General features: G+C 38.1%; 1 protein-coding gene, 1 non-coding gene and 1 pseudogene across 3 annotated transcripts; 1 reads left to right on the forward strand and 2 right to left on the reverse strand.

The window, feature by feature from the left end:
• The first annotated feature begins 8,373 nt into the window (after positions 1–8,373).
• Positions 8,374–37,464, forward strand: LOC110790961 (uncharacterized). 2 transcript variants are annotated; one of them, XM_021995711.2, is made up of 25 exons: positions 8,374–8,587; positions 8,654–8,814; positions 8,915–9,024; positions 12,894–13,059; positions 19,079–19,179; positions 19,272–19,344; positions 19,438–19,573; positions 19,798–19,958; positions 22,618–22,742; positions 22,825–22,921; positions 23,815–23,911; positions 26,269–26,320; positions 27,113–27,214; positions 27,308–27,454; positions 27,547–27,709; positions 27,787–28,035; positions 28,112–28,272; positions 31,393–31,521; positions 31,619–31,736; positions 32,108–32,303; positions 32,439–32,550; positions 32,640–32,794; positions 33,608–35,033; positions 36,141–36,335; positions 36,518–37,464. In XM_021995711.2, exons 2-25 carry the CDS (start codon positions 8,682–8,684, stop codon positions 36,986–36,988), a joined length of 4,875 nt encoding a protein of 1,624 aa, XP_021851403.1. In that variant the 5' UTR covers positions 8,374–8,587; positions 8,654–8,681; the 3' UTR covers positions 36,989–37,464. The 2 variants fall into 2 exon arrangements, with proteins under 2 accessions (XP_021851403.1, XP_021851402.1); XM_021995710.2 differs by having other exon boundaries at positions 8,665–8,814.
• Positions 37,465–60,393: 22,929 nt separating this feature from the next.
• Positions 60,394–60,500, reverse strand: LOC130466517 (small nucleolar RNA R71). The gene has a single exon (XR_008926740.1). It is a non-coding gene; the product is annotated as a small nucleolar RNA R71 (small nucleolar RNA).
• An 8,793-nt stretch (positions 60,501–69,293) lies between these two features.
• Positions 69,294–69,394, reverse strand: LOC130466524 (uncharacterized; annotated as a pseudogene).
• Between the last annotated feature and the right edge of the window lie 2,695 nt (positions 69,395–72,089).

The following is a 72,089-nucleotide window of genomic DNA, read 5'->3' on the forward strand; positions in this document are numbered from 1 at the left end:
CGACATATCCCTCCCGTGTCATTGGGATTTGTCAACGGATAGTATAGAAACTCCCTCACTTTGTCATTGGAAGTATCTAAAGATGCGTAGAAACTCCCTCACTTTGTCATTGGAAGTAGCTACAGATGTTTTCGAAATCAAAGCTATAAAGTGTAATTGGGCCTGGCCAAGCCCAATCACGAGGTAAAAATGTTTTTAAAGATTCTCATTTTCAGGGTTAACTAAACGAGAAAACCCCCTTGTTTTTATAGGACGTAAAACAAAGGAAAATCCAGCACATTGCTCTTTTTTGGAAAAAACGGAAAACCAATCCTTTAATTTTTGGAAAAAGGGAAAACCGAAAAAAGGTTATCGCTACAGCGACTAAGGACCTGCGCGGTTAGTGGCGCAGACCCCGCCGGCTAAAGATGGCGAGCCTGTCCGCTGAGGGTGGACGCCCCGTCCGATAGAAATGGACGAATCTGTTTTGAAGTTTGAAAATAAGGACCCACGCGGTTTGTGACGTAGACCCCGCCGGCTGAAGATGGCGAGCCTGTCCGCTAAGGGTGGACACCCCGTCCGATAGAAGTGGACGAATCTGTTTTGAAATTTGAAAATAAGGACCCACGCGGTTTGTGACGTAGACCTCGCCGGCTGACGATGGCGAGCCTGTTTTATTTTGTTTTTTGAACATTCTATTTTTCGAAAACTGAGGACCTGCGCGGCTAGTGACGCAGACCCCGCCCGCTGAGGGTGGGCGAGCCCTGTCCGCTGAGGGTGGACGTCCCTGAATTCGTTTTTTTCGATTTGGAACTCGCGTGGTCCGTGACGCGATCTTGCCAACTGAAGATGGGCAAGTTCCTATTTCTTTTGTTCATCATGATTTCTTTCGAGAATTTCTTTTATTCATTCTTGCAAAAACGAATTCTTTCGAGGGATGCTCGGACTTATTTGCAACCTGAATGTGGGTTGACAACGGACTTAGATGGACCTTTGTCTTGTGGTCATCTTATTTTTTGGTTTTGAGTTTATCCTTACGGCTCGATTTTTTGCCACCACTTGGTCTTTGATCAGAGGACCATGTACAAGTATCAGCGACGACCTTTACTCTGAGGTCGAAATCCGTTTTTTCTCTGAGATTATCCAAACATGGGACCGTGTATAGCGTAGTCCGGGAATATGATTTTAACTTCGCACATTCTTCGTTGGAGCATATATTCTCTTTCGAGCCCCCAAACACTCGTGCTTGACGGTCATTTCTTGCCAAGTGAGGTACGTATTTTTTTAATCATGTTTGGGGTCGTGCTCGTATGTGCGAGCGACCTTTATAGTGGTATGCTATTTTGACGAAGTCGTGGAGTGCGACCTCGTTTTCCGGGCGAAAAAGTTTATTTTCAATAATATCAGGTTTAGCTTGGCCCGGATTAATCTTTTGACAAACAAACATTTTTATTTGAGAAACCAACGACTTAATAATATTTTTTGGTGTTTCGAAGAATGACCTTTATTTTGCTTATATTCGTTTTGAAAAAAAAGTACACATATATTCCTTGAGACGAGTCTAAGTTTCGACAAGTTTTATTCATTTTCACTATTTGGGTGCTAAAGGTGCTTTTGGGCTTGATCTTGATTTTAATAGGGCCTCGTGTCCACCAACACGGTTTTAAGTCCTTTCCTGCTTCGCGTTTTGTGAGATCTGGGCCTTGGGCTGTATTTTCGGCGCCCAAGGCTAGGCGTTAATCATTTCGGCGCCCAGCCGTGGGCGCTGAAAGCCTTATCCTGGCAATTTTGGTTTTCGGATTTCTGAACGTGTTTCCGAATGGGACCAGGATGTCACTTGATGTCTTCAGCTATATATAGGGGTTAGATACGTCCTTCTTTTCCATCACTCTAGACTAAGCTAAGAATAAAACTAAGTGCTGAAAATAAGATGTCTACTAAAAATAAAAGGCTTAGTATTTATAGTTTGCCCAAAATACAACTCAAAACAGGAAATAAAACTCGTGAAAAAGCGTTGGAGGTTGGCGTCGCCCGATCGGGCAAACGGCCGCCCGATCGGGCATTCTGCTCGACAAACAGGTCGATCGGGCGGATGAGAAATGCTCCATATAGCTTCCAGGATGGCCGCACGACCCGGATAGGGCAAAGCCCGCCCAATCGGGCGCGCGTTGAAACTTGTAGAAGTCTTTTTCTTTGCCCAATTTTCTCATTTCGCCCTCCAATCATAGAGCGATTTGCAAAATGCATCATCCTTCACTCAAAGCACCAAGTCTAACTCTCGGGGCTCAAACATAGACATCCTAGGCTCCCAAGGGTCGACCATAATCATCCCGAACCTACTCGGGATCCGTGTAGTGGCCTATATCATCGCGAAACGAGCCTAAAAAGGCTAATTTCCCATCAAATAGTCCTGAAACTCAAGGCATACTTACAACACACATTAGTACTCAAAACGGCTCCTAAGAGCTCATTTGACGTAGAAAAGTACTAAGGGACGGGGGTAAAAACTCTATATAAAATACACATATCACTGCGACGCGCGAGCTCTTCCCGTGTAGGGATTGGAGGTCTAGAAGACACGACGATGTTAGCATGGCTCGGTTGCGGTTGTACAGCCGATCGTGGGCGTATATCTGACTGGACCCGCACCTTTGCTTCGGACTCTAAGTTCGTATGAACGCTAACATTGTCCATTTTTGGAGCAAAAATGGCTGATTTCTCAAGGCTTTGACGTGTCTTCCCCACAGACGGCGCCAAATTGTTCCGGTGTTGAAACAATTGGTTCGGATGAAGGCCCTAATCGTTGTAGTGGAAGATCTTGCTAGCATGAATGAGTTGTTGTAATACCCAATATTTTATAATTTTCTAAAATATATTTTATAGTCAAAATATAATTATTTTCGTTTTTAGTTAGTCTCTTTTTATATTTTCAGAAAGTTTAAAAACGCTATTTTAAAATTAGTAGGACTCTTACTACGAGCACCTATATATAATCCGTAACCCTAATAATATTTGTGGCAGCCCTATTATTTTCTTATTCTTAGCTTTGTTTTGCCGTCAGTTTTACAATCTCGTGAGTTTCTGCGTAAAGCCATGGCTTCATAAAGGTTCTTTAACAAAATTCCACCACCCATGAATTAAAGAAGCAAACCGATGCCTTTTGTACATTGAAAACAAAATCCCAATATCTGTCATTAATTATGCTCATGTGATTATGATTCTTGATCGAAGACGCTTCACGAACAACAACGGTAGTTGTGGGTGCCAATTAGTTATTATTGTTGGAAGGTAATCACGCCTATCCTTTTGAGATGCTAGTTATACATAGTATTAACTATTGCCTATTTGTAATTAAGTGATGATGTATTGATCGACATGTATCTGTGTGTTTGTATGTGTTCATGTCATTGTATTCCCAAATATGATAATGGCGTATAATTGATTGTATGGCTTTCCTTTTTGCTCTATTTACTCTTAATCGTGTCGCAAGATTGTATATTAATTAGTTTATAGCAGTAGCAAATTTAAGAGTTATTTCTAGTAGATTATATTGGCATATGGTTATACAGATTGATTTATTAGCAAGGTTTTGGTGTCTATATTGGAGAACTTAATGCTGGTATTATAATCGAGATTAATCGTATCATATTATGAAATTGATCGATAGCTATATTTGGGTACTAGGTTTATATATTGCAGTAGAGCCGTAGAGGAGCGGGGTTATTATAGAATGAGTTATTTTGTATATGATTTTGGGATCTTGTGCCGTTATTGATAAGTTTATTATGAAACCCATTATGGGTTATATTCAACAGATTATGAGAAGGTTGAGAAATTATTATATTCTTGGTTTGAGGCTCAATGTTATAGACCTTAGTCCTTGACATGTTGGTAAGGAGATGATAACCATTAGTAGAGGAGCAAGATACAATCTTTATTATTTTCTGGAAAATTTGTCAGAAAGGACCTTTTAAAACCAAAAAATTGTCAAAAAGGTCCTTTTAAAAAAAAGTTGTGAAAGAAGGCCCAATTGGAATTTTTTGTTGTCAATAAGGACCAGGAGTGATTTTCCGGTGGTCAACTCTTGGATTCCGGCGTTGACCAACACGTGTCACACACGTGTATTAAAAAATAATTTTTTTTAAAAATAAAATAAATTTCCCTCCATTTTACCCCCACCCCCCAACTGAAAAAAAAACAACTTTCTCTCTCCTGGCTCTGCTTCCCCTCGCCATTGTTATCTTCTGCAAGTTTTTTACCAAAAAAAAAACATTTTAAAGAAAATCAAAGCAAAAGAATTGGCCTTGATTTCCGCCATTAAAACTTCAAACGAAAACTTCCAGTTTTTCCCCAGTAGAGTGAAGAAAGAGAAGGAAAGAGTGAGAGAAAGACTTCTTGAAAGAGAGTGAATACAGGGATGCTTCAACTTCCACCGGGTACGGCGGCGTTTATGTTCATAATCGCCGTCGTGGTGCTTCCGGTGACGGTGGTTTGCAGCAGGTTTTCGGCTGGTGTATTACAGCTTGAGAGGGTATTCTCGTTGAATGAGAGAATTGAGTTGGAAGTTCTTAGGGATTTCTCTCTCCTGACTCTACTTCCCCACAAAAATTAGGGCTTTTAGTGTTACCTCTTACGGAAAGCACCGACAAGTAATTTGGTTGAATTCACCTGAGGAGAAGGATTTCGTGGTTGGAAGGAAGATAACAATGGCTGAGGTGAAGCATAGCCAGGAGAGAGAAAGTCAAAAAAAATATTTACATGTTATTAAGTTAGTTAGGGGTGGGGGTAAAATGGAGGGAATTTTTTTTAAAAAAAATAAATTATTTTTTAATACACGTGTGTGACACGTGTTGGTCAACGCCGGAATCCAAGAGTTGACCACCGGAAAATCACTCCTGGTCCTTATTGACAACAAAAAATTCTAATTGGGCCTTCTTTCACAACTTTTTTTTTAAAAGGTCCTTTTTGACAATTTTTTGGTTTTAAAAGGTCCTTTCTGACAAATTTTCCTTATTTTCTTAATATCTCCAAAATGGGATTTGATCCAAAAGTGGCCTTGACTCAGAGAGTCTTTCTAGTAGCTATTGAGAGTTTCAAGTTTTTATACTTGTTGGTTTATTTATTCGAATTACCCATGTCCAAGGCTAGGTAAAGACCAACAAGCAAGGCACATATATATTGGTTTAAGCAAAGTTACTACAGGAATGATATTATTACATTTGAAGTATAAATTGAGATTATATTTGAGAATATCTATATTTTAGAGTATGGAGTTAGTCATACCTTTGGGATTATACGTGCAGCATAGTTTCATACTATGTTGTTTAAATGAGCAAATATTATTCTATATTTGTATGTTTTCATTTCAAGTGATTACTCAGCTTTTTGCTGACGTGTGTGTTTATTTGCTATGTGTGTTTGCGGCCATGTCTTCTTCCTATGATGTCCCTACGACGATCATTTTGGAATTTGTCCTCTATGGTGAGCAGTCAAGATGACTGGAGCAGATTGATCGTGAAGGATTGCAGTTAGAAGTTAAAGGAGCTCAAGTAGGGATGCTAATGAGCCGAGTCGAGCTCGAGTTTGGCTAAGCTCGACTCGAACTCGAAAACTCATAGTCAAACTCGACTCGACTCGAAAACTCGCGAGCTTAAAATTTTCAAACTCGACTCGAACTCGAAAATTAAACCCGAGCTCGAAGTCGACTCGAAATCAGCTCGAAAACCCAAACTCGAGCTCAAAAACTAAACTCAAGCTCGAACTCGACTCGAAATGGGCTCGAAAACACAAGCACTCGAGCTAAAACTTGACTCGAGATCGACTTGAAAACCCAAAATTGAGCTTAAATTCGACTTGAATCAAATACAAATCTTATAAAAAGTAAGTTTATACCCCAATTCAATATATCCATTAGCCCAAATGAAAGCCCAATGGAAGTGATTTGTACACTTTCACACTCAAAGAGTAATACTTATAACCCTTTCCCCCTTTCCTCCCTCACTTATTTACCAATGTGGGACAAAGTTAATATAACATTTTCTTCTTTCCTCCCTCACTTATTTGACCATGTGGGACAAAATGAATATATATTATTTCCTTCTTTCCTCCCTCATATATGTACCAACGTTGGAGTAATGGTAGAAGACGTTTTGACTGCCAAACAGTGTAATCTAGATGGACGATTTAGATTTTCTTTTTTTGTCCTTAATAATTTATTCATCCATTTTAGGAAGAAAAAAAAAATTATATTTTTTAAGGAATATAAAAACATAAAATGATGAATAAAAATGATAAAATTAAACATTTATATTTTTATAAAAGTTTATATTATGTATATATAATTCGAGTTTCTCGAGCTTTTCGAGTCGAGTATCAAGTTGCTCGACTCGACTCGTTAAATTTTTGAGTCGATCTCGAGCTCGAGTCGAGCTGATTTGAGTCGAGTTTTGACCGAGCTTTGACCGAGTCGGGTTCGAGTAGCTCGCGAGTTCGGGGAGCTCATAAGCACCCCTAAGCTCAAGTGTTACCGTTTAGTCTTTTATAACAGTTGTACAGTTGTAAATAGATCACCTACTAATGAGTTGTAATAGTTAGAGTTTTGCAAGTCTTAGCACTTGACAATGTGGTCAAGTGTGGCGGTGATACCTCCAATTTAGGTGTAAGCTTCCGCAATGTTATTATAAAGTCTTTTATATTCTTATTTATAGCTAGTAAATTGGGGGTGTTACAGTTGTGTCCCAATTTACCTGCACAATCAACAATATAACTGGCCTCGGGGGTGTTCCGAGGAAAGCCCCTCCGATGCCTAAGTAAGAACAATGCTCGGATTCTAGAGAGAGAGTTCTCTAGAGAGTAGTCTTAAGGCAATAAATTGGACGTACCTTGATGTGTGAGCCTTGGCGGTTTATTTATAGTGTTTGTGTAGTAAATGCCCCCATAGGTCATTTATTACTTGATGGGCCTTGTGTTTGGCTGAATAGCCTTTGAGGGGTAAATGACTTTATATGTTGTTGTTATATCCTTTTGGGCTATTGGCCCAATTGAGGTCAATTGGGCACCCAAACACTACGTATATATGATTATTGAAGTGAAGGGTGGATGAGAATAACTTAGTTGACACAAGCGATGAATGTGGATAAAAATAATTTTGTTTTTGTAACCTTAAGTTTTTTTTAATAAATAAGACATCTAGTGGAGCAATAACAAATTCACCCATCATTAGTTTTAACGAGGAGAATATATATAAACTCTATTTTGATAATTGTGTACCACTATTGTTTAGATTTCATATAAATTTTAGGAAAAATTGATAAAGGCGGTCTCAACTATGGACGTTCGTCTTTAAAAGGTCCAAAGTACAGATTATTACTGGCTGGTCCCAACTAAGGGGGGTGTTTACTTTGCGTGGGCCTTTTTACCGGTGACCGGTTGTGTAAGTCAAGGTCTGAAAATGAAGAACAAAACCAAGGAATATCAAAGAAGAGAATCTGAAAATTTGTGATTTAATTCCTAAAATCGAAAACATAAACTACAATCTCGAATTCCTAATTTCTCTAATTTAATCATAGGTGTTGTTAGCTATCTTCTTCGAATTGAGTTTCCAATTGCTCTAATGCACCTCTTTTAACACCACTATGGAACGATGGAAATTAAAGGTGAGATTTTGTTTGATTAACTTAAAATTAACTTAACTATTTTGTTTGATTTTTTTTTTTTGTATTTCTCTTGTGAGTTTTACTGATATTGCAAAGGACATTAAAGGTGGGATTTTGCGATTGTCCAATTCCATTTTATCGGCAAAAAAAACGATCGAGTATTGTCTCTGTAATCGCATCTAATTGTCAACCCATGTGTTAAGCACCCCACCGGAAAGCACCATGACAACCACTGCAATCACCCACCACCCCTTGAGACCACCACCGTCTATCTTCTCCTCGACCCCGTCTTCTCCAGGCGAAGCTTCTCTTACAATCGAATTTTTGGCTGAAACAACGCACACCGTAATTAAGGTTGTTGGTAACATTAGAGGGAGACACAAACGAGCAATTTTTGGCTGAAACAACGCACACCGTAATTACGATTCTTTTTCTTTCTTCCTTGGCTTTGTTCTTCACTTTCAGAAATAGTGTTCTTTATTTTGGGAATTCAAATTTAATTTATGAGTATAATGTATAAAATGAAGCCAACTCAAATGACGGTTTATTTAAAAGCAAAACTTCTTGAAATATCGGTTTACTTTTTAAACCGCTATTTCAATTAGCGTTTTGTGCTAATTGATTAAAAATATTAGACCGACTTTAACACTAGTGTAAACTGTAAAGTGACAAATAAATTATAGTATGATATATTTTGGAAATTAATGCGTCTTACAGCGATAGCCCTCTAGGACTCCATCAATCTATCAAAGTTAAGCCTCTAGGATTGTCATGACTGCATCCGTTCCGTCTGAAATTATGACACGGTTACAATTGACCATTTCTTTCATCAAATGACCAGTTCCCCCAATTTCACCAACATACTAGAACATCGAGACGATTTAATTCCGACCAAATTCAAGCTATTCCGACGAGATCGATCGGAATCTCGTCAGATCCCCCGATCACTTACGGTGCGTCTCCTTTTCTCTCTCCTTCTACGCGTCCCAACTTCGAACAACCGCGACTTCAAAATTCAGATGTTTTGCAGGTAATTCGAGCTTAAAAATGGAGTGGTCTACTATACAACATCTAGATCTTCGTCATGTTGGCCGAGAAGCGAAGCCATTGCAGCCTCATGCCGCTGCATTTCATCCCAATCAAGCCCTAATTGCTTGTGCTGTTGGAAAATACATAATTGGTAAATGAATTGCTAGTAAAACACAATTTGTTTATGTTAATTTCGGCGTCCTTAGATTTATAATTTTTTGATTGTTACTGTGTAATTTGGTGTGTTGTAGAGTTTGATGCACTTACTGGGAGTAAGATCTCTACCATCGATATCGGTTCCCCGGTCGTTCGAATGTCGTATAGTCCTATCAGTGGACATGTTGTGATTGCTATACTCCAGGTAATTTTCGTGTTGTTTAGAATGATGTACAACCTTAATTGTACTGTACTGTATTATGCAATTTGTCCAAATATCTGGAGTTGCTGATTTCGCGGAGGTTGTTCATTGTTTGGTTTGCTTAATCATGTCTATTTTTTGGTTTTAGCTTACTCATGTCATTTGGAAATGGATGTGATTTAGGTTTGAAAGTTAGTGAATGCTTGAATTTTCTAAGATATGTTTTTGTTTGTGGATTTCGGGGATAACTGTGCGTGGTGATTGGCTTGGCTAAGTGGGGGAAAAGGTAGTATGTTGAAAATATCCGCACTATTCTAGAACAGCTCACATTAATTTAGGAATGTTGCAATTGGATCCATGAAAATGATTTGAGTATTCTGAAATTACACTATCCGAGCTCACAGTTAAATGAAAAGTATAAATAGAAATTATGGCTTGCTTTTTAGAACATAGGAAGTGTCCTTTTTCGTTCCAAATGCTTAAAAGTTTAGGTTACATGGAATCACAATTTGAAAGTGCTCAACCCTTCCCCTAAACTCTTGGGTGCTGGTCATCCCAAAGGCTTTAAAAGAATACTCTTTTCTCGTTTTTGCTTGATGCTAAAAGTAAAACAGTTTTTTTTTTTTGAACTTGTATTGACATAAATAACAATGTCTGCCAACTAGCTAGTAATCTTTATAACTTACCAACAAATACATCACATTGACCTTCCTTTTTTTATGTCTTTGTCTCTTCCTTCTATTTTAAGTTACTAAGTACTAACGCATCTTCACATAAAGTAGGCTAATGACAAATGCCAAAGGAAAAGAACCATAGAGATGAAGATTAAAAGCTGATTACAGTTTTTTCCTTCTCAAGACAAGCTACAATTGTTGCAATGCAAATGCTCCTTCTCTTAAGAATATTCTAAGTTGCGACCTTCCCTTTGATAGCCGCCTTAGAAAAGAGGCAAGCTTTAGGAGGTGATTCCGTTTTCTAAATATCAATAGCTAGGACCCTAGGACGCCCAGGATAAGTTTTTCTCTAGGAGATTTCAAAAGCTGTAAATGTAGAAAGAGCCACTCTTGTCTGGTCGCTTCACTAAGTCGGCATCCTCCAATCAACCTATCCAACGGAATGGTGTTGTTCCAAGCGCCTTGATACTGTTTTTCCTTCTCAATCATTAGGCAGTCTACAACGATAGTCACCTTAAACATACGGGGGCTTTAACCCATGGGATAGATTATCCTGTAAAGGCACTTATTGAGAAACTCCTTTCTAAAATTGTAACTCTCATAATTAGTGTCAGATTCAGGTCCTGTAACTCTCAATTTTCTTCTTCCTTGAACAACTTAGGATATTGGATAAACTTGTTGCTAACTAGACACACTAAGCTCATCTCCATATCTTTCAAAAGGTTATCAAGTATCAACACAATCATCTAACTCCTCAATAGTCAGTATTGAAAGTCACATAACCTGGTAGTTTAGACTTTAGAAGGCTCATTAGTTGTTGTGACTTGCAAGATCTACATCCCGGGGATTCTTCCCTAACCATCCAACAATAACATCCCCTACTTGGTTGCAAAACAAAAATGCTTCCTCTACTCAGAAAAAAACAATCATTTGCTTCAAAGGATCTACATCATGTGAAATGCCCCAGTGAATTATTGGGACATATTTCCCTGTTTAAAAGCACCAAGGCACCTGCTGAGATAATTTTTGTTTTTGTTTTTTTTGAATCTTTAACGATTAGGTTGTTATGTCACTTGATCTTGAAATATCACCTGTTCGCAGCTTCTCCGCGGATCTTTGACACAACCAGCCACACTCTCCCCTTGCACAATAATCGCCAGTGTATAAAAAAGCGCAGAGCGCAATAAAATGATGAGACCTAGAGCCTAAGCGCAAAGCGCGCACATCATCAAAGTGAAGCGCACTTTTTAAGAATTAAAGGTTTCTTTACTATTATGCATATGTATCTACTAAAATAACCACAAAAATATATAAACATCAGATTTGCTTCCAAAAATATATTACTCTTTGTTTTAACAAAAATAAAGTATATAACATGGTGTTTATCAAAAAGCTATGGTCGGTTGCTGTGACTGTTGTCTTCTTCTTTTGTTTTTATTTTATTTTCTTTTCCTTTTTCTTTTGGACTCTTGGCCCACTTTCTATTGTTAAGGATTAATAAGGTGTGTTCTAAAATACAATAACAACATAAAAAAGAAGTTTTCAATGTAAAATAAAAATAATGAGAAAAAGAATTTCAATGAAGCGCAAAAATGCACGCTTCGCGCGCTTCATGCGCTTTGGCGCACTTCTTCCAAAACGCTCCGCCTAGGCCTAGTTAAGCACTTTGCTCTAGGGCTTTGCGCTTTAAACACTGGTAATCACATCCATACAAGGTAGTCCGTTCTCACACAGTAACACCTAGTGGCTTCTTTCCTGAAGAAAACTAGGGTCACCTCTATTTTGTTGACAATGATGTCCTCCTTGCACCGGGATGTTGTCCATAAAAGGCTATGAATTATCTGTAGGGATACTAAGAGTGGAAGGGAGGATTTTGGTAGACAAACCTGTCTAAACTAGCGACCTCACACTTGCAGCCTCGATTCCAAAATTTATTGAATGGGACTACACTTGCCACCTTTATACACTCATCATTTTCTGATGATCTTCGTAACTGCCATGATCCCCCTTTGGAAGTCTGGATTGACTAGCCTTTTGGTTTCAGAGTTTGAACTTGAGAAATCATATATTGGCAAGCTTCTCTTTATCTTTTTGAGGCTCCTGTATAAGTAGGTTGGTATGTGTATACTTTGGTAGCCACAGTGCCTATTATGAAGTCTATGTAAGTTTATTTGGGGTCAAAGGTGAGGCAAATTTCTAAACTGTAAGAGAACTGAGAAGTGACCTATCATTTTTTGTTGAATGGATATCTAAGAGGCTATCGAATATTTAAATCTCTGAGATGTTCAGGGTTTTCTGAATTCCGAGGTAAAGCTGTCAACCTGATTTCTCTCATAGTAATTCTCAATTATGATCTTGATTGTTATTGTTCTTAAAATGGGACTTGCTGGAAATCTTAAAGAAGCCGAGCTATAAAGCTTGCAAATATGTTGATTATCAACATCTTTCTGTATGGAGTGGATGTAGTAGCTGGCAGATAAGACCGTAAGAGGGTGGTGCTTGTGTACTCAAAAGAGAAACATGGTGAGGATCTCCAAGTACTAACCTGTCCTATTAAAAAAATCAGCTCATGTCAAATATCTGTCTTGGGTTAGATTGCTCAAGCTAGATTAGATCTAAATTAGGGTTTCACCTCTGGTTAATTTTCCGCTTTTCTGCATTGTTGTCTAAGATGTTATGCAACCATTTCCGTTTTGATAATTGCTGATAAATTAGTAGCTTGTGAATGAAAATAGTGGAAATTGTAGATTATCACCTTTTGAATTCATCTTAACTATAAAAGGTATCTTATTAGCTTAAAGGGAGCTTTTGCATCTTAGGGAAAGGGTTCAAGGTATATTGGCATGGTATGCCATTGATGATCATGTCTTTCTTCTTGAATGACAATTACTCTTTTGGTTTGTTCTTCGCAAAAGTTCACTACAGTGTTGGTATTAGAAAAGTTCACTCTGGTGTTGTAATTCGTTCTCTTTTCTTTGATTTATTACGATCTCTTTCTCTTGCATTCCGGAATCACAGGGTTAACCATTCAATAGGTAGATCCATTTAGATTGTTGTGGATGCTACCTTCTGTTACCATGGCGATTAGTTGCAAACTAGCATTTGGAGAAGTAAAGAAAGCCTAAGCCCCTTAGTTTCTGAAAGAATAATATTTTAGTATTTTTTTTTAATGTTTGATGGATTAATTTGCCTATACAGGACTGTACCATCCGTTCCTGTGATTTTGATGCTGAGCAAACTTGTGTTCTTCACTCACCAGAGAGGAAAATGGAACCAATCTCTTCTGATGCTGAAGTGCATATGGCCTTGACTCCCCTCCAACCTGTTGTATTTTTCGGTTTTCACAAGAGGATGAGTGTAACAGGTTTGTTTGGCTCTAAAGTTTTTATGTAGAGGATATTATTTTTCTATTGGAGGTGTCTGCATCTCAACTTGTTTGTCTGCATTAATTTTTATGTTATGGACTTATTGCAGTAGTTGGGATGAAAGTCTTTTGTAAGTAACATGTTTATGAGGAGAGGGTTGGTTGACCTGGAATACAAGGATTTAGTTGATCTTACTCTAGGTTTCAATGCACATGCTGTATTTCCGGTTGGGAAATAAAAGTGAAAAAAATATAAATCTAAAACTTAGCTAAAATATTGACTTCATGTGGCACTTCTAAGATCGGAAATCCACATGTTTATATGGGCAGGAGCGTTAAAAGCTTTTACTCAATACGAATGTTCTATTTTGTTATCATGGTCATTACTGCGTTCGTTAAAGATTGGCACCATTGTTACTGTCATTATTAAGATCATTTTCGGTTGTGTATTGTTGTTACCACTACCTTTTTATACTACTTGTAGAGTTGTAGAACAACTATTGTTACTACCGCCCTTGTTTATGCTATTTATCTGCGGTGTTAGAGAAAGAGCTCTGCAAGATAAGTAGATAGTTAGGAAGAAATGGAAAACATGTGGGCCAAATAGTTTAATGTATTTGTGAAATTGTGACGTGTTAGGAACACTGTCTTAGAAGCAAAATTCGCCCCGACTATGGTGCAATTTGAAGTGGCATTGCCCCCAAGAATTCACACAACTATTTCCCTAATGCGCACTCAAATAAGGGAAATTAGGAACTCATAATAATGCTGAGAACTAGAGATAATCAGTAGAAGATAGTTTTTCTGTGTATTTTTGTGGACAGCAAAAGTCTTCCTTAAGGCCAAAAGCAAATGTATCTGAAAAGTTATTTTAATAGATAAATCTGTCAAATCAAACCGAAAGAATAAATCATTAGTTCTCTGATTTTTAGGAGGAAAATCAACTTTGGGGGCGTAAAATAAGGGACTATTACATGACATTTAAAACAGAGTGGAGTAGACTTGTACATGAAGAGTTATAAAATATGAACACTCAGTTACAACATAACCCTTCTAGCCTATACCACAACCTCCATTTGCGATTGAATCTACACATAGTGAAAATGGGGCAACTTCTTTATCAAGAGAGTGAACGAATCTGGAACTCTCCTAACTAAGAAATAACTCCGAATAACACATACCTTACCTTTAAAAAATCATGACTTCCGCGATAACCAACCAAGAACGTGCATTATACTTAGGGATGCTTATGAGTGTTCTAGAAAACTTGCCAAAGTCTTTGATAAAGGGTGGCCAAACCTTCACACTCAAGTCTCTCACATAAACACCCATACCTTGGGATATGAAATCATTAAGAGCATTTGCTCAACTTCTCAACATGTAGGCGGTGAATTCATCAAGTCCGTCTCAATAGGACTACCCAAACCCAACTCGGATATGAATTCATTAAAAGCCAAAAAAGCTTAACTTAAAGAATTGTACAAGTCATAAGAATGAGAAGTGTACAAAAATGAGTCTTTCCATGGCTTCGTTAGTCCACAGAAAGGTCGAGTGTCCACCATGAATTCCTCAACCAACAAACTTAAGCCCCATTACGCTCGACCTTTTCTAGGACAAGTCATATGTTTAGTCCCTTAGTTAATGGATCTGCTATTTTCCTCTCAGACCTGCATACTCCATAGTGATTACACCACTCTCTATCAAAGTTAAGTTCTTACAGATTCATGTCTAACATGTATACGTCTCTTTTTGCCATTATAAGCATTGTTCTTGGCAACATAAATAGGAGTCATAATAACCCACATGGAATATCAACCAATATGTTTTTCAACTACCCAACCTCTTGTCCGGCCAAGTCCAAAGCAATAAATTCGGGCAATACAAGTCTTTTTAGAAGGCTTCCAAGAGATCGCTGCTCCACATAAAGTGAATTCATATCCACTTGTGGAACTCACCTCACCATTGTTAGATACCCAATTTGCATCACAATAACATTCAGCATAATGCAAATCCAACATAATGCAAATCCCAATCGGTACCTCTCAGGTATTTGACAAACGCTTAAGAGCATTCTAATGATCTCTATTAGGGTTATGAGTATACTTACTAAGCCTGCTAACTGCATAGGCTATATTTTCAAGTAAATGCTAGGATCATAAGGATTTTAACTAGCGCCACATCAAAAACTGTTAAATTTCTTGAACACTTTCTCTGCATAATGAGGTTGAGACAAAGAGAAACCATTACTAAAATCGCACCAATTTCACATAAGTTTTTCATTTTAATTGAGAGGAAATAAACATTTTGGTTTCATTAATTGCACCAATATGTGTACCAAAAAATAACATTTCATCTACATACAAGCAGACAATCACAAACATTTTGGGTACACACACGCATCAACACGATTCACGATAAATCCAAAACTCAAAATAGTTTTATGAAACTCCTCATACCATTGGAGCTTTTTTCAACACATACAAAGATTTCTTTAACTTACATACTTTTGTTCCTCTAGGGAGCTACAAAACCAGGGGTTGTACCATAAAAATTTCCTTCTCTAAGTTGTCATTCAAAAAAAGCAGTTTTTACATCCATCCGATATACAATCAACGTATATCTTGAAGCTAAAGTAAGTAAAACACAAATAGTGACGATCTTAGTCACAAGAGAGTAAGTTTAAAAGAAATCAACACCAATTTTTTGAGGAAAACCTTTGATTACAAGTCTTGCCTTGTACGTATCAATACACATTTTTTCTTTTCCTTTTACAAATCCACTTACATTTCCTTTTAAAGATCTACTTACAGACAATAGATTTGCTACCCTTAGGTAACTCAACAAGTTCCCATGTATGATTAGACATAATATACGCTGTTTTGCTATTAACAACTTCCTTCCAAAAACTAGCACCAATATAACTCATAGCCTCCTCAAAATTTTTAGGCTCATCATCAAACAAGTGTAAGTATACAACAAGTTCATCGAATTCATCCACATCATTGAGTTCAATTGAAAAGGCAGTCAAAGAATTAGAACTCAAGATAGTTTCATTTACGTCTATTATGTCTTTCATAGACAATTAAAGGCATCGAAGAGGAAGTGCGACTAGACTTAGACACATCATGAGAAATAACAATTTTCTTTGAAGTGAAAACATACTAAAAAAAAATCAGCATCTCTAGATTCACATATTGATCTATCATTTAAGCGTTTGATCATATAGGCTGCATTGTTTTCAGCATAACCAATAAATGCATCTTCAAAAGTCTTAGGTCCGACATTTTCCCGTTTAACGGAAGGTAAACCTACCTTAGCTAAGCTCCCCAACACCTTTAAGTATTTTAGGTTAGGTCCATGACCTTTCCATAACTCATAAGGAGTCTTGTCTAGTTTCTTATGGGGGTACTTTGTTTAACACATAAATAGCAGAAAGTACGACCTCCCCCCACATGTTATCTTGCAAACCATAACTTATTAACATAGCATTCATCATTTCTTAAGAGTTGTATTTTTCCTTTCAGCAATGCCAACCATTTTGTTGGGGAGTGTAGGGAGCAAACAACTCATGGATAATCCCATTTTCCTCACAAAGTTCCTTTAGAAAAGGTAGTTCCGTACTCACCGCCTCTGCCATACCTAACTCTCTTAATCTTACGATCCAGTTGATTTTCTACTTCTGCCATATAAGTTAAAAGCTTTTGTTCTGCCTCATCTTAGGTCTCAAAAGATACACTTTGGTATATCTAGAATGGTCATCAACAAATGTAATGTAGTACCGTTTTCCGCATTTCCTTTTGGTACTTCTAAAGTCAGCTAGGTCTTTATAAACCAATTCAAGTAATTCAGTTTGTCTATTAGTGATGGACTGATGGTTTTGAAAGGTTTTCTGGAATGTTTACCTCAACACATGTTTCACATTTGCTTTGGCCATTTCCAGCTAGATTAGGAATTAAAGAGATGTTTTGCAAACGTTTCAAGGAACCATAGTTTACATGTCCCAATCTACGATGCCGAAGATCAACGGACTCAAGCAAGTAAGCAGAAGTAGAAGTTTTGTTAATAGACTCAACGACACAAATAGTCTCTAAGACAAATAAGCCCCTGACATGTACCCTTTCAGCACTGCTAGAGTTCCCATGAATACCTGCCCGCTGTTTGCAGCTTCGTCAAAGTTTTCGAACAGCTCCTTGCTTGCAAAAAAATGTTTTGTAGCTCCTGTGTCAACGAATCTGCTTTGTTACAAACTATATTCATTTCAGCTACTGCAGGTCTGCAGCAATAATACCACTCCGATCCCCAGTTAGGTGAGCTTGAGATTTGTTCTGGTCTTTCTTCTGTCCAATTTTTGCAACATCTTGATGGTTGTAGCATTGATATGCTTTGTGACCATGTTTTTCACACACGTAGCAGCCACTACCATTGTTGTTGTTCTTCTTCTTGACATTTCCACTTTTGTTATTTTGGACTCCGAGTTTCTGAAAGGTATTGTCATTCTTAGGAACAATAGATTCCACAAGGTTAGCTTTAATGGAAAGTTCATAGGGAGAAGAGTGCTTATCCTTTAGTCTGTTGGCTTCTTCAATCTTCATGTGGTTGACTAATTTCTCTAGCGACATATCTTTCTTCTTATGTTTGAGATGGTTGTGGTACCACAAATCAGGAAGCTACCCGATTAGGACATTGGCTTGCAGCACCTCACACATCTTCATATCTTAGGCTAGGATGTCAGCGACTAGATTCTCATACTCATGGACATGATCCATGATTGGTTTATCATCAACACTCTTGAGCACTTCTTTTTTGCCGGCATCATCAGTCCCATATTTCTTCTCCAAGGTCTCCCAAACTGATTTTTCTCTCTAATTATTAATAAAAAAGACCAAATAGGGCATTGTTCATATGACCGAGAACATGACCGAGAACACATTTGTTATATTTTTCATATTTTGCAATCTGACCATCTAGATCAGAAGGTGTAGCATCAGTAGTAGTACCAGTAGCATCTGGACGTTGAGGGCAGTCAGTTGTGAGGACATAATCAACCTCGAGTTGTTCAAAGAAGATCAGGATCTTTTGAGCCAACCGCTTGTAATTTGTACCATCTAACGCTTTTAGTTTAGAGAGATCAGGAAGTATTTTGAACAAGGATGAATCCATGCCCTGAGATTTGAGAATTTTGCTTCTAAATTGTTAGAGAAAGAGCTCTACAATATCAGTAGATAGTTAGAAAGAAACAGAAAACAATGTGGGCCAAATAGTTTAATATATTTGTGAAGCTGTGAGGTGTTAGGAACACTGTCTTAGAAGCAAAATTCGCCTCGACTATGGTGCAATCGGAAGTGGCGTTGCCCCCCAAGATTTCAGACATCTATTTCCCCCTAATGTGCACTCAAATAAGGCAAATTAGGAACTCATAATAATGTTCTAAACTAAAAAGGAAAATCAGTAAAGAAGAGAGGTAGAAGATAGTTATTTAGGAGATAATCTGTGAGATTTAACCAAAAGAATAAACCATAAAAGCTCTCTGTTTTATTAGGATGAAAATCTGCTTTGGGGGCATAAAATAAGGGGCCGTTACAACACATTAGAAATAGAGTGGAATAGACTTGTAACTGAAGAATTCATAAAATCTGAGCTCTGAGTTACAACATGGCCCTTCTAGCCTCCATTTGCATTATATCCAACATCTGTAATTTGTTCTTTTCAAACAAAGTAGCTTTGGCTATTGCTGAGAATAAGGTGAATATTCGTCACTCTCTCTAGGCCCATTGTCTGTATATCTCACTAGGGGGTGTAGTAATTTGTTGTTCATTCCTTGCTCCTGCTGCCATCACTGTAGTAAATAGCTTGCATAACTGGAGACTGAGAAAAGTTTCTTAATTAAAGCTAGATGGGAAAGCGAGGTACCCATGTTGATAGTTATCCTGTACATGATGTGAACATCTTACTTGCCACACATTTCTGCCTTAGTGGTTTAGCTTTTTTAGCAACCGCACTCTTTTTTTCTTTTGTGCAGTTGTCGGAACTGTTGAGGGAGGCAGGTCTCCCACAAAGATAAAGACAGATTTGAAGAAACCTATTGTAAATCTTGCATGTCATCCCCGACTTCCAGTCTTGGTAATCCCACTGCTTGATGTTGTGTTCACTTCTGTTGTTGCACTTTATCCATTTGACCATCATTTCTGAAATTTTTGTGGTTGTGGTTTCAGTATGTAGCATATGCAGAAGGGTTGATTAGAGCTTACAACATTCATACATATGCGGTTCTCTACACATTACAACGTAAGGCTGGAGTTACATACTGTAGTTGCCTTTCTCTCTAGATTTCTTGGTCTGTGCATGGATGTATATACCTCACTTAACCTGATGTTGCAGTTGATAATACCATCAAGCTACTTGGTGCTGGTGCCTTTGCTTTCCATCCAACACTAGAGTGGATGTTTGTTGGTGACAGGCGAGGTACACTTTTGGCGTGGGATGTGTCTACGGAGAGACCAAGTATGATTGGAATGTATGAACTTTTCTTATATTCCTCTTCTAAATCTCTGAGTCACATACCGCATTTTCTTTTGGCTGAAACGAGTTGTTCTTGAGTTTGCTGTTTGTAAGTAATGCATTGTTCTCTGTGCTTCAACTTGGGGCCTACCTCCCTTATTTTTTTGTGATGATTATCTATATAAAATTTTGGCGTTTGTATACACAAAATGTATGATTACTATGTTAATATTATTTCAGAACACAAGTGGGTTCCCAACCTATTACATCAGTTGCTTGGCTGCCAGCGTTGCGGTTGGTCGCCACTTTGTCAAAAGATGGTTCTCTTCAAGTCTGGAAAACGCGGGTGATACTAAATCCAAATAGAGCGCCTATGCAAGCAAATTTTTTTGAGACTGCTGGTTAGAAAGTTCTTGAACTCATTCTATCGCTGACAAATGTCTATTAGGTTATTAGCTTAATTTAATCTTGTAAGTAAGATTATTAATGTTTCACGTTGAACTCTAAAGGATTCAGAGTCATATCTTCTGCTTCTAGCTACTTTAATACCACGACACTTGGTTAATGTCTACCTTTTGAAACAAATATTTAATAGAGTTAAATATATGTAAGTGTTCATGAAATGAGGTAATGAATAGAAATGAAGTAAATAATTTTATATATATGTTCTTTTTTTTGTTTTGTTTTGAAGAGAATAGGATAATTTAATTAACATATCGCCATACGACATCTACAACAATAATTAGCCCTAGAAAACAAAAAATCTAAAATACCAATATGAAGTTGTTCGTCCAAATTACTATATTAACGCTTCGGTACCGCTTTTTTGATATGATAGTGCGCTAACCATAATTGACTTTCAATGAATCAACATCTTTAATGCCTAATGTTGGCAATATAAATTGATCTTCATCTGGACGTTCTTGATCTTTAATCAATAATATTCTTCCCTCATAAAAAGTAGATCTACGATCCTAAAAAAAATTCCCTCTCAAAGGAGAAAAACCCTGTCCTCTGAGGGAGAAAAATTTCCTCGCGCAAGGAGGAAGCGTTATTATAACTCTGAAAAACAAACACAATTAAAGAAAAAGTCAATGAAATAACAAAAATTTGGGCTTTTCACCGATAAAAGTCGATGGAAGACCCTCCTAAGTGTGCTAATGCAGGCTAGGGTTTGAGAGAGGAAGGAGGAGGGAGCCGAAAGGTGTAATATATTTTTACTATAAATGTTTCAATGCATAGAGTAATAGAAAAAATGTTGTACTTCCTAGAAAAAAATCCTGCGATAGACCGCTTTTCAAGAAGTTCAATTCCTCCCTCTTCCGAGATTTTTGAATAGAATGATCTCTTTGCTAAGTAATCAGTGTCCTAAAGAGCAAAGAGTGTGTTGTTTAGGCAAAGAGGAGAATTTATGAGAAATTGAGTTTATTTTCCTTTGTGAAAAATATCGTGTTTATGGAGTGATACACAAACCTTTGATCTAATGCAGGACTGGTTAAGATTATTGATTGAATACCTTATGACTTATTCAGGAGTGTTTGAGGGGATTCAAGAACCAATTTGATTTTCCAGGAGTGTGATTCGAGTTTTCATTGGTTATTTGTATTTTAACGTCAAGATTTTTTTAGATCCCTTGATAGTTGACTCCCTAAAGCTCGATGAGCTTTTGGTACGTAGTCGCTTAAGCGATCGGAGCGAAGTTTTTGGAAAGCGCTCGGCTCGCTCCAAGCATTCCGTACAATCCCAGGGCAATGATCAAACCTCAGTCAAAAAATGTAGAATCAGGCATAGCGTCCAATAACGCTGGTTCTCGATCAAGTTTTGAATGACTTTATAGTCAGATCGTTCTTGCGTTTCGGGTATGAAGTCTTAGGCTGGGCCACACACGTGCTACAATGGCAATTACAATGGGAAGCAAGGCTGTAAGGCGGAGCGAATCCGGAAAGATTGCCTTTCATATCTTTCAGTCTAAATCCACATCAGAGTATATCTTGTTTATAAATAGAAATACAAGAGTACAAGACACAAGACACACCAAATCCAGCTTGAATATTTTATTGTAGCATCCATATCCAGGAAAGATATGTGACAGATAAATAAAAAGTTCAAAAATTAAAGATAAATTTCTCGCGGCTACTGCTTTTCTCTCATAAACACACCAAATCCAGCTTGAATATTTTATTATAGCATCCATATCCAGGAAAGATATGTGACACTCAGGTTCCAATAAATAAAAAGTTCAAAAATGAAAGATAAATTTCTCGCGGCTACTGCTTTTCTCTCATAAACCCACTAGTTTTGCTTCTCTGTAGTCTGTACATCAGTAGTACTGCGCTGCTCATGGAATCAGCCTCCAGAATTTGGAACTTCAGTCTTTGTTCAGCCTTCTTTCTAACCATAGAGACATTCTTGGCTAAACTTAGTTGAGTCATTATGGCAGCCTAAGACAATCTCAAGTACCAGAGATATAATGCATGAGGGAGTGTTTATGCTTTTTTGTCTTTTCTGGCTGCAATGGTGGTGGGTGTTGGTATGAAGCTTCTTCTTTCAGCATACTCTCTCTAAGAATCTTCTGGTAGCGCTGCTTACATAAAAAAGCAGCTTCAGGAGAAGCCTATCATTTTCGAAAAGTGTTGGCAGGGAAGTTAGAATTTTTTTCCTTCACGTGAATTGTGGAAACTCTGCGTAAAGAATTCAATGCACAGCGTAATTTATTAGATTTTTTTTACTGTGTAAATCAACTCTGTTAAACTTGTTGAACAATTTAAGAACTCCACTTCTATTTTGCAAATACTTTACTAACTGATTCAGAGAGAATATAAGGCCATCGTTCACTATATTTTGTAACTACATCCTCTATGTATGTGTGTGTGTGTATACATATGTGTGTGTGTTTGTCATCATTGAACCAGTGTTTGGAGGTGCATGTACTTTGTTCCTCAGAAGTCCACAAAACAACTGACTTTTAGACAATTATAAACAATTCAGTTTTGAAGCTGCTATCTTTTATTCTTTTGCTTTTCTCTCATACCTATATGCTCTCTCCTCTATCTTGTGTAGCAATTGAGGCTCTCGACATTCCAAAGATTCTATCTCAGCAGGGCGGAGAAGTTGCTTATCCATTGCCACGTGTCAGAGCTTTGGAAGTTCACACAAAACTGAATATGGCCTCATTACTATTTGCAGTTGAGTGTATTTATCTGAATGGATTTTCCCCACTCATCACTTATTATCTGAATGTTTGATATATTCCTTTTTGTCTATCAGAAAATGGCAAATGTGGACAATGTTAAAAATAAGGCGTTTACTAGAGAAGGAAGGAAACAACTCTTTGCTGTTCTCCAAAGTGCAAGGGGATCTTCAGGTGATAACAAATTCTTTTGCCTTCTTATGCTATGCAATTATGTTGCTTTGAGATGGTTCTATGCTTGGTTCCTACAAAATTGTGCTTAAACTATAAACGTCTAAATTATGTTTCATTTACGAACTTCTAGTTTATTCAAAGATTTGGTTCTACTTTAATTTAGTGACGAAGGATAGACTTTGGCGTCTTATACTGCAAGTCAGATATAGTACATTTGTAGCTTCTAAGCAGTTCATTTTCCGCCTTACTTGTATTCCCAAAAATTAGAAATGTTTGTCTCTTTTGAAGCCAGTTATTATTTCCTCCATCTAAAAATGAGCCAATTATGTAACATGGACTAGGACTGTATCGGATATTTCTTCTAAGACTTGAGCAGCATGAAACCAACTGTTCAGTTTATTAAAAGAAGACAGTCAGGTAGAAGACAGTTATGTAGGGAAGAAAAGCTACTAAATGTTTTTAAAAAAAAAAAAATTATTTTATGCTTGGGTAGTTGGTGATAGAAAGAGCACAAATACTAGAAATGTTGGTTTGACTTAACTTATTATTTGTTCTTCCGCGGTTCATTTAGTGTTTTTATGAAAGGTTTCTTATCCTGTTGTTATTTTGTTTGCTCCTTTATTCTTTTAAATTTATTTTCATATGGAACCTAAAACGTTATTCCATGTAATTCTGCATGTAATTTACCCATCCACGAAAAATGCCCTTTCACATTCTAGAAGCTCCTAATTTTGGGAGTAGTGAATGCTGTTTTCAAGGCTCTAATATTCACATGCCACATTTACTCTGAAGCAGTGTTGATGTCCATGTTAGATTTTGCTCCGTCTTGCTGTTCAGTGTTGATATTTTATTTTTGGCCATTGACTATATTTTGACTTGAGCTTTGATTGCAGCATCTGTTTTAAAGGAAAAACTTGCAGCTTTGGGTTCATCTGGAGTACTGGCTGATCATCAGTTGCAAGCGCAGTTGCAAGAGCATCACTTGAAAGGGTGGGGTTGAGATGATGCTTTTTTGTCCCTTCTTCCCGTTATTTATGAACTGGAAATTTTCAATAACGTTTTTATAATTTCTATATCATTTTTCCTGTTTAAGAATTACTGCCAAGATATTTGAATGTTCACTTGGGTTAGTGGGAGTCTACTATATGGACTTGAACAAATAGCACCTTTTGATGAGAGATATGAACAAAAGGCCTTGAGGGAACTAGTGTTTTTTGAGTTGTATGAAACGGGCAGGTCAACAATGGATTTGTGGGTATTTGAACATGAGGTCCTGGAACGAGTCAACATTTGATGGCAGAATAGGAGATCCTTTGAATAATTTGTTACAGGAAATCTTGGTAAATTCAAAACTTCAAATTAATTCATCAAGTAAATGATGAAATGATTGAAATGCATTGATGTTTTATGAGACATTCTGCATTTGTTACACAACAATCCCTTTGAGGAAGAGCCAAGGAAGGACAATGAGTAGGAGTATTTGCAGGTTTGAGCTCTGGAAGGATATATTGTTGCTATTGGGGTTGATTATTTTTATTTCATTTATCAAAAATTGATATGCGCTTCATATAGATGAGGCTGCATTTTGGATTAAGATTTAAAAACCCTTTTCTAAATAGTTTTTCTCTTTTCAAAGTAAAAGGATTTCAAAACCTTTCACATTGCTTCCTCCCCATTTTAGTCTGCACACTTGCATTTCTCGTCTGTCTCAAAATAATCCCTTTGTTTCTTTTGGTTGCTTTACCTTGTCTTCACACTATGTTCTTAATTAGCAAGCCATTTTCAAGCATAAATCCTTGAAAGTGGACACACAGTATATTTTATGGCTTTCTGTTTATCTGTACTGAGAACTATATTTGATGCCATCATTTGCTACAGTTTGATGGTATCTATAATGATGTGTTGTGTTAAAGAGAGTTTTTTTCTCCCTGAGATCGTGGATGAGTCTCTATCTCTTGCAATTTTATTGATGCTTGTCATAAGCAGTTTACATGGTATGGGATGTCCTTTCAAACTGCTAACTGGTTTGGCTGCCCCAAAAATATGATTAAATATAACCTGGCTCTCAGCAGAAAGTGGTTCTTGTCAAATGAACATTCTGGATTCTGTGCTTCGGAAATTTTAGAATATAAGAAGAGAAAAAGACCTGCCGATGTTGCTGTCAGTGTTTTTTGATGCCAAAGTCATATATCCCCTCTCTTTTTCCGATGATTTGTTTTACCTCACATCTCCATCTAGATCTGGATCTAATTCTTCCTCATGTTGTTCTTTCTTCTTTTCACTTCTCTAATTGACTTAAGATCTAGTAATTTACGTTGTCAAGTAAGTAAGTAACTCTCTTTTATAATATTGTTATTGTCATCAATGTATACTATAATCATTGTTCCTACTTTTTTCTGCTTATCTCTTCCAAAAAAAAAACTAAGAAGATTAACCTAGGCTCACACAGGTACTTTCTTACGGCCGATTTAATAACAATTTAAAATTTGATTATAATGATTTGCGGAGCATTATGAATCATTCACTTAGTAAAAGTTGTCAGCTATACCTTTTAACCTCACAGTACCTGATTCGTTCCTAGCTAGCATACGTGTACTGTTCTTGATATCACATATCGAATCTGAAAATTTAATTTGCAGCATTGGTTATTGTCATATTGATATTGTAGCTTGGGAGTAGTTTGATTGAAACTCATATACTTGCTGATATTTAGAAGGCCTTTCATGCATGTTGTTAGCATGTTGCCACACTTTGTCGTTCAAGTTCTAAACAAACACTGCTTCTGTTGGTTTCACCCATGTTGATTGATATGGTGACAAGTGGGGAAGACAACAACCTAAAAGGGGTAACAGGTGTCTTAGTTACACCATGGTTTAATAAGCTTATGTAAATTCTCAAGTATCACATGTCAATTAATTTTATTCAAGTACAATATCCCTTACATTGACATTTTTTCTCTATTCAAGTTAATATATACATAGTACTACATATTACACAATATTGTTTCTATAAAATCAAGCAGTTGACTGAAGACACTAGTCATTTTTAATTGTCAATACGATGGGATTTGGTTTTCGTAATTCTTTTATTTTTTGTATGAAGGAATGTCCTTTTATCATGTATAGGAACATTTTCTGAGGCAGATGTGAAGTTGATAGCTCTACTCAAATACTTCTGTACAAGAAATGTGAAATTAGTCATTGTCATGGCTAAAATGACAATTGTTGCACACTTGCACTATAATAAAAGCCTGCTCCTTCCTCTGGGGAAATGCAACCTTTCTTTTTTTACAGTTTCAGTTATTTAGTCTCTCTTTACCTGATTAGTATTCTCTTTTTGTATGCCAGACAAAATCAGCTTACAATCGCAGACATTGCACGGAAGGCTTTCCTGTACAGTGTATGTTGTTTTCTTATACTCAACGGGTTCATTGGGAGTTTTATGTCGTCAGTGAGGCTCCAACTTATGACTACAGTGAACATCATACTTCCTCCGTCTTTTAATACTCGCAACGTTTGTTAGTTTCACGCATGCCGATGCACAACTTTGATCATTTATATCTTAAATTATCTTTATGCAAAAATTATAAAAAGTTGATATTTTGAAAATACACATTGAGACGAATCTAACAAGATCCCACATGACTATGTTTTATCTTATATAAAAAACACTACGAATAGTCAAAGTAGATTATATGAATAGTGGCAAAAGTCCAAACGTTGCGAGTATTAAAAGACGGAGGAAGTATTATTTATTATAAATTCCAAGGCATTTGAGTTCTGTATTTGGCTAGATTTGTTTCAAGGCATATCTGATCTAGCCGTGGACCCTTTGCCATCGCTTAGGCCTTGTAAGCAGGTCTTATCCTCTACTGTATAGATGATCCAGGTGAAGATGTTATAATGGTTGATCGAAAGTTGGCGACATTTTAAGACCTGTAGCTACTTGGCATTTAAGTTTGCTAATGCCTTAAAAAAATAAATTAGACTTCTGGAACTGGCTATATTTCCAGTACAAGAAAGTGTACACTTACTCATAATACTCACATTGAGCCAGAGGCTTTCCAGCTGTTTGTTCAGCGCACTTGCTTTTGTGATAGTCCCAGACGGGGTATTACTATTCCTTTTGAAGGAATTTTCTTTTGATACTTATTCCTTCATTTATTGTGCTCTATACTTTTTTATCTCACAGCATTTCTTGGAGGGACATGCCAAAAGTGCTCCAGTTGCTCGTTTGCCTCTCATAACTATACTTGATACTAGTAATCATCTCAGACACCTTCCTGTTTGTCAGGTAGATCTTTCATTGATCCCAATGAGTTAGCAATCTGATAATTCTTATACTTACATTATATTTATCTGCCTTGAAATTTGTATTCCATTTCAGCCATTTCATCTGGAGCTTAATTTTTTCAATAAAGCAAACCGGGTTCTACATTATCCTGTCAGAGCCTTCTATATGGAAGGTGTAAATCTTATGGCACACAATCTATGTTCTGGAGCAGAGAGTATTTACAAGAAGCTTTACACAACGGTATTAAGTCAAACTTCCATATAGTAGGTTTTTTGTATTTGCTTCTGTCATCATGCTTCTTGAGCTCTCCTTTTCTTTGTTGTTGTTCTCAGATTCCTGGCAATGTTGAATATCAACCCAAGAGCGTTGTATATAGCAGGAAGCAGAATTTGTTTCTTGTTGTTTTTGAGCTGAATGGTGCAGAAAATGAAGTTGTTCTGTACAAGGAAAATACTGATACTCGATTGGCAAAAAGTAAAGACAGCACAGTCAAAGGTCGGTACATATACAAAAACCAATTTCAGGTCTTCACGGAAAATAGTATTCACATTGTGATTTTTGAATTGATGTAGGTCAAGATGCAGCATTCATCGGCGTTGATGACACCCAGTTTGCTATTCTCGAAAATGATAAGATTGGGCTTGCTTTGTATATACTTCCTGGAATGTCATCTAAAGAACTTGATGAAAAGAACAAAGCAGCACTTGAAGAAAATCCAACCGCAGATCTGGCTGCAGATGCTGGTCCAACAAGCTCAGTCAAGGGTCCAGTGCAATTTATGTTTGAATCTGAAGTTGACCGTGTATTCTCTACTCCACTAGGTGAACGGAAGAAATGTGTATTTTTTATTTCACTTTGTTTCTGAATATCTTACTAATTCAGTTTATTTAACTGCAGAATCAACCTTGATTTTTGCTTCTCATGGAAATCAGATTGCCTTGGCAAAGGTCGTGCAAGGGTATCGTCTCTCAACCAGTGACGGCCGTGGCCATTATATTCCAACAACAGGTGAAGGGCGGAAGTCAATCAAGCTAAAAGTGAATGAGATAGTACTCCAGGTAATCTGCTGAACTTTTCTTTGATACCGATGATAAAGTTTATAAATAACCGGAAAACATGGTAATAAGATCTATACCTTTTCCTCCTTGTGGAACAAGCCTAATTATTCCATTAGGGACTAGGGTAAAGGATATTTTATACAGTTAATGTAGGCATTAGGAAGTGTGTGTATGTTGCTTGTATCAAGAATCTTAAATTAACATGTTATTTTTTTTAATTAATCTACCTGGGTAAGAAAAAATGTATTGATAGTTTCTTTTTATTTTTATAATTTACTTCTGAATTTTCTCACTCAACTCACATGTAAACATGACCTCACTGGATACATCCAACCTCCTATAGTAGACGTGTCGCTTGTGATCGTTGTTGATAGGAAAACAATTAGCTTCCCTACTCCAAGCTGGATTAAGGAAGCCAAAACAACTTAGAAAGGCAACTTACAAAACTTGTGGACTGTATACTTTGCGAAGAAAGTATCCCACACACCTAAAAGTAGGGCCGTGTCTTAAACATTTCGGAGGCCCTATTCTAATCTTTAAAATTGGGCCCCTAGTATACCACAAAAGTGAGAATTTAACAATATTTTGTAAGATTTATTTCAAAAATATTATTTAGTATACATAGTTTTAGGATTATGACTTTATTCTTACAAATTAAACCGTGGAAAACACAAACTAGGATTGTAAATAAAATCCCAAAGACGATAAGCTGTTGTCAACCCCAATACTTTTTCTAGCTCAAAAAAACACAATAACTAACTCATATTTCCAGCCTTAGAAAAACCGAAAATAAAAATAAACATCATATTCCATGCCATCATAAATACTCCGTATGAAATTATGGATAATGATGCAGCTTAAAATGGGTACATAATAATACGAGTATCAAATTAGAGAAATTAAACAAAAAAGAAAAGAAAAATGCAACTACCTTGACCAAGTTGTTCTTCTACCGTGTTTATTGAGTCCTTTCCCAAATTTCCCAAATGATACGTTTACGGTTTATCAGAGTTCAAAATATGGATTTACATAGAGACTATTCAGGCTTTGGAATAAAAATCCACAAAATTTTGGATATCATTCTCCACAATTTCAATGAGGAAATATTATTCTCATAACAGTTAGTTGGAAATGTAAAGAGGTAATTGGAAATTGAAAATTAAATTGAATGGACTATTGAAATTTGTATTTTCTTTATTCTATGTTCATGTATCGATGCTGTAAATAAAAATGGAGTAATTGTATTGACGTTGATGTTAGATTGTTACACTACGTATATGGTTAGTGGAGGTAGATGAATTAATGGGGAATTAAACGGTTAACGAGGCTGGGAGGGTAAAAAAAAAAGAACAGAAAAAGAAGAGTTTTTGCAAAGGGAGTTGAACCGCTGACCTCTCTAAACTATGCTAATGTCTTTGCCATTCTGCCAAAGTGTATTTACACAAAATATTACAGAACAATATAATATGTATAATTTGAGGCCCCAAATTTTCCGGGGCCCTGTTCGGTTGGGCTGGATGCACAACCACTTTGTTGGCCACTTCACCGGCCCTGCCTAAAAGGCCTTGGAAACACATAATACCTCCGTTTTCATACTCCCTCTGTATTTATTTAAGGGATACACTTGCCTTTTACGGCCGTATTTATTTAAGAGATACACTTGCCATTTTTAGTAACTTATCAACCCCACCATCTAATTAAATAATATATCTACACCCCACCCCCACCCCCACTCCCTAAAATGACATGGTCCCCACTTGTTTTTCTTATTAAAATATCTACTCAACCTCACTTGTTTTATTACTTTATTTCATTCAATTCTTTTTCTTAATACACGTGCCCGGCCAAGTGTATCTCTTAAATAAATACGGAGGGATTATAATCTACACAACCGTAAATCAACCTCCGAAGGTGAAAGAACAACAGACCAGACCGCTGCGTAAACCTGCAGTAGCAAGATAACTAACCTGCCTTTTCATCTAAACTAAGGCTCCCATACATTTTAGGAGAGGAGAAAAGGTTAGTTGTGATAGTGACATCAATAATGTAGCAGACGTGAGATTAAAGTTGTGTGTCCATTGTCTTAAAATAGCATGTTAAGAGTTTTTAGGTTAAAAACAAGGGTCAGAAACGAAAGTGAATAAATTTTAAAAAACCCGGAGGGAGTATAATTGAAGCTAAAGAAACAGTCCTACGCAACCAAACTAAACAAAGCCTCAAGAAAAACCCACATTTTAGGAGTATGGTAAAACCAAGAAAATAAGGGGCCAGAGGCAAATTAACGGTGACATTTCTCTAAAAGATTATTGATGAGCAATTGACTCTTATCATATTCACCATGCAACCCATAGAACACAAGTGCACAACTGAGATTCTCTTTCTCTTCTTGAACTTATGTCCCCGATAACCTCCTCTACCGCCGTTTTGGTTCATATTACAAAGGACTAAATCAACCCCCTGTAGGCCTCTACTAATAATCTTCCAGCAGCATCTGAAAGAAACTAACTGTAACGTGCACGTAAGGGAATGATCGTTCTAGGATGGTTGGGGGATTGGAGGCGTTGAAGTGATTGAACCCTCTTGGGGACAGAAAGTCTGTCTATATTTAGGCGGATTGTGGGCTTTGGAGATACAACGTTGGCTTGAATCTGATTTTCCTCTTCTTTTCATGATTGATCACAGTCTCCAGCAAATGTATCTTCAGGACGAGGCAAAGGAGAACTTAGGCCCACTTTACATTTTGCTGCTACTCCCCTTTCACATTACGTGCTTTCTCTTGTATTAAGTGTAGTACCTGATTGAGCTGATTCACCCTTTTCTTTGTTCTTTACTCTTCAATTTTTGGTATTGCTGTTTCACTTCTTCATTCAATACACTTCTTTGTTTGTATATTTTCTGCTTTTCCCAGCTGAAATCTAGAGTCTTGACCGAAACTTAGTGCTAATATCATCCTTCTTGCTCTATAATCAATAAAGAATAAATAAACTTCTTTCCTGCAAATATTATGAAATATTAAATACCCCCTCTGCCCCTTAAAGATTTTCCAATTCCTATATTGGTAATATGTCCCCACCGTTTATCCCACTTGCGTAGATGTTGATTGTTTGACCTCCTTTGCAGGTTCATTGGCAGGAGACTCTTAGAGGTCAAGTTGCTGGGATATTGACTACTCATAGAGTTATAATTGCTTCAGCAGAATTGGAGATTCTGGCTATTAGCTCAACAAAATTTGATAGAGGACTTCCTTCAATATCCTTTGATCATTTTGCGCCGTTGTTCAGTTTCGTGATTTTCTTTATTAAGAATGTGTAAGTTACAGAACTTGTTGAACTTGACTTTTTGGTACTTTAGATCCCTTCTGTGGATTGGTCCTGCTCTCCTTTTTTCTACTGCTACAGCTATCAGTGTGCTTGGATGGGATGGAAAAGTGAGGACGATCCTGTCCACTAGCTTGCCAAATGCAGGTACTGTGATGCCTTAGCTAGTTTTGTATTGCCAGATTGCATTTTTGTCTATAATACTTGTGCTTGGATGAGAACGCTCACCTATTCCATTTTGGCATGTGCCAAAATAAGAGTTTCCTTTTTTTTATAATGTGCATTACCTTGTGCCATCTCCACTTTTGCACAAGTATCTATTTAGTATTTATGTTCAATGTGTTATAAAATTAAACCACTTCCCTAAACTTTCTTAAATGTCAATGCGGACCTGAGGAAAGAGAGATATCTGCACAAATTTTGGTTGCTTATTGACCTTTAATTTACCACTCAAATTTTCTTAATGTTAACTATTTTTAGCGTTTATCGTTGGGTATAAATAAAGTTCTTTACTGCAGTTCTTGTGGGTGCGTTAAATGATCGCTTGTTGCTAGCAAACCCAACTGACATAAGTCCCAGACAAAAGAAGAAAGTTGAAATAAAAAGCTGTCTTGTTGGACTTCTTGAGCCTCTTCTTATTGGATTTGGAACAATGCAGCAATATTTTGAGCAGAAGCTTGACATTCCTGAAACATTATATCAGATTACATCAAGGTACTTTTACAGCTGAAATGCTTAATTTTGTGACACTTATAAACTTATGTGAGTGGTATAGGGTGTTTCTTCTTTTGTTTCTTTTTCGTCGTGACCTTCCGCCTGACATGTTAGTTCATAATAATCTTGGTGAAGGTTTGACAGCCTGCGTATTACTCCTAGATCACTTGATATATTAGCTAGAGGTTCTCCAGTTTGCGGAGATCTTGCCGTGTCATTATCACAAGCAGGTCCACAGTTTACTCAGGTGACTATTGAGTTATGTTTCAAAGATTATGAAACTCTTAGATCTTTCTTATGATTGTTTTCCTCACTTGTCTTTGCAAACATACCTAGGTGTTGCGTGGAAGTTATGCAATTAAGGCCCTTCGTTTCTCTACTGCTTTGTCCGTGTTGAAAGATGAATTTCTGCGTTCAAGGGACTATCCTCGATGTCCGCCAACATCTCATTTGTTTCATCGGTTCCGTGAATTAGGATATGCCTGCATCAAGTATGTTGATTACTCCTTTAACTCTGAAATCTTCCTTCTCATATGATCTTGTCAACATTTTTTTGCCAGTTTTACTATGATTAATTGTTTGTAATTGTTTTCCTTTGTATGTATGCTGTCAAACATATACAAGTATGTAATATTTTGGTGTTTGGTGCCTCTCATTTTATTGAACTGTGAACGTTTCTTTGTTCGGAAGTCACTGATTATGTTCACTAATCTGTGAACCAAAGTTCTTGTATCACCTAGATTTTTTTCTTTTAAAGTATAGAATGTTCCTTTCTTTGTGAATTTAGTTTAAAAAGAAAACTAAAGTTGATCTTATGACTTTTTATCAACTGTTCTTTTTATTGTTCACCAATTGAGACCATATATATCCTACTGTTGATGCCTCTGCTCTTGGAGGGATTAAGATGAATTACAGCCAATAATGAAGACTAGCATGGAAAATGTCTTTGAATGACTCAGTATGTAAACTGGAAACTTGTGAAGGACAATCACAAATTAGTTGCTGTAAGACATAATCCTATTAGAACAGTAGTAACACTAACAATAGCAGTGTCAGTAAAGATAATGATGAAATGATAATAGATGATTGGTAGTTACAAGGGCAAAGGATTGCACAAGATATGGTAGATGTTGGCAGAAAGGTGTGTGGAAGCAGAAAATCGCGTATTGCCCTTTGTTGTTATAGATGCACACATGAATTTGATTTTGATTTGGTTCAGTAAAAGCATTTTTTTCTGTGCCAATGATTCTGACCTTCTTTTCCTGGAAAATAGATAAGTTTAAAACTTTAAAATGAAATTGCAGGTATGGACAGTTTGACAGTGCTAAGGAAACATTTGAAGTTATTTCAGACTATGAAAGCATGCTTGATCTATTTATATGCCACCTCAATCCTAGTGCAATGCGACGTCTTGCACAGAAACTGGAAGAAGAAAGTGCTGATCCAGAGTTAAGGAGATGTTGTGAAAGAATTTTACGAATCCGTTCCACTGGGTGGACACAAGGAATTTTTGCGAACTTTGCTGCTGAAAGTGTGGTTCCTAAAGGACCTGAATGGGGAGGTGGAAATTGGGAAATCAAAACACCTACAAATATGAAGGATATACCTCAATGGGAATTAGCTGCTGAGGTAATGCCGTACATGAAAACTGATGATGGGCCTATCCCTGCCATTGTGACGGATCATGTTGGTGTTTATCTTGGTTGTATAAGAGGAAGAGGCAATGTAGTTGAAGTGAGAGAAGATAGTTTGGTTAAGGCTATCACGTCTGCTGGTTCTGATGGTAAGACAAATGGGATCTCAACATTTGCTGATTCCATATCAAGTAAGGGAGCTACTGCAGCTGATTCAAAGGGTGGTTCTTTAATAGGTCTAGAAACACTTATTAAACAGCCTTCAGGATCTGCTGCTGCAGATGAACAGGCAAAAGCCGAAGAAGAATTTAAGAGGTCACTCTATGGTGCTTCTGGTGGTGATAGTAGTGATGACGAAGAGGGTGAGTCAAAAGCTAAGAAATTTCAAATCAGAATTCGAGATAAGCCACTTTCATCTGCTACTGTGGATGTCAATAAAATCAAAGAAGCCACAAGGCAGTTCAGTTTGGCCCCACCAATGGGTAGAACCAAATCATCAGCTGGTGGATCTCAGGACCTTGGCCTCACATTCCAACCCGCCGTTACAGCGACGAGCACTGGCTCAACTCCCCCTATTTCCGCTGCTTCTGGGGATATGTTTGATTCTCATGTACTAGCTCAACCATCTGCTGTTTCAGAGCAATCACCAGTGGTCAAGGGAGGTGGGATGACTGTTGGGCCTATTCCTGAGGACTTTTTCCAAAATACTATCTCGTCTCTTCAAGTTGCAGCTTCACTTGCTCCTCCAGGGACTGTAATTTCTAAACTGGATCAGAACTTTCAGGGGGCTGGAAGCCATCAGGTGGCAACTAATCAATCTAGCTCGTCTGCAAATAATATTGGTTTTGCAGATGGTGGTGTGCCTCCTCAAGTGACTCAACAACCTGCACTTCCAATGGAATCATTTGGGCTTCCAGATGGAGGAATTCCACCGCAGTCGGTGGGTCAGGATATGGTCCAGCCTCAGGTTCCAGCCACTCAGCTACCTAGTTCCTCTCAACCTTTGGATCTGAGTGTATTAGGAGTGCCTCCTGGCGCGGTTGACTCTGAAAAGCCTCCTGCACAACCCACTCCAGCTTCTGTACGTCCTGGACAGGTGAGTATCTAATATATAAAGCGTAGATTTTTTCCCCTCCAAAACCTTGCATATATTTATAATTTTGCGTTTTTCTTATATTTTAATTTAATGCTCTTTTAAAAATTAATTACAACCACTCATTTAGAGTAACATCAAGGGGGTCTTATCTTAAGATTTTTCTCATATGCCATGTTTGTCAGCTTTCCACTAATATTTAATTTAATTAAATTTTGTTAAGAATTCTTCAGACGCATCCAAATTTAGTTCTTCACCCCTCAAACGCATTTAAAACATCTCAAATAATATAACATCTTATTTGTTTTTTATTTAACTCACACATTGATTCTTAAGTTGAATCTTAGTTTTTCAAGGCTCGATTTAAGACTTTGTTAAGACTTACCCAGTTCAATGCTACAAACTGATATGATATGTCTGATCTTCAGACTAGACAGAAAATTCAAGTCTTAATGCTCTTATATTTTTTGGAAATAATAATAATTGTAAAATATTTAATGTAGAGTAAATTACTACTCCAATCATTAGTTAGTAATTTACTCTACATTTAAGGAAAGAACATTTAGGGATGGAAGGAGCAGGTGACTCCCTTTTATATGTTGCATCTAAATACAACTCCGTTTTTTAGTTGTTAGTATTGAAAATCAAAATTATTAACTAATGTCCACTTTGAAATTACCCATTGCCACCCATATTAATGTAATATTTGTATAAACCAATTGTTAATATTTTTTCTAATGAAATCTATGTTACACTTATTATTTCTTTGGCAGTCATCTTGACTAACTAGTTCTTGTCTATGTTACACTTATTATTTCTTTGGCAGCCATCTTGAAGTCCGTTAATGTTCTAGTGCTTAAGATTGCATTTAGCAATTTACTTGGTTACTCTCTTAGCTCACACCCTTTTTTTTTCTTTTTTTTTCTTATATCTACCTAGGTAAATTTTTCTGTAGTATCGTGTAGCAAATCCAAATTTTTAAACAAATATTTTTCCAAGGGGCAAAAACTTTCATTTACTTGCTTCTTTCGCATGCATAATATACAACAACAGCCTGTAAATTCTCCTGTCTTCCCTAATTGTGTTACACTTCATCTTCTGTTGAAACAGGTTCCTCGTGGGGCAGCTGCTCCAGTATGCTTCAAAACTGGACTGGTGCACCTTGAGCAGAATCAGCTACCAGATGCTTTATCTTGTTTTGATGAATCTTTCCTCGCTTTAGCCAAAGATCACTCACGTGGTTCTGATATTAAAGCCCAAGCAACTATCTGTGCTCAGTATAAGATTGCAGTTACTCTTCTTCAGGTATTACTCACATGAGCAACTGTTAAGAGGATCAGTATATTCCGTTAAGCGCCAATTATTTTTTTGTTAACTTATTAGAGATCGTTAAAACCTTGTTATTTTTGGTTTTATATTCATTTGCAAAAGTGTCCATCTATTACTTTAGAGTTGAGCCCATTGACCCGAGTGAAATTAATTTTCAGGAAATTGGAAGGTTACAGAGAGTTCAAGGCCCTCGTGCTATTAGTGCAAAAGATGAGATGGCCAGATTGTCTCGGCATCTTGGGTCATTGCCTCTTCTAGCAAAGCATCGTATAAGCTGCATAAGAACTGCAATAAAACGGAATATGGAAGTCCAAAATTATGCTTATTCAAAGCAGATGCTCGATCTCTTATTCTCTAAAGCACCTCCTGGCAAACAAGAAGAGTTGAGGAGCTTGATTGACTTGTGTCTTCAGAGGGGCTTAACTAACAAATCTATCGATCCCATGGAAGATCCTTCTCAATTTTGTGCTGCCACCCTCAGCCGTTTATCAACAATTGGTTATGACGCTTGTGATCTCTGTGGTGCTAAATTTGCAGCTTTATCAGCACCTGGATGCATTATATGTGGTATGGGAAGCATCAAAAGGTCAGACACTCTAGCAGGCCCTGTTCCTTCACCGTTTGGCTGAGGTTAAGGAGTTGATTCAACTTTTTAAAGAAAGAGATAGGATTTTTGCTTCAGTCTCACAATTTCGGATCAAGTTATTGTCATTCTGACTGTTATGTGAGACTCAAGGCCGACCACATAGTTGATTCTTTTACTTTTTACTCATTCTTTTTCCTCCCTTTTTTTTTTTTTGAAAAGTCCCCTTTGTTTTCTCTCCCTTTGTCCCTCCTTTTATGTCTTTAGAAATTCGGAAAAGAGAGGAAGTTGTTTCACCAGGTTTGGTTCCGTGCATGTGTAATTGTATATTTATTACGAAGGAACACGTCGTATTGTATCTAGCTGTATTGTGTGTATTATAATAGTTCAAACTTACCAATTGGCTATAAATCTTGGATATTTAGGCATGTCTTCAAATGAAAATGGTTCTACTTTGTATCCCTACAATATTTATGGTGTAATATTTTTTTAAAGTGAAACTTCACAAACTTTGGCTGGGAATCATGCGGAATTTTGCTACTCTTTTTTTTTTTTTTTTTTGCTACTCTTTCTTACTCCTTCCGTTTCTTTTTTTCCTTTACGTTTGGCCTTTTGCACGTTAACTAATTAATGTGAATTGAGATTCCTTTACTTTTTTAATTAAACAAGGATAATTATATTTATTTATAATGTTTACACTCTTATCAAAATTTTGATATTGGGAAAATGAGAATTTAATATTCGAATAGAAAAAATGTGAGAAATTAAATGATCTAATGAATTTAATTGGTTAAAATAATCATTAGACACAAATTTTGATAGAATATTAAAATATTTATGTGATAATATAAAAAGAAATGTAATGAACATTTTGAAATACCAAAACGAAGGGAGTAACGAGATCTAGCTTACTACATGTGCAGTAGGTGTACAAGGTATCTAGTACACCAAACTTCCTATTCATTGAAATTGCATCTTAAAAAGATGAAGATTATTCCAAATTTTTAGATTCAATTTGAAATTTGAATTTCAAAATTAATGTAGATTCAATAAACGTAACTAATATTTTTAACAGGAGAGAGAACATTATAGTTGAATTTTTTTCCATAAGAAAGAGAATGTTGTCATTCTCATTGTTCATGTTCTTCCAAAAAAATCGTTTTTCCACAAACAATTATAATGGGATTTCTCGTTGTTCATGTTCTATATTTCCTCATATTCTACCCAAATCGTACTTCTACAATAAAAATATTTCTTCAGTTCTTCATGTTATTCGTGAACCCAGATTTAGGTTGCTGCTGTGTTGTATGACAGTCAGTTAAGTTTGGTTTTTTGTTCTTCGCTTGGGATTAATCTGTTGCTTTTGGCTATTCGTGTTGTGTTAGTTGTTCTCCCGAGGAATTCCAGAACTAATGCCTTGTGCCCTTGTGTGATGTAGCTTTTATTTTTTATGATCTGATCACCAAGAAGGAAATTTGCTGAAGAAGTTAAGAGTATGTATGGTCACAGAGTATTGGAAGGCTACTGCGGTTTATTGACTTGTTTAATTAAGAATTAGGGGATGTTTGGTATCTAAATTTTTAGAGTTGGAAACGGAATCAGATAACCGTTTACGTTATAAGCCGTTTGGTATGGAGTATACGGTAACCGTTACCGTTACTCAAGGGTAATTGATTCACCTACTTCGTTACTGCTCCAAGGGCTACGGTAACAATTACCATTTCCCCTCAAATGCACAATGCACACCACCTCCTTGCTTTCTCCTTCTCCTTTGTTCTTCTCTCACCCCTCTCTCCTCTCAACTTACTCCCAATTGAAACTAGACTTATCGTGCGGGCGAGGGACCATGTGACCTCCATAGCTGCACATGAGGCGGAGTTTATTGGCGGTTGTTGCGATGGTGAAGGTGGTGGGTCAATGGTGGACGGTGGGTGGGTGGGTGGGCGGGAAAATCTGGAGAAGATGAAGCTCTTCTTATACAGTGCTATAAAACTCAACTAATTGGATTACTCAGCAAAAGGTGATAAAACCCATATACGTACAACAAAAGATGAGCTGTCCTAATACTAACTATTTACATAAATATAATACAAAGTACATATTTATTTACATGCTATAAACAATTAAACAGGGGAGGAGTATGGATGTTCTTCAATGTTTTATTTGTTGTTAATTTGTACTAGTTTCGATTCATTATGATTTTTTCATTTATACATATAAATATTAAGTGAAACAATCTTATACAAGTGATTCCTTTCCTATGATATACCAAATAACCAATAATAGAAATGGTTAACATTACCTTTCCCCATTCTTATTTGTTTACATTCCACTTCCTTTCCAACTTTCATACCAAACACTCCCTAAAAGTGGCAAGTCATAAAAGATAGAAACCTGTCAGAATTAGGTGTTGCACTCCAACATAAATCCTAAATGAGATAGAAATTGCAAGAGAATCCTATTCCTAATACGATTCGAAAATAAGAGTTACGTATTAATTAAGATCCTAACGAGCCTAGAGTTCGTAACGGGCCCAGACGCATTCCCTCATAAAATTAATACGCACTAAAAGACTCGATTAAGTCTCATACACTCCGGATTCTAAGAGTCCGAATCTGACAAAGAAACGGCCCAGACCCTATTTTCAACGCCTGGCTCTGGGCGCCGAAATCTTCGGCGCCCAGCCCTGGGCGCTGAAAATACCTGGGACGTGTTCTTTCCTAATTCCTCGTGGATTAGAGTTCTACAATTCTAAAAAGCACGAGGCTAATGCGTGACCTCGTCCCTCGTGGGTGTGACGAATCTTTTTATTCAATCAAGTGTAATTGGATTTCCTGTGAGTTTACACCCAATTGACTAGTAATATAGGAGTCGCCATTCAGTTTTTAACGACAATGAGAAAAACTGACAAAACCCGATTATCGTGACATAAAGGGAGTGCAATTATGTTTGACCACGACGGCTGTAGGTTCCCTTGTGATCCCTGGTGTGGGGATCTCTCAACATACACCCGCAAGGTAGAGATTGAGGGTTCGGGGGACTGTAACTACCGAGAGAAGTACTTCGCTCGTCGATAACTCCAGAGGCAGGATATCCTTACTAGCTCAGCATAAATAATTGAAGGGACATGCGTTAACTATTAAACTAATCTGAGTTGATTTTAGCAATATGCAACATATAAAACTAGATCGATCGCGATTATCTGATTTAAGTAGCATTAGGGGACCTAGCATGATAATCCAATTTCCCGAAAATATTATATTTGTTAGGCGTGATAGAACAATCAGATTTAGTTAGTTTAACAGTTCATAAAAAGGGCGAGGAAAGCAATTAAATCATCGAGAATGGACACATTACGACGCACCCTTGAGAGGTGCGTCACGGTTCTCAGAAAACTAACCACTTTGACTTTGCTATTTCTCCTTTTTATTTAACGAATCTCAATTATGGGATAGGATACGTTATGTTCGATTTATGGATCAATTGCGACAGAACGCGTGAACAATTTCGCAGCGTGAGGCTTAGGCTAAGGGTTGGAGTCAATACTCAGAATATAATTGTGTGTTGTGTGTGTCCTTTTCACGTCGAATTTGGAGCTGTATTTATAGGGAAGAGTTCGTGGAAAGATAGAATTGCAGAGTTCTAATCCACAAAGAATTAGGAAAAAACACGTACCCAGGTATTTTCAGCGCCCAGGCCTGGGCGCCGAAGATTTCGGCGCCCAGAGCCAGGCGTTGAAAATAGGGTCTGGGCTGTTTTCTTAGTCAGATTCGGATTCCTGAAATCCGTAGTGTTTGAGACTTAATCTAGTCTTTTAGTGCGTATCAATTTCATGACGGAATGCGTCTGGGCCCGTTACGAACTCTAGGCTCGTTAGGATTTTAATTAATACGTAACTCTTATTTCCGAATCATATTAGGAATAGGATTCTCGCAGTTTTCTATCTCATTTAGGATTTATGTCGGAATACAACACCTAATTCTGACAGGTTTCTATCTTTTATGACTTGCCACTTTTAGAAGCTACCCTTTGCGACAGTTACTATTTTTAGCAGGTTTCTATAAATAGCAGGTTTCGGGTGAAATGAAAAGGGGAATTGAGATTCGTTTATTTTATAGGAGATGCGTTGTCAAGTGGAGCTTTATGCTTTCATCATCGAACCTTTCCCTTTCGGGAATGGGGACAAAAGTAGGTGTCTACAGTTAGCCCCCACTTTGACTGAGTCTTGGAGTAAGACGATGGTCAAAGTATTAGACGGAGTGGGTCACACAAGCCATGGTGTATGTGACCTGTCTTGCAAGGGTCTCACGAGCCCCCGAGTGATAACATTTGACTTAAGGGTCATCACTTGAAATGTTGACATATCCCTCACGTGTCATTGGGATTTATCAACGGATTGTATAGAATACTCCCTCACTTTGTCATTGGAAGTATCTAAAGAGGCGTAGAAACTCCCTCACTTTGTCATTGGGAGTAGCTACAGATATTTTCGAAATCAAAGCTATAAAGTGTAATTGGGCCTGGCCAAGCCCAACCACGAGGTAAAAATGTTTTTAAAGATTCTCATTTTGAGGGCTAGCTAAACGAGAAAACCCCCTTGTTTTTATGGGACGTAAAACGAAGGAAAATCCAGCACATCGCTCTTTTTTTGGAAAAAACGAAAAACCAATCCTTTTAATTTTTGTAAAAGGGAAAACCAGAAAAAGTTATCGCTGCAGCGACTAAGGACCTGCACGGTTAGTGATGCAGACCCCGCCGGCTAAAGATGGCGAGCCTGTCCGCTAAGGGTGGACACCCCGTCCGATAGAAGTGGACGAATCTGTTTTTGAAATTTTGAAGGTAAGGACCTACGCGGTGTGTGACGTAGACCCCGCCGGCTAAAGACGGCGAGCCTGTCCGCTAAGGGTGGACACCCCGTCCGATAGAAGTGGACGAATCTATTTTGAAATTTGTTTTGTGTTTTTGAAAATAAGGACCTACGTGATTTGCGCCGTAGACCCCGCCGGCTGAAGATGGCGAACCTATTTCATTTTGTTTTTGAAGACTTCATTTTTGGAAAATTGAGGACCTGCGCGGCTAGTGACGCAGACCCCGCCCGCTGAAGCTGGGCGAGCCCTGTCCGCTAAGGGTGGACGTCCCTGAATTCGTTTTTTCGATTTGGGAACTCGCGCGGTTTGTGACGCGATCCTGCCGACTGAAGATGGGCAAGTTCCTATTTCTTTGGTTCTTTGTGATTTCTTTTGAGAATTTCTTTTTATTCATTCTTGCAAGAGAGAATTCTTTCGAGGGATGCTCGAATTTAGTTGTAACCTGAACGTGGGCTGACAACGTGTTCAGACGGACCTTTATCTTGCGACCGTCTGCTTTCGTGATTTTGAGCTAGTCTTTACGGCTCGACTTGGTCTTCGATCAGAGGACCGTGCACAAGTGTCAATGACGACCTTTCGATGAGGTCGAACCCGTTGTTTTTTTTTTTTTGAGATATCCAAACATGATATGGTGTATGGCGCAGTCTGGGAATGTGATTTTGATCGTGCGCTCCTTGTTGGAGTCTATTTTTTCGCGAGCCCCCAAGCACTGGGGCTCGTCGGCTGTTTTTCGCATCTTGTAATCATGTTTGGGGTCATACTCGTATGTGCGAGCGACCTTTTATAGTAGTGTGCTAATTTAGCGAAGCCGTGGAATGCGACTTTAGTTTTCAGGCGACATCTGGTTTTAGCTTGGCCCGGATTAATCCTTTGACAGACAAACATTTTTTATTTGGAAAACCAATGACTTAACGACACATATTTTGGTGTTTCAAAGCATGGCCATGATATTTTATTTATTTTTGAAAAGTGTACACAAGCATTTTCTGAGACAAGTCTAAGTTTCGACCAAGTTTTTATGTTTATTTTTGCTTATTTGGGAGCTAAAGGTGCTTTGGGCTTGATCCTACTTGCAATAGGGCCTCGTGTTTAGCAACACGGTCTTAAGTCCTTTCCTGTTCCGCGTTTTGTGAAATCTGGGCCTTGGGCTGCATTTTCAGCGCCCAAGGCCAGGCGTTAAACATTTCGGCGCCCAGCCGTGGGCGCTGAAAGTCTTTTCCTGGTGATATTTGACTTTCGGATTTCCTAACACGTTTCCGAATGGGATCAGGATGTCACTGGGTGCGTCCAGCTATATATAGGGGCTAGATACGTCCCTATTTTCCACCACTCTCAAATTCTTTCCCTCTTTTTTGCTGTGTTTTAATTACTCATTGATTTTTCCATGTCGATCCCTACTTTCTCACTCCAACGGACTGTTAGGCGTTGGCTATGGGCCCTTACTCCCACAGAAAAGGCTTTGTTAAAAGAATACCACTTAGAGGCACTTTTAGGCTTACAACAAATTAATATTGATTATAACTTTCTGCATGCCGCCCTAAGCTTTTGGGACTCCGATCATCATATTTTTGCCTTTCGGGGCAACGAAATATGTCATTTGCCCGATGAATTTGCTGCGATCCTTGGTTATCCTACTAATGCTACTCCTGTTACCCCTGGCACTATTGAAGAGGGTAAAACAACCAGAAGGGCTTTCCTAGGACTAGATGATAACATGTTTGCTGAAATTGTTGTAGATGATAAGGTTAACTTGGCAAAACTTGTAAAACATCACTTTAGGCCTAGTAAGAATATGACCGATCAAAAATTGAATATCCGAGCCTTTGTATTTTGCTTGTTGAATTATTATTTGCTGTCGAACAACAATGGTGAGTTCGGTGACATAAGGTTGATCCCCTTGATTAGCCAGATAGAAAGTTGCTATTCTATCATGCCGTTGGTTGTTGCCGAGACTTTGCTGAGTGCGGATGAGCTGAAGAAGGATGCCAAATCTGGACATTTTAAGGGAAGCCCCCCTATTACTGCCGGTAATCAATTTTCTTCTTTGCGCACGCATACGCCACTTTGCATATATTTCTTTTGCCTGGGGCTGAGTTTCAGTGCCCAGTGCTGGGCGCTAGAGTTTTCGGCGCCTGGTCCTGGGCGTTGAAACTGCGCCCCAGGGACCTTTTTTTTTTCATTCTTTTGATTCGATTGTACCTGTTTTTTTAGATTTGGCTTGCGGAACGGCTTAGACTTTTGGAAGCCGATCCTAAAAATTATTGCCCTATAGCCTTGGGTAACCGAAAATACTTGCACCAAGGCCAGGACGAGGCCGAATGGACCTCCTTTTTTACTTATGGCATTTGTTCTATTAAGTGGGTGGTACCATGGTGGGGTTTGACTACTATGACAGGGGGTTCTGATGTATCGGTTTATGTTTCTTTGTTGGGGCTATCTCGTCCCATTTATATTTTCCCTTACCGAGTCATGCGTCAATATGGTTTAAGGCAGACTATCCCCTTTTCTGATACGGTACCACCTAAGGTAGCGGCCTTTTCACAAACACGGGTCCTAGCGTGGGCTAAGTATTATGATGGTCTCCCGCGTTGGGCCGTAGCTACAAATGGCTTTGTGGGTCTTTCTGAAAACTACAAGTTGTGGATGAGCTCCGATGATAAAGATGTGAGGACCGAGGCTCGTAATGGGGAGCCGGCTGAGCTTTTGATACCTTGTATTCGTGTTAAGTATGAGGGTCCTGATTCTGCCAAATCTCGTACCTATAGTATTAAGACTGTGAAAGCTCGTCCTGATCGAAAGCGAAAGGAAGTTCCTCCCCGTTCCAGTTTTAGGCCTAAGAAGATGCCTAACATGAAGGGGCCTGCTGTTGTTAAAAGTAATGCAAGCTCTCGCGGAGATCGTCGCCGGAATAATGTATGGGTTAGGAAGGCTCAACCGCCTGTAGAAACAGTGGCTAGTCTAGTTGATGATAATAATCCTTCTCCCACCATTGTCTGTGCCCTTGAGGCTGAGCGGGCTATAGCTGAGAATGTTTCTGAAGCCTTGCCATCTTTGGAAGTCAGTGTCCAGGAGCCGGTTCTTATGGAGATTGATATTGGGGCAGCGCAGAAGACTGTGGGGGTGGATCCTGCGAACATTGCCCTCTACAAGACTTTATTTGATGATCCGGAAGAACTAGAGTAGTGTAGTTCTTGCTAGGGTGTAGGTGCCCTTTATTTATTTCAGTTGTGTTTGTTTTTATTCCTAGCACTTTGTTTTCCTTTTTATTATTTCTCAATAAAGGCGTATTTTTATTTTTCATTTTCATTTATTTTTGTTTCTCCTCTTTTTATGTATTTTATATGTCTAACACTTTTTGCACAAAGAATTTTTTTTTTTTTTTATTGGACCGAATCCTTGGTAAGGATTGCCTACGTATCTTGTAAAAATCAGGTCGCGCGTAGTTCTAGCATTAGAATAAGTTCTAGTATGTCGGATTTCGGTAGATATGCCCTGAGGTGGAAACATATTACTTAATCGGTCAAATGAGTGAAGTATTATCATTATTTTCATCTGCCGTTTTATTTCCGCCATAAGTCGCGTAAAATATGAAATTCGAAATTCGACTAATTTGTATGGCTATATTCTTGGTTGGTAAGCCTATTTGGATACGTACTGTACCCCCCAAGTGTTCGTTATTTTTCCGTTGTGTGCGGATAAAATGACGAGCACTTCTGAAAAGAAAATTTTTGTCAGGCAGAGAGTTTCAACGCCCAGGCTGGGGCGTCAGAAATTTCGGCGCCCAGCCCTGGGCGCTGAAAATGACTTGGGCGGTCAATTTTTGACGCTTTGCTTCACATGTTCTTGCATTTATTTCTTTTTTTGTGCCTTGATATTTTGCTCGTATTTAAAGCCAATTTTGAGGCTATTTTGGAGGCTTTTTTTACTGTTAGCGTGAAATGCGTTTTTGTCCGGATTAATTTTTTTCTATTCGTGACTCGAAACAGTTTTGAAAATGGGGATAGGGTGCGGAAGTTATGAAGATCTTTGTGTAAGCTTTTGAGGTGGGTTGAAGTGCGTGTTGTTAGTGAAGGGTATGATGGAATCTATGTTTTATGAATCTGTTTTTTGGTAACATTTGCATTGTTTTGGATTTTGATTTCCTTTGATTCTGGGTTGCATGGATTGACTCTTATGATGACACTGGTTTGGCTTTTTAGGTTTTGGGGATATGAATGGGATAGTGTGGTTTATTTTGTGGGTTTCGGGAATTGGTTCCCATGGCACTATTTCAAAACTGAGTGGGCTTTGTTTGTTGGGCCTGGAGTGGGCCGCCTCTTTATTTTTGTATTTTGCAAGTACATTTGGTGTTTATTTAGTGTTAGAATAAAAATTTTAGGAGAAATATTACGCCTTTATTGATTTGGAAAGTAAGGAAAACACACTGAAATAAAACTGACCTATATTCTAAGGGGCCTTAGGACCATCTAAAGTCTCTATTATTTTTTCTATCAATCTAAAGAACTAGTAGGCGCTTTTTACTAATGGTGCTCTATGTGGCTCAAGCCTGGGGTTTAGTCTCATAAAACTTTGGTCCTTCACCGGTACTCATCTTGAATTCCATTCCTTTTGCATTGACCCACTGATACGTCTTCACCCATCTGTTCTCGACCTCTTCTAGTGTTGATGCAGGAGAGATTAACCGGGTTGGATCGAAACCTTCATCTTGTAAAGCTAGGGTAGTCATCACAGTCTCGTTCTCCATAGGCCTCGATTCGTTAAACAATGTCCATAGAGCCTGGTTGTCCAATATTTCAGCTGTTTTAGTCTTGGTGAGGTGGGGTGCCTCATCCAAGGTGTGGCAGTCATGGAAAATTTCAAATCCGGGTTTTAGCAAGCCATCATGAACGAAGGGTTCAGGGAAATCACAGCATGGGTGTTCTTCTCCTTCTCGAACGAACATCCCGTTAAGGGTCCTTTGATACGGGGGAAGGAGGGTGGTTTGTTTGGCTTTGTTAAGGCGTAGCCTAGACAGGCGGTCAGCAATATCTTCCTCCGTTGGTTCATAGCCTAAGCCAAAGGGAGTAGATTTGTTGGGAAAAGGATGGAATGTGTATTCCTTCTTTCTTATGCCCAATGGGGTTCCTGGGACATAACCTTGAGCTAACAGCATTCTAGGGATGACTCGGGATGCATGCGGGTCTAGGAATGCTGGATCATAATCTTCGATGAACTGGATTGCTTCTTCCATTCGAAGCCCATAAAGGTCGTCTGCAGTTTCGGCCGTTCCAACCATAGTACAACTGACGTCGAGGGAAGGGGCGCGGATTTCTAGTATCACCCCGTTATGGTTAAGTTTAACCATTTGGTGCAAGGTAGAAGCCACACCTCCTAAGTCATGGAGTCAAGGTCGCCCCAAGAGGAGGTTGAAAGTGGGCTTGATGTCGATTATTTGAAACTCCGTGGTGCGTGCCACAGGCCCGGTTTGTATGGTAAGGTTGATTTTTCCCAATACAGGCCTTCGGGAGTTATCATAAGCTAGTACCCCTTGCGTGGAGGTTTGGAAGTCATCATTTCCTAGCCCCAAGCAATGGGCGGTTCGCAATGGGCAGACATTAACTGCCGAACCATTATCTACGAGCGCTAGGGGGATGTTTTTTCCTTTGCATCCAACCACTAGGTAAAGGGCTTTATTGTGAGCACCCCCCTCTTTGGATAAGTCTTTGTCAGTGAAAACTATGGCTTTTTCTCCGGCATCTCTCGTGACATGGCTAACCAATGAGTCAGGTGTGATATCTGTAGGTACTGAGATGAGATCGAGTGAGCGAATAAGCTTTTCGCGATGTTCCTTTGAAGTACACATGAGATCCCATATGGTAATCTCGGCCTTGGTTCTTTTTAGTTGTTTCAGGAGAGGATTTTCAATGACTTCTGCGACGGTGGCGTGCCGTCCATTCTCAGGAGTTTGCCTAACCGGGATGTCATCCATAGGAGGTGGGTGAATATCCGGTTGGTATATTCTCCCGGATCGGGTGAGGTTGTCGACCTCGGGCTCCTGAGGGGTGGTGTCAATGAGAGCATACCCGGGCCAAGTTTCGGTGAAGAGGTCCTGGCCCGATACTTGAGATAGGTAAATATCTTCAGCATCATCATTCCACACACCGCACACTTCTCTCTCGATTCGATCCATAGGGACCACAGCGAGTGGTGCACCTTGAGGTGTAATATACACCGTGGGGTCGAAATTCTCTGGTTGGTCGAGAGAGATGTGACAAGAGCCGAGTGGGCTCTTGTTGTTGTTGGGTTTGCCAACGTTAGGGAGAGGTATCACTTCATCCTCTATCATGTCCTGGATTGTATGTTTTAGATTCCAGCAGTTTTCAGTGTCATGCCCATTTCCTTGATGGAATTTGCAGTAAATACCTTCGACCCAATATTTGCTTTTGACAGGAGGGTCACGGGTGGGGCCTATAGGTCTCAACTTTCCTTGATTGGTTAGTCTTTCAAAGGCTTGTACCAAAGTCGACCCGAGTGGGGAAACTTTCGGTCTCGGACCCATCTTCCAGGGCTTCTTCGGGCGGGAGTCTCTTCTACAGCATGGACTTCTTGGGCTTGGGATGTGTTACCCCGATTATAGGTGTTGTTTTTATATGTGGGTTTGCTTTGTATGGTCTTGGCGAGGTCGTCCTCGATCTTTATTCCCACATCATAAACTCTTTTGAAAGTGTCAAGTCCCAGGTACCTAAGGTGTTGTCTGTAAGCTGGGTCCAGGTTGTCAATGAATTTTTGGACCAATTCTGTTTCGGGAGGCCTATTGATTAGCTGGGCCGCCTGGTCCCTCCATCTAGCAAAGTAGGTCATGAAACCCTCATTTTTCTTTTGGAAGAGAACTTCCAGCTCGCGCATGGTGACTTGGAAATCCATGTTCGACGAGTATTGCTTGATGAAGACATTGACAAAGTCTTCCCAAGTGGGGAAGAGCTTAGGGTCCTGGTGATAGTACCATTTGAGCGGCACAGGTTCCAAGGACAAAGGAAAGGCAGGTAAGTACATGGACTTATCCACGCCTTTCAAGTTCATGGCATTCACAAAGCTCAGTAGATGATCACGGGGGTTGTCCGTGGCCTTGAACTTTGGCAAGTCAGATGAAATGAACTTTTTTGGTAGTTTGCCAGGAAAAGGTTCAGGATCGAGGGAGAAGTATTTACTCCCCATGGTTTTCTGTAGGACCATTTTTTCAATCCTCTTCTCGTTATCGAGGTCATTTTTGGCTTGCGCAGCCGCTAAAGCTTCATTTTCCATTTTCAATTGGCCCATAAGTTGGGTCATTTGGGCCATCTGGTCTCGCAAATCTTCGATGGACATGTTTGAAGGTGCGAATCGAGGTTGGGGAAGCGGAGATCCTTGAAATGAGGGACGACGGACGAAGCTTGGAGTCATTAAACCTGATGTTGGTGATGTATCTTCGAGATGCACTAACCGTTGATTCCCTGATCGGCACCAAGTGGCAGGACCAGTCCTAGGCATAAGATAAGCTAAAGTTTAGGTTCCCAAAGTTTCAAGCATTACTTAGTATAGACTTCGACTCTCTCTATTGGTTTTTCACTCTTTCTTTGGTACACTTTTTGGGTTTTTTTTTCTTTTGGTCATTCTTTGGATTTTCGAAACACTTGCACGTGTGACATTCATAGTTGTTAGCATGTTCGGTTTTTTAGTGCCGAACATTGTCGTCGTAGGAGGCCTAACAACGACGCAAAGAGTTATTAATTTTTTACGAGCCGCTTTTGAAATCGAGTGCTTTTCTTACGCCCTCGTAGCAATTTTTTTTACGAACATTTTTTGTGCTACGTATTTTCCTTTTGCGCGGGCACCGAGGCTGCGGCGCCTGACCAGAAGGCCAAGCAGCAACTTCAGCGCCCAGCGAGGGGCGTGAGAAATTCTGGCGCCCAGCCAGGGGCGTTGAAAATGCGTCCCTGCCTGGTTCTCATTTTCTGTCTTCTGTTTATGCGACTTTGATTTGCGTGCTTGCCTAATAACGCCCTTTACGCGTAGCAGCGTTTGTGGGATTCGTTATAGGCCATCCCGAGCGTCGCTTATTTTTGTGGCGATCATTCGGGTTTGCGGAACACGTATTTCGGTATAACTCTTTGGCAAATTAGTCTATGAATGTTTGGGAAATTTTTTAAGGTCGTTGGTTTTCCAGGATAGTTTGTCACACACAATCACATATTTCGCTACACATAACTAACATTCATCATGAGGCGATAATAACATGTCATGTAGTTTATGATAGGCTTCTATGGGTAGTTATCTGCGCCTGGCTTGGTACCGCTTCTATCGTAGATCCAACACATGCCCCGGTCGAGGTAGTGTCTTCAACAGACGAATTTCGCCCAAGAGGCCAACCCGCAAGTGCAAGCCAAGGGGGTATGCAGGCGAGAGGGACCTAATGAGCGAGCGATTGGGTTCGGGATAGGTGTACTACCTGCACAAGTACCGAGTGGGCAACATGCACGGCGTATGCACCCCCCTATTGGCGAAAAATGGTATCCTTAGTCTCAACTCCCGAGGGAGCCGAGATTCGTTATGCGGTTCTGCCCGTTCACATTAATATGCTGATTTTCAGGTCGTCCCAACTTGATGGGGAAATAAACGCGGGGTAGGATCGTTTCACCCTTCGGCTATTTTGATTACCTACAAGCACGAGTATTTCCTTCACTATCCCAAGTGGAGTCGCCACTGTGAGGAGGTCGAAAAAGCATGAGGCTAATGCGTGACCTCGTCCCTCGTGGGTGTGACGATTCTTTTTATTCAATCAAGTGTAATTGGATTTCCTGTGAGTTTACACCCAATTGACTAGTAATATAGGAGTCGCCATTCAGTTTTTAACGACAATGAGAAAAACTGACAAAAACCGGTTATCGTGACATAAAGGGAGTGCAATTATGTTTGACCACGACGGCCGTAGGTTCCCTTGTGATCCCTGGTGTGGGGATCTCTCAACATACACCCGCAAGGTAGAGATTGAGGGTTCGGGGGACTGTAACTACCGAGAGGAGTACTTCGCTCGTCGATAACTCCAGAGGCAGGATATCCTTACTAGCTCAGCATAAATAATTGAAGGGACATGCGTTAACTATTAAACTAATCTGAGTTGATTTTAGCAATATGCAACATATAAAACTAGATCGATCGCGATTATCTGATTTAAGTAGCATTAGGGGACCTAGCATGATAATCCAATTTCCCGAAAATATTATATTTGTTAGGCGTGATAGAACAATCAGATTTAGTTAGTTTAACAGTTCATAAAAAGGGCGAGGAAAGCAATTAAATCATCGAGAAGGGACACATTACGACGCACCCTTGAGAGGTGCGTCACTTTTAACAAAGACGTCTAGTGTTCGATCCTTGTTACATGTTTTTTTGTTGTAATGACATGTTATGATGCTAATTAGTGGTGACGTGGTGTAATGAGGATAGGTATACGTGACACGTATACATTCTTAAGAACGCCTTTTAATATATTAGTATAGATTTTTTTAATCTAAACAAACTTTACCTATCTGAAACATATAATGATGATATTATAATACCCTGTAGAACATAACTATAATGTAATATTTTTTATTTATCTTTCTAATTATTAATGTTGCATTGCCAACAAATTTTTTTCCTCATCAAATTATTTGATAAAGCTACCCCCTTTAGTAGATGGATATAAGGTCTCTATATTAAATCCATTGTAAAATAAAATCTCAAGTTCTCATATATTCTCATTATTCAATCACGAATATATCCAAGGCGTACTTACTCTAAAACATAAAAACTATGCTTGCTACGAGCCCTCTAACCCTAGATTATATTTCATGAGGAAACTTATTTTACCTAATCATCATATTACATTTTATATTCTAATTAAAATATTAATAAGCTTTCTTTAGGCCAGTTCGACTTAATTGATATTGTTGTGTTAATTTGCATTCTCTGGTAAACCTTGAAACGACAACGATAAAAACAACAACAATCACCATGACCACCTTACAGTTAACCCTTCTAATAAGGCGAGGTATGAGGAAATACATTTACACATAAAGTTAAAATATGTCCAATATTTGTAAGGATCGACTAAAAAATGATATCTATGCTGAATTTTGCTTCTCGTTTTCTTTATTTCAATCTCGGGAGACAATTTGCGAACGAAATTTACCTAGATATTTGATACATGTAACAAGAGTCACTAGGGTTAGAACTAGAGTTTTTCATAACAGATTATGCAATTCCATCAAGCAAAGTGATAAAGAATTACTTTGGGTAAGATTAAAAAGTTTTTCACATAGTTTCTCGTGAGACATGAGACATGCATTAGTCTTGGAGGAGTTGGTCATATTCACGTACTGAGGCTGAAAAGTTGATTTAACACATCAAAGTATTTCACCAAAAGATTCAATAACTTGCTCAATTCAAGTAGTATGATCATGATAACAGTTCGCAAGTTATCATCTACTCTGTATTTTATTTGTTTCCAATCCGTGGAAAACATTACAAAGTACTACTATTTTTTTATACACACATGTCCTAGTTTACGGTGTTTTTTCTTCAATTACTAGTTGGGTCGTGTTTTCGTCTTACTAAACTATAAAGTAATTATTTATTTGAATGACTGAACTTAATATAAGTTACTCTTGTCAATATACAAAGTGAAACACTTATTTGCAACACATGTGAAGCACGAATTTGTTATTTACTCTTCCAAATATAAAATCTAATTTATAGCAAATGGGTCTAAACTAAAATTAAAATCCTTCTAAAAGCATGAAGTTTACTATAGTTAAGAAACCCTCGATCTCAACATTTTTCTTCTTGCCCCACTTGCATCTCAACTGCTGACTCTAATGTATCCCACTTGCCTCCACCTTCTTCTCCTATTTCCCAACTTCACTCTCCGTTCTCCACCACCTATCAATGGGTGTCTTAAAACAGGTAATTTTCTTTCTCGTTTCCTCTTTAATCTCTCACGATGGTGTCTCTTATTTAAAGTATTTACCTTTCCTTTTCGGTTCTCACTTTTTAATTTACAGTTCTATTTGTTCATATGTATTTTTCTATTACTCCTTGTTCGTATTGTTCTTTTTTCATCAGAGTATTCCTAACCTTATTATTTAATGAGGATTTTCCGTTGATTTATTGGCTTTGTTATTCTGGTTGATTTCCTCTGATTTTTAATAATTTGCAGGAAAAATGAAGGACATTTACTACAACGAAAATGCGCCTAGTGTATGTTTATCTCTCCATTTTCTTTGATTTAGACAAAAAACTTAGGTTCAATATCTTTTTTTGAAACCCTTAATACCTTATTTTTTATTGAAGTTTGTTTAACTAAATGATTCGATTATTAAGCTTGTTAAAAAATAAGTATGTAACTTAACATTAATATCAATGGTAGATCAATAAATTATTTGATCTATATGATAATAAAATCCCATGAGAGAGATCATACTCCTTAATATCATACCAATGTATTCTAGTATATAAAGAAATAAAAGAATATATAATTATAACATCGACCAACATACCTTATATATTAATGACAAGATTACATAAAATAACTAATTGAATAGAAATACTAAATTCTTGTTAATAAATTTAATTTCTAAAAGTATATAAGAAGGATCAAAATTAAAAGTTGAGGATAATTTTTAATTACTTGACAATTAAAGGGTCAAACTTAAAGGGACAAATCAAGATTTAAAGCCTTAGTTTCATCATGGTTTAAATCACCTTCATTAAGGAGAGACACACTTTTATCAACTAGAAGGATATTTCCACTAGTAACATTGTTGGATGATGATGTTGTTTCACTTTTAACCCCTAATTTTACCAACGGGCTATGCTTGAATGCTCGTAAATTCGGAATTGCATAGTCTTCTTTGTTAGTCTTAAGAAAGGGTATATGAGTGTCATTAGATTCATTTGAAGGTATTTGGAAACTCTCTTCCATCCTTAGTCTATCGAACGATGATAATGGACTACTTGGAGATGATTTAGACCACCTACCATACCCATTTTCCATCCTTAGTCTATCATATGATAATGATATTGGAGTGCTTAGAGATGGTTTAGACCACCCAAAATTTTGAAATTGATGACTAGGCATCGACCACAAGGGCTTTTGAATCATAGATGACCCCATTTGGATCCCTATTGGAGAGCTATTATATGATCCAACATAAGGCATGTTGTGCACACTTGAAAAAGAATAGTACGGTGATGAAATATTCCGCAAATCATTCACTTGATTTAAGGCTTCTCCGTTCTTTAACCTCTTCGTAATGGCCCTCTCTTGCCTATGAGCATTTTGGTGGCCTCCTAACGCTTGAGAATTAGAGAACTCTTTTTTGCAATAGCTACAAGTGAAAACCCTGGAGCTCGAAAATTTGTCTCCCTGACTGATGAATTCGTTGGGTGAACTACTCAACATCGACGGCTTATCGTTGAGATCAAGGCTAAGTATTGGTTCAACGACTCTAGACTTTGGGCTAGATCTTTCATTTGACAACTTTATATCAAGAATGACACTTTGAGAATGTAAGTTTGAAGGCTTGGAGTTAGGCTCAGGCTCATCTATAGTGATGATACCCTTCATTTTGTCACTTTTTGGATTTGGTTTTCTTTTGAAACTTGATGCATTTGAAGGTTCAAAGAAGCGTAAAGCATCTCTAGGAAATGGATTTGGTTCTTCACCATTTTTCATGCTTAACTTAAGATTCATTTTCTTTGTTCTGAATGATTATGTTATTGATTTACATGTATATATATATATATATATATATATATATATATATATATATATATATATATATATATATATATATATATATATATATATATATATATATATACATATATATATATATACATATATATATATACATATATATATATATATGTATAAAGAATAGAATTATTATGATATCTTGCATATATAGAAATGGTGATTCTATGGAATGATAATGCTATTTGATGCCATAAAAGCCAAATATTTAAAAAAGACTAACAAGTATCAACAACTAAGATTTAGTGAAAACTTGTCATTCTTACTAATATGCCTACATGCATGGGAAATTCACCATAATAATTATGATTTTAAACTTTTCAAATTACTAAGACGAATTTGTAAATCACTTGCGATCTATTGTTTAAAGTCACTTATAATTTTAATCATTCTGTAAACAAAGAAACTTTTTCTAGCATGTTAGAAAGTTATTTACATGTGTGCAGCATAACATACGGAAATATGTATAGATGCATGTATCAACTATAAGTGGAAACATAACATATCACCAAACTCGATATATGTTTTCTAAGTAGTTCAATTCAAAGTTGAATTCATAGTGTACTTACAAATATCAATTATTAAAAATAAAGAAAGCTACAAAAATGATTTTGTAACAACGATATCTTACAAGTGAGATAATTAGTTATTGAAAATAAAGAAAGTAATAAAAATTATTTGTATTCATGATTTCCTTTTTGGGTGCTAAATCATCATGATTCATTGTATTAGTCAAGGTACCTTGTTTATTGATTTTGAATTCAAACTTTCCCAATATACATAATATGATAAAGATTTAGTTCACACAAGAATATATGATATGGTAATTTCTATATATGTATAGGGAGGTACGGTGGATTTTACAGGTTTTTTAAAGGTGTTCGTAAAATTTAATTTAAATGAATTTGTGTAATTGTTTTGACAATAAACGAAACTCATGAAAATCAACCGAATACGACAAATCATATGTGCAAAAATTGACTTGATTTATCACAATCCAACCCTCAAATAATGCTACTTGGAGTTTTTTATTAGCCACATTTTGTCATTTTTTCGAACACTTAGAAAAATTAAGATTTTCCCATGGTTTTGAAATTTAATTTTGAAGGAGTCACCACCAAAATCATTTAGGTCCATTTGGAAAGACCATGAATCGAATAAGGAGATAGACAACCAAAACACCCAATAGAGATTCGGGTTCAAGAAGACAACATTTATTCAATTTGACTAGAGAGTATGCATTTTCGAAGCAAGGATCATGTTCGTAGAAAATCATAGCATGATACTAAGTTTAGGTTGGTTAGAAACAAGTTTAGAATATTTGGAATAGATATGGTGATCACTTCGATCAATTACGTTAATTAAAGAACTTAAAGCCGATTGTCCTAAATTATCTTATTAAGCGTGATGGAACTCTGGTAGGTCTTGAATTTAGCATGAAAAGATGATGCACCTAGGGATAATCATAAATAATAAGTTGAACAAAATAACATGGAAATAAATGTTACAACACATAGAAGGACTAGATGTAAGCAAAATGAATAAAAATTGCAATAATTGAAAGAAAGCGACTAAATAAGCAACAAAGGGTATTGAAGCATATTAGTCGAAATTTAAGAACTTGAAAAAATATTTGGTTTGAAGACTTTGAAGTTCTAAGAGTGGGAATATTCAAGTATTATATCCCACAGTTGAATGCTTCAATAACTTTGAAAAACCTAGTTTTAAGAGAGGTTTCTTAATTTAAAACATCATCAATTTTAGAACTTGAACTTTGGAAAACTTGAGTCTTATATTCATGAAGAAAAAGCATGTTCAAGTAAGACAACTTAATCTTCAAATTCTCATCGCTTTGAATAAACCTAGTTAAATAAGAGGTTGCTCTAAATTTGACATCCTTGGTTAGAAACTTTAAACTTGAAATTAGAACTTTGTGAAGGGGTCGAAAAGTGACGCAATTTCCAGAAACACAATATTTCTTATGTCAAGAATGAGATGCGTACTATACTTGATACTTAATTAATCCCCCATACATTGTGGCAATTGCGATTAAGAAATGTAGTTTAAATAATGGAGCCGCCATATTGTTTTAGCCTACGGATCAAAGAAAACTATCAAAATCTTGTTTTTGTGATACAAGAGTACCACAGATAGTTGATCTACCGAGGCTCGAGTAACCATAGGATATCCTACTCTTACTAGTGTACATTCCTAGAGTTTTGAAGCTTATTCGGGTTACACTTTATGTTTATTAATATTTGTTTGAAAGCAGACTCAAGACACAATCAAATAAGGCATTTAATAAACAACAACCAAATAATGCTTTTTTTAGAGTCATTAGGACTTCTGATCAATACATTCAAAACTCAAATGAAATTACTCCATTGTTTCTTCTCAACATGATGTTGAGTCCACGACATGCCTTTTAACATGCAGGTTGTGCACTAGGCACGAATGTTTCCTAATTAAATTCACCTTGACTCTTTAATGTATACCCTACATATGTGGTGGCTTACAAGAGCATACCTTCCACGTGTGGTTTACTAAACATGACTCAAAAGTATACCCTACACATGTGGTGGCTAACATGAGCATACCCTCCATATGTGGTTACAGCAATAGTAACATGAATCACAACATATAAACGTAGCATGTATTCACATGATTAAATTGGGTCGTCCTAGACTTATACGTACCTTGAATATCTAAGTAAACGAGCCACTTTGTGATTTAATCCACTAAATTAGAAGTCTCCTCCTATTGGAAAATAAGTAAGACTTGATCATTGTTCATGTTCATTAAAATTCCAGCTACTTTATTAAATATTAAATCGCTTGAATTGATTAGAAATTAATCCTTAATAATAAAAATAATAATTCCAATTAATAGTTTAAAACCCTAGCATGAAATGTAATTAATTTCACGAATAAAACCATTAAAAATCGACGCTTTAATACTGATGAGTGACATTTATGTCACTCATATGAGTAGTTTATAGGTAATTTTCTAGGTAATTTTCTTATATTTTAATCCTTTTAATCCTATTTAGCATTTATTTTTTATTTTATTATTTTATTACGTACCTAATTTTTTCATGGATTTTAATTAATTTTTAGGTCTTATTATCATAATTTATTTCTTTTTCCTTGTTCTATAATTTTATAGTTTAATTATTTTAGTTGTTGTTATTAATTTTTTTTATTTTTATTTCTATTTATTACTATATTTTTTTATTTTTTTAATATTATTATTTATATTATTATTATTATTATTATTTATTATTATTATTATTATTATTATTATTATTTATTTTTCATTTTATTTTTTTATTTTTCGCTTCTCCCCTTGGTTTTTATTATTTGTGTGTAGGTGATCTTTTGAAATGGGAAGATACAAATGTCAAGGATAAAAGTTCAAACTTGTTCTTGGTCAAGCATAATCTAAATAAGGATGCAAAAGTCAATTTTGACATAGCAATTCAAGGCAACAAGTCAAGGCCAAGCCTTATGCCACACCACACTTGCTCTTAACTTTCACCCGCATCAAAACCAATCTCAGCTCCCGCACCACACCGTTTTTTCCCTGCCACAACATCGAAGTGCCGCTACACCACCTCAACTCACTAAGTCAGCCACGTTGCTCCATCTTCCGCATCCACCAAGTCAGCCATACCCAGCCACCACTTCAAACAAAGCACGACACCCACATCACAACGCTAACACTTCTCCAGAACAACCAACCATCCCAATTCGCGCCATCAATAACACCAAAACAAGCCCAAAATCGCAGCCAAGAAAATAGAGAAAATAGAGTAAATTTAGTTTGGTCGAACCGTTTTCAAGTTCGCCCGAACCCGGATTTTAGAAAATTTCCTGTAAGTATGAGATCGAACGAGAAAGGTGTTCGCCCAAACCGAAAGTAAGTTCGCCCGAATCTTCATTGGGTTCACCCGAACCCGTTTTAGCCCTCAAATTTGAGACAGCTTGATCTCAACGGTTGAGTGAGACGACAACAGTTACACATAGATAATTAAGTGTGGAGCGTAGCATTAATCGCCCTCATTAAGCCTAATTAGGTGTATTAAATTACGAACGTTACATTTCTTGTGTAAAGCCTATAAAATGGCTTAGATAGCTCTTTTGTACGAATAAGTTCCACTTGCTAATAATATACTCCCTTATGCTCTTACGAATTACTCTTGTCACCTTGCATTATCTAGCTCAATCGATTGGTAACACCATCCTCAAGACAAGTTCGGCTCTAAGCAGAATTTGTCCAAAACAATTATCATAAGGAACTTTCAAAAGTAAAATCCTCATCTTATTTATCATGTTTTATTGAAAACGAAGCTTAAAAATTGAAACTTGGAAATTGGAAATGGAGTATGGAAGACCATTTAAGGGGGATTCAAGTATGAAACCCCTTAGAAGTTACTCCTTTTGTGAAAATTCTAGTTTTCATGAGTTATGAACTCACTAAACATCCTTGGATTATTGAAAAAGTTTGAAGATTTAAGCATAAAAATTAGAAATAATAGGATTTAGGGACTCGGATTTCCTAGATTTGCTAGGTTGATGCTTCCAAGTTGTTTTCCCAATTTCTTTTGTACTTAGAAATTGTTGCATTTTAGAAAGATTGAATTTTGGAGGATTTAGGAAGTGGAAATCAATTTTAGCATTACAACGTTAGGCCTAATTGTATCTTTTCTGCCTCCTCATTTCTCAGAAAACGGGGGGAGGGGGGTATATAGAAAATACGGCCGGAAATAACCAAAAGGCTTGCGCATAGCGCATGTTGACAGGCTAAATCGCACTCCTATCATAGATAAACCTAACGTTCACCAACTAAAAATATAGCAAGGGAAGCAGGGATCGTATCCACAGGGAAACAACGTTCTTCTACTATTAATTTACAAACCAATCCAACTCTTTGTTACCAGTAGTCTAGATTAGCCAATTAATAGTAGAAGAACACTGTTTCCCTGTGGATACGATCCCTGCTTCCCTTGCTATATTTTTAGTTGGTGAACGTTAGGTTTATCTTTGATAGGAGTGCGATTTAGCCTGTCAAATTTTGGCGCCGTTGCCGGGGAAACGGTCTTATTTTCTGTTATTAATTGTTATTTCTAGATTATTGTTTGTTACTTCTCAAGGAACTCCCATTCCTTGAGACCGGATCTCACGACTGTTTTCTAGTTTTTGCTTGTTTATGCCCAGGACTGTCCATACCAGTGATCTGACCTCGTTCGATCCTGAACCTGAACGGACCTTTCGGAGACGGTGTAGATTCGTTGAACAGTTGAGAGACTATTATGACTCTGAATCCGACTATCTAACCAGCAATCTATTCCATACAAATTCAGAGATGGGTGACCAAGCACCCCCACCGCCACCCCCACTTGTGCCAAGGATTACAGACTATTCTAAACCAAGCCTGTCTATGCTTCCCAAGGAAATCATGCCTTCCATTGCAGTCGAGAATGTCAAGATCGAACCCCAGCTGATAAACATGATCGAGAGACACCAATTCGGTGGGGAAAAGGGTGAAGATCCTAATCTCCATATTCAGTCTTTCATTCAGTATTGTGCCACCATTAAGCAGAAAAATTTAACATCGGAGCAAACTATGGAGATACTCTTTCCATTTTCATTGAGTGGGAACGCAAAGCTATGGATTAACAGTCTCAACCGCGCAGCTATGAAAATCACCGATTGGAATTCCTTGGCCCTTGCATTCTATGTTAAATACTTCCCACCTGAGAAGACAGCTCGTCTGAGGGATCATATATTAGGTATCTCTCAACAAGAAGATGAGAGTTTGTTCGAGGTTTGGGAGAGATTCAAGGACTTGCAAAGAGAGTGCCCGCACCATGGTTTGGATGACTGGTTCCTGATTCAGCAGTTCTATAATGGTCTGGGTAATGAGTCTAGGTGTCTTTTGGATTCAGCTGCCAGTGGGAGATTTATGCAACTGGAGGTGCCTAGAGCTTTAGAGGTGATTGAGGAGATGGCCATCCTAGTGCCCAATATGGGATACCTAGAGGTTTTGCCGACCGGGGTGTTAAGCATGAGTTGAACTCTATTAAACAGCTTACTGCCCTACATCACAAGCTAGATAATATGAAAAACGCATCTTCCCAATCCACCCAACAGGCTAGTGTCTCCGCAATGAGTGCTCAGTTTGCCAATGTCTGTAATAGTTGTGGGATGCAAGGTCATTATGCACCGGAATGTAGGAGCTCTATCGAACAATGCAATGCATTCCAGGCCTACAAGCAGAATAATCCGTACTCCAACACTTACATTGAGGGGTATAAAAACAACCCCCTATTATCATATAGGAGTACCAATGTTCAGAAACCCCACCAGATTCAACACCCTCCACCACCACAACAACCTTACCAACCACCACCACAGTAGTCCTACCAACCGCGGAGTAACTACAACCCGCAGTCTAGTGGACCACCTGGATTTCCTCCACAGCCTCAACCCACACAGCCTGATCCCATGCTTGTAGAGATGAGGAATATGATGTTGGAATTGCAGAGGTCTCTGAGCGAAAAGGATGCCAAAATTGATGCCCTCACTGCTCACAACAAGATCATGGATAAACAGTTGGCACAAATGGCTACTACTCTTGCAGAGAGACCCCAAGGTCATCTCCCTTCACAGCCCGTGCCCAAGGAGTCTGTAAATGTTGTCACTTTGCGGAGTGGATATGAGTATGATGGGCCGCCTATGACTATTGAAGAAGAGGTTGAAGTATCTGTCAGTGGTGATGTGCCAGAGGAAAGTGAGAAAGTGGTCAAGGAGAAGGAGGCTAACACAAGGGTTGAGAAGAAAGTTGAGATACAAGTTCCACCTATCAAACTTCCCTTCCCTCACCGTCAGCTAAAGAACAAGCTAGACAAGCAGTTTGGTAAGTTCTTAGAAGTGGTAAAGAATCTCCAGGTAACGATCCCTTTCACTGAATTAATTACTCAAGTACCTGCATATGCTAAGTACATGAAAGACATCTTGACTAGGAAGAGAGCATTTAGTGAGATGGAGACTGTTGCATTTACTGAAGAGTGCAGTGCTTTACTACAGAATAAGTCTCCACCAAAGTTGAAGAACCCCGGGAGTTTCTCTATCCCATGTAACATTGGTAATCTATTTATTGACAAAGCCTTATGTGATTTAGGTGCCAGTGTTAGTGTCATGCCCTATTCTGTCTGTACTAAATTGAACATGGGTGATTTAACAGTTATCAACATACCTCTGCAAATGGCCTATCGATCTGTGAAGTACCCCCTAGGTGTTCTAGAAGATGTGCCTGTTAGAGTAGGTAAATTTTTTATTCCTGTTGATTGTGTTGTTTTAGACATGGAAGAGGATAGGCAAATTACTATTATTTTAGGTCGACTAAGGTCGCCCGATCCGGACCGGGCAAAGTGCTCGACAGTCGGCTCGATCGGGCGAAATTCCGCCCGATCGGGCGGTTTGCAATAGGCTCAAAATAGCTCAAGAAGGCCGCCCGATCCGGACTGGGCGAAGTGCGCCCGATCGGGCGCGTATGGATGACTTCTTTTCTTCCTTCCATTCGCCCGATGGCCGCATTTCGCCCTCAGCTCACAGGGCGATTTGCAATCATCAATATCCTTCGCCCATATCACCGAGTCTAACTCCCGAGGCTCAACCATAAGCATCTAAGGCTCCCGAAAGTCGACAACAAAGGTCCCAAACTTCCTCGGGCTCGAGTAGTGGCCTAAATCAACATGAAACGGGTCTTAAAAAGACCAATTTCTCAGAATCAAACCTAAAACTCAAGGCACACTCATTAACACATATTAGTACTAAAAACGACTCCTAAGAGCTCATTTGACGCATAAAATTACTAAGGGCCGGGGGTAAAACACTATATAAAACACACATATCACATGTGCCTTGTTGGCGTCTGGCGCAGCGAATGCTGCCAAAAAAGGAAGATGACACCGTCCTTTTTACGCGCATTGGCAGCGTACCTTTGTACTATTTGGATTGTAGTGGAAATATGCTTTGCTTTGGGAGGTTATTTGCACGATTTTGAACGCATCTCTTTGCGATTTTTGCACTGTTTGAATTCGATTTTACAGGTCGGAGCCCGGGATGCTCGGTTTTATGGGTCGGCGCCCGAATGTGAATTTCTTATTGTCGTTTTGATTGGAAACATGATTCGGAGACCAATGGTGATGCCTATTTCGAGAGTTTGTGTTTGATTTATGTTTAGAAATTGTAGTTTTGAACCAAGTTCCGGGATGGGAACGGACTTGGGGATTGGATTTTGGATATTTGGATTTGGAATAATTTCATTATATTTTAGCAATTGAACTTCCGTTCGGAATTGCATCAACCTTGACGCTAGGGTAATGGTTTCGTCATCGTCCCTAAGAGGAGACACAAATTAGGTGTCTACATATAACTTTACCTCTTAACTCTTCTTGATTTATTTAATGTTTGCAATCACATGGACAAGTTTGTATTTTTATCTTTCTCTCTCTTCTTTTTACCCACCAAAATTAGTTAACATAACCTACATGGTGAAATGACGTTGAAATGATGAAGTACCTAGAAAAGAGTGTGTAAACTAAATACAACTTCACTAATTCTTAAATGGACCTGGTACACAATAAATTTATTGTGGACCATGCTTTAAAAAAAGTCAACAACTTGATTTTAATTTATTTTGACGTGTTTATTATATTTATTATAAAAAAATTATCAAATTAGTGTCATTAGTACATGTTGTGCTTGAATAATATTATTTTAAGTCACAACTCTCTTTTGAAAACATAGAGTTACTTTGATTCAAAAAATGGTTACTATATCTAAGAAATTGGTGTTTAATTCATTATAGTCACTATGTGAACGATAAAGGTCACTATGTAGGTAAGAAGGGTGGTAGAGTAAATTGTTGCCTTTATATCACGTAAAAATAATGCATAACTTCCCCACAAAAGAAAGTGAAAAGAACATAGGAAATACTTGTATTATTTTAGATAAATTATTTTATGGAAAAATTATTTTTTACCACCTACAAAAAACGAATAATTATTTTTTACCACCTAAAAAATAAAACTTGTATTTTACCACTTAAAAAAAATTAAAATTTGTTCTTTACCACCTCAAATCCGAAAAATGGATGAAAACGTTATGTGAGGCCCACTAATTCATTTCCCTCCATTTGTTTACACTCCCTCCACGATTTTCTTTAACTTCTTCACCCTCGGCTCTTTACTGCCATTTAAATTTGTCAATTTTATGAATTAATGGGAGGAAAATTTATGTAAATTCTTGGAAGAGAAGGAAATAGGGGAAGGAAATGGAATAAAATACATGAAATCGTGGAAGAATAGAAAATATCCGAAATAGGGACCCTTCTGCCGGTATCGGGCGTTTGGCTTCCTGAGCTGGCAGGCCCCTGTCGGGGAACGCACGTACATGAAGGCTTGCTCTGCTCACACTTTAAATTCTTTCTATTCTTTTTCTTTCTGCTCCAGAATATACATAGAGTAGCTATCATAAGTATCATGATAATACTAAATGGGTAATGAAATTGAGGCTCAAGGGGACAAGGGACTAAACTACCTAATTAATTAACATACCAATCATGGTTGGACATAATTCCTCCATATATATAAATAGAATTCTTATACCAATCACGGTTTTATGTTCGTCATTCTTTGTCGATTCTTCCCCTCTTACAGCTATATTCCATTTTTGACTTAGTAGTTCGATGAGTCTCATCACTGTGTTTTTAGAATATGGTTTAGGATCACATGTAAGTTTGATAAAGATAGCAGGTCTAAATTTTGTGATAATGGGCTTAGTTCTTTTTCTTTTTGTATTTTAAGTGCCTTTTCCAAAAGCTTCTCTTAAGCGACTTCTTAATACTTCGCACTAAGCGTGTAAAGAAAAGCATAGCTTTTGATATTACATCCGAAAGCTTCACTTAAGCTCAACTTCGAGCTTTAGGGAGTCAACTACCTTAATGTAAGCACTAAGCGAGTAAACAACCTTCCCCTATGAATTTTTTTTCTTCAAATTCTTTCTTGAGTTCGTTCATGTTCAAGGTGACGAGTGGTCCCAAGGGATTTTATGGGCTCCCCGTGCCACTTGATCCTAACAATAAGTTATTTTCGTCGACTTGGCCTTACAATTAGTTACCAGAAATCTTTTCTTTCTGCGACTGGTTGTGCCGAGTTTGCCAAGCGCTTCCCGGTTCGTAACCTCAGTAAGAATTTCTCACTGATTTTGGTTAAGTCTTTACTGAATTGTTTTCACCTTTTTGGTGCTATGTCCATCTACCTTCGATATCGTATCAAGAGGGTTTCTACCCTTGTTAGGATATCGAAGGTAGATGGATATAGAGTACTCTCTAGACTTGACCATTCTCGATCTGCACATGTTAACCGTTTGTTGGCTATGTGGACCAAGACCATACTTGTTTGATCAATAAAGTAGTGAAAAAGTGGCAGCTTTCCCGCCAAGAAAGAGATGATTTATTTCAAGATGTGAACTCCCTTACTGATTTGACTCCAAGAGATGAATAAGAGTAGAACTTGAATCTGATTAGAAGCTTTTGGTAGAGAGAGAAACGAGTTAAGGAAGTGTATTTATCAGGAGTTGTTGCTTTGCCAGTAGGCTGAGCAGAAAAGAAGTAGTGTGTTTGCTTGTCTGTTCATTTGAAAATAACCCTACCCATGTTTGTGCTCCTTTGTGCCGCTCTCGCTAGAAGGGTATCTTGTTCAACAAAGGTTTATAGAGGATGAGTAAGGGTGAGTGAGATAGCTTGACTCTAAGTCATTTCCTAAACGAAGGGACAATCTACAACATGGGAGAGGTCCAAGATCAATTGACTAGTTCAAATGTCCTGGTAAACTCGTCAATTTCGAACGAGAACCCACCCTTCAAAAGCTTCGCTTAAGCGATTACATACGTGGGTGACTATATGAGGGTCCAATTGTTTTTCTTATAGAAAGAATCCAAATGTCCACAACCGATTTCTCTGAGGCATGGATAAATGGTAAATACATAAGTATAGTATGGGCAAAAGACACGTGATTCTATCTCGCACTAAGAAAAGTCTTTTATCTATCCTATCCAAAGCAGTATATCCTCTTTTATAAGCTAGTTCACAATAATGCAGAGGGGTTGCTAATGGAAAAAAAGATGGGGAAGGAGCTAGACCACCAACCTGTTTCATCCGGCAAAGGAATGGATCGAATATAGGATGTTGCGAGCAAAGCGTATAAACTTCCGCTCCCGGACAGCTAAACAAACAAAGGGTCTTAGTGATGGAAGTTCTTTCCTATACAATGAAGATGGGAATAACTAGTCATGGATTCGCAGGCGATACAGACATTTTCATGTCCATAGTTGCAGTCACAGATCTTGACTCTAAAGCTGTATCCACCCATAATACATGACCAATATACTGAATTAGTGGAAGTATGGTCAGCTCAATATGAACAATTGAATCGAAAGGGCATAGACAGCTAGACTAGCAGGGTGAATCCCATCATGGGTAATAATATAATTACAAGAACTTTGCATCAAACCCTACTTCAACCGAATTTAGTGCAGTAGGAACCATCATACATTTATAGTGAAGATTTTCAAAATAGTGCACAATTGAAGATATGAAGGATAATTAACCAATAGTGCAGCCACTCCTTTACTTGATACCAGCTAGCTTGGGAATGTAATAACATATTATTAACATTTTTTATTATAATCATCTCCACTTGGATAACTAGAAGGTAAGACAGGAACTAGATCCTTAGTCAAACAACTAGGCTCTTCCTTCGTTTTTTTCTTTCTTATCTTTTTATTATTATCATCTTCTATATTAGAACCCCTATAAAAGAAATTAAAGGAATGTAATAGCTAAAGAGAAGCTTAAGGAGGTTGACTTGCTTACTCAAGAGAGTAAGGTATGTAATTGCTTAAGCTTATTAGAAGCTTTTGGGAAGGGAGGGAATTCCATTCTTTCTATTCAACCTCCTCCAACTTCTGGCTTCTCTTCTCCTAGGAATCTGAACTTAGTATGCAAGCTCAAGAAATTGACGACCACCGACAAGCTAAAGCAGGCACCAAGAGCTAGGTTTGAAAGGAATGTAACAAAAGCATAAATAGGAATGTAATATGCTTTTGAATAAAGTGAAGCTTTTGAAGTCGCTAAAGCGAAGCTTTTGGATTGTTTAATTTTGAAAGAAATTCTTAACAAAAGAAGGCGGATTGGTTAGAGAACCCCTTGGCTAGCTTGGGGGAGTTTGATGAGCGACATTTATGTCGCTCTTAGCTTAGATTTCATGTTAGTTTATTATGCTTTTTCATAGTTTTTATAGCTTTTCGTATGATTTTTATAAGTTTCTATCCATCTTGTGCTTTATAGGTTATTATGATGAAATATGATGGAAAACAAGTAGATTTGAGCTAAAACAGGGCATGTGCGACCAAACAGGAGTTCGTGCGCCCAAACAGATCGAGAAGCAGTGGTGGACTCAAGGAAAGGTGCAGATATGTGCGACCGAACAGCCCTTTTTGTTCGATCGCACAGGTGCCTCATTGTGCGATCGAGCTCTGTTACACGGTCACACAAATTGGATTTTTTAGACAGAAAGTCCCAAATTTTGGTGTTCGACCGCACGTGATTTCGTTCGACTGCACAGGGATTTGTGTGCCCACACAAGATTGGTTGTTCGACCAAATTGGAATTTGAAGAAGACATGGCCAAGAAAAGCTAATTCGACCGAACAAGAATTCTTGTTCGGTCGCACATGACGAAGGAGTTTGTCTTCGCTTCGTTTGCTCGCACAGGATTGAAAATTTGCTCGAATTAGTTTTCTCTGTTCGACCGCACAAAGGGTATGTGCGACCAAATGCTTGCAGGGGCTGCAGATTTTCGAATTAAAGCTTCTATTTGGGGAAACTTATAAATATATTTTTCATTTTAATTTTAGAACATTCACTTTTACATTTACATAATTAGAAATTCCAATACTTTTCCAGCATTTCTAGAGAGAGAAACTCCATAGTTTTGAAGCTTCGAGTTGTAATTTCTTCAACTCTTTCAATTCCTTGCAATTTTAATTCGAGTTCTTAGTTCTTTGTTCTTGCTATTTTTTGCTATTGTTCTCTAATTGTTCTTTAGTTCTTGAATTCCTCTTTGCTTTGATTTTAGTTTCATTGATTCTCAATTCTTTAATTGATTTTGCAATTGAATGCTCAACTTCTAGATTCTTTCCTTCTACTCCTTCAATTACATGATTGCTTGCCTAGAATTCATGAATTTCCTAGTTTCAAGAATGTGTAGTCAGTAGATTTAGGTTAGGGATATGGGAGAATCTAGGGGCTTAATTAGGGGAAATTGATGGTTGAATGTTGATTGATTGATGTAATTAAATTTGATTTAGTGATAGGATATCCATGACTAATTGAGTAGTAGTTGCAAATACTAATTGATTTGAATTGATTGGATTGCATAGGCTAGGTTTGACAAGACATTGTGAGCTTCTTTTATGCAAGTGAATAGTGGTTCCTATATGCAAGTTTATCTAGTTTAGGATTAGGCGAAAGCTCTTCCATAGATTAGATGCTTCGCGTGCTCCATCCGAGAGGTGGCGAGCACGTCATTCGATTCTATTCCCCTATGCACTAAGTCGTTGCGTCATCATGATTGCTTGATTGTTTAGATCGTTTCCCCCAATTCCCTAGGCTATCTCTGACTCCCTAGCGTTTCCCTATATTGTTTAATTCGTTGATTGATTAGCTTAGTTTTCTTAGAAATTAATTCAAACCAACTTTTGTCTAAACTAGCTTAACGCCTTGACTCAATGCACACCGTTTCTATGGGACAATCCCTATGATTTCCTCTATAGCAATATAGCCGGTTAGTTAGGTGTTTTATAAATTTTGTTTGGTCGGGTGGTTTTCTTTTCAACGACGGAAAAAACCTTATCAAAATGGCGCCGTTGCCGGGGACCGGTCGTTGTTATTGAATTTTGTTGAGACTAGTTTATCATTAGAAAAATACAAAAACATTGCATTCTTGTTTAGCTTTCTTTTCCTTTGCAATACTCACGTGTTCTTTGAGTTTGTATGCTTGATAGGGGTCGTGCACGTCAAAGGACTCTCCACCCTCTTGACCTTGAATTGGAGAGGACACTAAGGAGACTAAGGCGCGTTCGAACTCGCTCGTCAAGCCATAACCGATTTGCATCCTTGAGTGTAGGTGTGGAACAAGAAGAAAGCGAACAAGCCTTTGAAACCATGGCGCTCCCGGTTAAGAATTTGGGTATACCGGGAGCATTTGAAATAACATGCGGTATCCAAGCTCCCACAACTAATGCAAATAACTTTGAGATCAAGCCCGCCTTGATCAACTTGGTTCAAAGCCATCCTTTTTTTGGGAAGAGCAACGATTCACCGCACGAGCACCTAAAACAATTCGAACACTATTGTGATACAATCAAACACAATGGTGTGACTTCGGATTATGTGCGGTTGACGCTATTTCGTTTCTCTCTTCTTGGGCAAGCTAGTGATTGGCTTGACAAGGAGGTCAAGACAAACTCACTTCGCACTTGGAATGAAGTGACAAGTGCGTTTTTGAGCAAGTTTTACTCGCATGGCAAGACGGTGGAATATCGCCACAAAATTCAATCATTTGAGCAAAAGCGAGATGAGTCGCTTTTTGAAGCTTGGGACCGATTCAAGGAGTACCAAAGGGAGTGCCCTCACCATGGGATTCCTAAGTGGTTGCTACTCCAAACCTTCTACTTGGGATTGAGCCCAACCTCCAAGACAAGTCTAGATGCGGGGGCGGGTGGTCCCATAATGAACAAGACCGAAGATCAAATAGAAGAAATCATAGAGGATGTAGTGAAAAACTACCAACCTTGGCATGTTGGTACAAGGAACTATGATAGCAAGGGTAGGAGTGATAATGGTAAGGGGTCGGTATATGCTATGGAGCAAGCACGGATTATTGAGAAGCTTAGCTCGAGATTGGAAAAGCTAGAGAGCACTCCAACTCAACCCCCATCACCATCAACAATTCCACCGCCTTCGGCTACTCTTTTGACTAAGGGGAAGAGCAAGGTTAGTTCCTATGACACTATGCCTCCGGGCACATCCTTTTGTGATAATTGTCAAGATTTTGGTCATTTCCCCAATGCTTGTCCTTTGGTGCATAATGTGTCTTATGTGGATTATGGTCCTTCTCATGAAGGTGATTTTGAGTTGGAATATGCCCATGCTATGAATGAGAGGCCTATATATGATAACCCCAATAGTCAAAACTTTGCTAGGCAAGCACCTAGAGGGCCCCCTACGCATGGATCCTACCAAGGCTTTGGCCAAGGAGGTGGATATGATAGTCAAGGCCGAGGAGGCTATAGAGCGCAAGGCTATCAAGGCCAAGCACCCTATGGTCAATCTCATGGTCTTGGAAATCAAGCCCAATACAATCAAGGTAGTTATAATCCTAACCACTAAGGTGGAGGGGGTTACAACTACTCTTATGGGCAATTTAAGGGTGCCTCTAGTGGGGTTATCCGTTGAACTCGGGAGGTCCATATGGTGTTTCTCAATTTCCACCTCCCGGCTTCAATGGGCCAAGGACCTATGGCAACCAATTCCAAAAAAACCCTAGTGGTTATGGCAATGCACCTCCACCGCTCCCGCCTCTCAAGTCTAACCTTGAGGCTCTCATGGAGTCGTTCGTGGGGGCGCAAGCCAAGAAGAATGTTGAGTTTGAGGATGGATTTAAGCAATCCAACACTCACTTGAAGATGATTGAACTCAATTAGCTCAACTTGCTAATACCATTAAGGAACATCATGTGCATACTAGTCTCCCACCCCAAAGTCAAACTCCAAAGCAAATGAATGCTATAGTGACAAGGAGTGGGAGGATTTTAGATGATGTTCCTAGAGCTAATAAGGTTTCTACATCCAATGGGAAGGAACAAGAGGGAGTCGTTGAGTCTAGCGACAATGATGTGGTAGATGAGGTGCCTCCCATCGATGATGTGGGTGATGCTCCTAGACCAAAGGAGGCAACTCTTCTACTTCTCCCCACTCCTAAACTTCCCTATCCCCAAAGATTCATAAGGCATAAGTTAGACGTGCAATTCTCAAAATTCCTTGATGTTCTTCAAAAATTGCATATCACTATCCCCTTTACGGATGTGTTGAAACAAATGCCAACCTACTCAAGATTTCTCAAGAAAATTTTGAGTGGGAAGCGGGATTGCGACGTAAAGGAGACGGTGAAGCTAACCGAAAATTGTAGTGCTATTATTCTTAACCAAATGCCACCCAAACTCAAAGACCCGGGTAGTTTCTCTATCCCTTGTGCTACTAAGGAGCTTGAAATAAGCAATGCCTTGTGTGATTTGGGTGCTAGTGTTAGTTTAATGCCTTATTCGGTTTTCGCCAAGCTTGAAGTCGGTGATCTTGTCCCAACCAACATTACATTGCAACTTGTCGACCGTTCGGTCAAACACCCTATTGGCAAGATTGAGGATGTACCCTTGAGAGTTGGTGGATTTGTGATCCCCGTCGATTTTGTAGTCCTAGACATAGATGAAGACGTGCATGTCCCTATTATTCTTGGTCGACCATTTTTTGCCACGGCGGGGGCCATTATTAATGTCAAGCAAGGGAAAATCACTTTGAAAGTTGGGAAGGATAGTTTGTTTTTCGACTTGAATAAAGCCATGAGTTATCCTAGTTCTACTAATGAAAAATGTTTCTTGGTCGACTCTTTTGATCCCCTAGTGCATGACATGCATGAGCACTTGCTCACTACTAACGATCCACTTGAGTATGCTCTTTTGAATAGAGAAGGCTTAGGTGATTTAGGGGTTGAAGCGTCCAACTACAAGGAGTTATTGGATTCCACCTCATCTTGTGCTCAATCGGAGCAATGCTTGATCGTGATTGATCGGGAAGAAGTTTCGAATGATCATGGATTTCGAATTGGTAAGGAAGCTCCCAAGGTAGAGCTCAAACCTCTACCTTCGAGCTTGAGGTACGTTTTTCTCGATCCAAATTCTTCTTACCACGTTATTATTAACTCTACTTTGGATGATGAGCAAGTGCTCAAGCTCTCTAATGTTTTGAAACGTCATCAAAGTGCTTTGGGCTACACCAATGGTGATTTGAAAGGTGTTAGTCCAACACTTTGTATGCATCATATTGAGCTTGAGGACAATGCCGTCCCCCATCGTGATAGGGAACGAAAGCTTAATCCACCTATGGGAGAGGTGTTTAAGAAGGAAATCATGAAACTTTTGGCGGCCAGGATTATCTATCCTATTTCAAATAGTAGATGGGTGTCCCCGGTCCATGTAGTTCCCAAGAAAGGTGGGATGACGGTAGTAAAAAATGCACAAGGAGAGCTCATTTCCACCCGGACGGTAACCGGGTGGCGTATGAG

This window comes from Spinacia oleracea, chromosome 1 (assembly GCF_020520425.1).
Source record: "Spinacia oleracea cultivar Varoflay chromosome 1, BTI_SOV_V1, whole genome shotgun sequence".
In the NCBI taxonomy this organism is placed as follows: Eukaryota; Viridiplantae; Streptophyta; class Magnoliopsida; order Caryophyllales; family Amaranthaceae; genus Spinacia; species Spinacia oleracea.

Coding starts and splice junctions, on each gene's coding strand:
- LOC110790961 (XM_021995711.2), top strand. CDS start 8,682: ATGGAGTGGTCTACTATACAACATCTAGATCTTCGTCATGTTGGCCGA. Junction 9,025..12,893: donor TTGTGATTGCTATACTCCAG/GTAATTTTCGTG, acceptor TTGCCTATACAG/GACTGTACCATCCGTTCCTG. Junction 13,060..19,078: donor CAAGAGGATGAGTGTAACAG/GTTTGTTTGGCT, acceptor TCTTTTGTGCAG/TTGTCGGAACTGTTGAGGGA.